This window comes from Miniopterus schreibersii (assembly GCF_964146895.1).
Source record: "Miniopterus schreibersii genome assembly, chromosome: 10".
Lineage (NCBI taxonomy): Eukaryota > Metazoa > Chordata > Mammalia > Chiroptera > Miniopteridae > Miniopterus > Miniopterus schreibersii.
Window position 1 is genome coordinate 19740638 of NC_138110.1, and position 72089 is coordinate 19812726.

At 38.5% G+C, this 72089-nt stretch overlaps 3 protein-coding genes across 4 annotated transcripts; 2 read left to right on the forward strand and 1 right to left on the reverse strand.

The window, feature by feature from the left end:
• Positions 1–5727: 5727 nt before the first annotated feature.
• Positions 5728–53343, reverse strand: SMAD4 (SMAD family member 4). Of its 2 annotated transcripts, none has more exons than XR_013999612.1 (12): positions 34941–35272; positions 33726–33900; positions 33275–33304; positions 28463–28675; positions 25373–25492; positions 25162–25278; positions 23657–23707; positions 13798–13981; positions 12078–12246; positions 8719–8857; positions 8083–8195; positions 5728–7252 (listed from the first exon to the last, which is right to left on the reverse strand). XR_013999612.1 is itself a non-coding variant. In XM_081148517.1 (12 exons), exons 2-12 carry the CDS (start codon positions 35187–35189, stop codon positions 7041–7043), a joined length of 1659 nt encoding a protein of 552 aa, XP_081004643.1. In that variant the 5' UTR covers positions 35190–35319; positions 52931–53343; the 3' UTR covers positions 5728–7040. The 2 variants fall into 2 exon arrangements, 1 of the variants encoding a protein (XP_081004643.1); XM_081148517.1 differs by lacking the exon at positions 8083–8195 and adding an exon at positions 52931–53343 and having other exon boundaries at positions 34941–35319.
• On the forward strand, positions 52944–54239 carry LOC308562432 (uncharacterized protein; the record flags this gene model as incomplete). Its single annotated transcript, XM_081148518.1, has 3 exons — positions 52944–53364; positions 53496–53673; positions 54128–54239. The coding sequence occupies 3 exons, from the start codon at positions 52944–52946 to the stop codon at positions 54141–54143; spliced, it is 615 nt and encodes a 204-aa protein (XP_081004644.1). The 3' UTR covers positions 54144–54239.
• Positions 54151–55275, forward strand: LOC308562433 (ubiquitin-fold modifier 1). The gene has a single exon (XM_081148519.1). The coding sequence runs from the start codon at positions 54274–54276 to the stop codon at positions 54529–54531; it is 258 nt and encodes an 85-aa protein (XP_081004645.1). The 5' UTR covers positions 54151–54273; the 3' UTR covers positions 54532–55275.
• The last annotated feature ends 16814 nt before the right edge of the window (positions 55276–72089 follow it).

The following is a 72089-nucleotide window of genomic DNA, read 5'->3' on the forward strand; positions in this document are numbered from 1 at the left end:
AGTGGATGCCACCCCCAAAGTAGGGTCAGAACTAAAAGAATTACCCTTTTACAACACAAAGGGCGCTGCAATTTTTCATGGTGAGAAGATGGGGATGGAAACAGCATGAAGGGGAGCTAGGAATGTCCTGACTTTTGAGGTTGCCATCTGTGGGGGTTGAAATAAGGCTGGAGACAGAATAAAGCACAAAGGCTCAAGGGTCGAAAGCAGAGGGCAGACAGAGCACACACACAAGAATACGCACAGCTGCCCTTTCTCTTGCAGTGCTCCACAAACCAACGCTTTTTCCCTCCCAACAGGATGCCAATCTACTATACTCTTCAAGTTCTAGTCTAAAAATACTGTGAACACTAGGTGAGAACGAGTTTCTCAGCCTCATAAACATCTCCAGAACTCATGCCAGCAAGGTCAGAAAGAAGGTATTAATTTGGCAATGGTTTTTATAAGCCATTGACATAGAATTACCTTACCTGACACACACCTCTCCAAGCTGACCCCTATTTCATACAGGAGGGAGCTGGGGTGAAATAATTTTCTTTAATCCTTAGATGAGCAATGGACAGGGTCTCTAATTTCCAATTTCTGTCTCTCCTTTAAACATCTTGGTTCTCATAATCCCGTAGCACCTACATCTCCTCCAACCACCATGACTCCTCTCCTTTTAGAAGTGATAAAAGAATGGGGACTGTTCTTCCATGGTCATATTTAGAAATGCCATGTTTCCCATTTCAATGGTTACAGAGCAATGAAGGAAATGTCCTCAAATCTGAGAATTCTCTACGTGATTAGGAACTCTTTCCAGATCCAAAACATCCACAAGCTTAAGAAAAAGAATGAGCACATAATGATTTAATTGGCTTTCTCTTTTAATCAAAAACATACTTTGTTACAGAGTTCTCAAGAAAGGTTTAACTATTTTTTAGCCATAGACTTCAACCAGGGAAAAAGTATACAAAAAGCCACAAAGGAACTACTGGACCTATAGCTGACCAGTTTTCCCAAAAGCAGAAGCTCAGCGTGGCTCTTCTCTGTTTTAGCATAGCTGCATTCCTCTGAGTTCAGGGGAGGAGACAGAGTTGGGAAATACCACCGCCAAATCTGTTCCAACCCCCAGTCGCTTCCTCCAAATGGTTCTGCAGCCCACCAAATTTTCATCAACAAGCATTCACGTTTCCTTTAAATCACATGTCCAAGGCATTGGCCTGAACGCAGTACCTGGTGGAAGTTTGCTGACTCCATGTTTAGCCTTTTAACCAATTCAAACCCATGAATCCTTCTATCAATGACAAGCAGCCACAGCAACAGCAGCTGGTTATATCCCTTCCTCTCCAGCTACCACAGAGCTGGCCTCTACCAGGACTCCCCAGCCCCCACCCTCGACCCAACCCCAATGAAGACTCTCAAGGTTCCTTGTAAAAGCCAAGTTCATTAATTACACTCATCAAAGGATAGACTGGAACTCTGAAAGAAATGCTCCAGCCAAAAGTCTTCTAATCAAAATGGATTAAAAAGAGCCAAGAATAAAGTGAGTAATCATCCACTGTATGTTTCCTGGAGTTGTAAAAACCATTTTACTTGATGCAGTTCAAAGGAATTTCCCTGTTCTAAGCATAGAAGAGTTTAAAAAAAACCCCAAAGACCCAAAGTAATGACCACTAATATCATTAGGCATTTACAGTAAGTTTTCAATCCATTTTAATTGAACAAAAAAAATTACCAGCACCCAGCACTTAAGGGGATGGTGTCACACATATACCAACCCAAAAGTTAGAATGTCATGACTTAAAAAAAGGCCTTAATAAAACTTCAAGAGAGATGATGGGAAAATAAAATGAAGGCTTTTCCCCCCTCTCATATTTTTAAGTGTTTATTGCAGCCCCCAAGGTAGTGCCAGGCCTTTGGTTGAATTTAAGTCTTAAGGACATATTATGTAACTTCTTGTCCATAGAAGAATAGTAATAAAATCTCAAGCCTAGTCTCATTCGAATAATGTGGAAATAAGTAAAAAAGCCCCCTCAAACAGCAGAGCAAAGGTAAGGAAGAAATAAAAAACTGCTGCAAGGTAGGCAAGGTCACTTACATTTCAGAGCTGGAAGAACTCATATGTCCAACTCCCTCATTTTACAGATGAGGCAACTGAGGCCCAGAGAAGGTAAATGACTTGCCCAAGGTCATACATCAAATTAGTGGCAGAGCGCAAACTAGAGAGTACAACCGTCTGGTCCCAGCCCAGAGCTATTAGTTTCAGGTTGAACAAGAGCACTGGCTCTGAGGCCTACTGAGAAAGCATCTTACATAAACTGAAAACTACCCACATCAATAGAGAGAGATGATTGTCTTCACTAGAGTTTTCTCCTCAGTCCTTCCTACAGTTTTGTGTTTTTTTTAAAAAAAGGTTCATTCATGCACTCAAAGTCTGAATCCCTGAAAACATCAGCAATTACTTTAGCTACTCCTTGGGGCAGGATATCAAACCCTCAATTCTCATAAAGGCACCTGTAGGTCAAAAGTATCTGTAGAGGAGGAACGCCACAACGTAGGGCTCAAAAGGGGACACTGAAACGAAACAAAAATGATTCTCATTTTGCAAGGTTTGTTTTTGTTTTGTTTTGCTCGTGTCCTCTAGGCAAGGTATTGCCTCTGGCTATTGATACTTAAGTAATCCTTGTAACCCCAATTTTTATGTGAGCAGCGTTCAAGCGGAAGCAATGAAACCTTTCAAAACCTTGCAAAGGGGGAAAATATGAGTATGACTCACTTCTCTCTACCTCAACTACCTGAAACTGAGCAAGAATCAGGAAGCACTAAGCAGTCAAATGCCAAAGCACTGACATCCCTTTCAATACTGCACAAGGAAAGTTTCTTGGGTCCTGTCCCAGTTTGCCCTTGTATTCAAAGGAAGTGTAAGTTTGGTTATCTGGTTTCCTTGCCCAAGCAGCTGGAAAAAATGAATCAGAAAGGGAAGAAGAAACTGACTAAGGGAACGTACACTAACAACGCACAGGTAGTAGTCATTGTCAGAAAGGGAGAAGATGGGGAGTAGGCGGGGTAAAAAAAACTAAACATTCAAAACCATAGCATTCTGCGACCATTTAGTAAAGGCAAACAGTCCTACCTGTCTCAGCTGCCACTGAAGTTGAGGAAGAGAGCTAGGCACAAAAAGAACCATATCTAGGTTGTTCTCTGACAAACATTTAAGTAACTCCATCAAAGAAATGGCTAAAATAAAAAAGTTTTACTGCTTAAATAAGGCAAGTCTGGATTATGCGAAAAATTCCATTCCACAGTGATACAAGATAAACCACCTAGGAACACTGGGACAAGTGCTGGGGACAAGGCTGGGCCTGAGGATGCTGCTATGAATAAGGCCACTAACTTTTTACATCCTTCCTGAAATATCTTGAAAGAAATTATCTAGCTCTCAGAAAGAAATGGAAAGGCTTGCAGGAAAGATTCTTATTGCCAATTTCTATAATCCTGTAAAGGAGGGTTTAGGTGATTATTTACAGGTAGCCATCTGCAAGAAGATGGGTTCTGCCTCTAGAAGGGAAAAGAATGCCTTTCATTCTATTATCAGCTAGTCTTTGCCAAGCCCCATCCACAAAAGAGCTGCTAACTGACTTTACAGGCGATTGCTTTCGTATGCTCATTCACCTCAGTGACCCAAATTTACCTTTTGCCCAATTTTCTGTTGTTAAGTAAAATGCCAGGAAATGACTGAATGATAAAAGTAGCAAACTCTAAAAACTATGAACAAAAAGGATTCTTTCCTACTCAGGATAAAATTGCTTCTTCCAAAAGGATCTGAACTAATCAGATTTTGCATAATAGCTAATGAGTAACAACTATTAACCAGTTACCACTAAACCAGGAACAGAAATATTTCACCTCATGTTCTTTAACCTCCAAAGATAGTGAAGGAACACCTTGGGAAAATGTAAAACTTCCCCCTTCTCCAGATGGGCATAATAAAAAAGATAACTGCAATCAACTTTTAAAATAAGATATTTATCATCTGGAAGACAGGACATTATATTTTGCCTTCAAAATTTCTATTACACATACCTCCCTTGACACCATACCCTTCCCCACAAAAAAGGATTTTTAACATAGCTAATATGTGTTCAGTTTACTTGGATGTTTCAAGTATGGTTATCCTTAAGCCAGACCACCCAACCTGTAAACCTACAATGTTTACAGGAGGAATGGGATAGGTGACCTACTTAGTGGTTAGGTCAATACAAATGAGCCACGCTTCTGGAAAAACAAGGTTATATGGCAGTGATTTGTCATTATCTTTGTATGCCAGGTGTAGTATACTTTAAAAAATGAGATAGACTATATCCCACAAAACAATCTACTCCCTGGAAAATAAAGGCAACACCATTAAGGATTCCCTTTGAGTATGAAAGGCACTGGACAAACGTGGAATGGGCCTCATACTGGATTATAAAGGTACATACTTGGTTCATCCCTCACTCAGCTTTCACTGAAATTCAACATTCTGAAAGTCTTTGAAATAAGAACTAGCTGAGAAAACTCACCCAGAACCATATCTTCACAATAATCAGATTCTGAGAACTGCAGAAACCACTGTACCCCTAAAGTAACTGTAAAATTTTAAACCTAGTGACTCTTTAGTCTTACTCATTAAAGATGACTACATTTAAGAAATGGAAATATCATTTAACAACTAAGCTCTCAGGAATAATTGATCATAACATATTAGATGTTTTCTCAAAAGCATGTGACTGCATCTAGGTACAAATATAAAGCAATTAACAACTAGAAGTACTTCTATGTACTTTTATGGCTCTTAGCAGAAAGCAACCAAGACAGGTGGCTAGGCCTTGAAGACAGACTTCTTAGCAAATATTTTCCCCAGATGATTACCCAGATCTCATGTTCCATTAAACATGAAAACCTTCCTTAAAGTAGAAAAGGAGGCAATACATTATATCATAGCATGCTTATGGCTCTAATCAAATAATCTGGATTTAAAAAATCTGTCATTCCAAAACTCCTCTCACTCCTACTCTTCATTCACAGTAAAATGGACCTAACATCAATAATTTCTATAAAATAATATCTTTTTAAAAATTTGCCAATAACACTTAAATCACCAAACTTTTACAGATTGAAATGAGGTCGTTAACAAAAGTATTTGTAAGTACTCAAGAGTACATATGAGTTGGTAAAGAAGTATTTTAAAAACAAAAGCCACGTAGCTTAGATCAGATCTATATTTAAATCATAGCAATAAGCTAACTCAGTGGTTTCCAGGGTGGTCGTAGTAAGACCTTCTGAGCAAGGAAGTTGAAGACTTGTTCATCTAAATCGATATAAGGACGACTACCATGCATAAGTGCTTCTCACAGTTGTAACATACCTCAGAACCTTATTATGCTTAGAAAGGCCCTCCAAGAAAAAGTAAAAGCATTCTGAAAGATAATCCTTGATTTTATTTCATACTATTCATTCTGTAGACAACCTATTTATCTTGTAGACAATCAGGCCTATTTTTCCCACAGTAAAATAAAAGTTCAAAATATAACCAACTCTACACTTGATACAAAATGTCCATGGGGAAGTCCCGGTAGAGTTTAAAGGAAAAACCAAAGCTGCAGTACTGGCTGCTGCCTGTCATTTATTAGAAGGTGTCTCGCCACTGAGATTGGACTCAAAAGTGCAAAAGAAAAAACTTAAAAATCAAACCTAGAATTCAACTTTGCATGTTGAGATTTGGTTTTATTTATGCTACTAGCTAAGTAAAAAGCATACATATTGTGTCTGTGGTACAGTCAATACATTTGCAACTTTTCTACTTAAATTCTCTATACAAAGTCACTGCCAATTGATATGATCATTGATGGCAAAGGGCTTAGAATAACCAAAAGGTATAAAAAGTTTGCAGTCTTGCCCCAAGGTACAAAAACTGAATTTTAAACATCATAACATACATGATTTAAACAGTATATGAAAAAAAAGTCACATCAAATCAAGTACAAAAATATTCAAACTACCTATTATGAACTGTAATGTTTCCATTATTCTGCACAGTATTTAACATAGAATTTAGCAGTTTCCAAAATACTCATCAGTTAGTTTAAGCACTGCCACCTTTGCAGAATGGTGAGATATTAGGTGGAGTGACACTACCTTTAGTGTTTTAAAAAATACAAAACCTTTCCCTATGAATTAATGAAGGAAAGAAATTGCTTTTCCAGGCTTTTCAGTAACCAACCCTGTGCCTAGAAATACAGAATAATACATCTACTATTTAACAGGGCAAAAGTTATACTACTCAATAGTTATCCAACAGGGATAACAAGTGTAATTGTAAATGATATTTTTGTCTGATAATTTTAAGGAATTCTCAGTATGCACAGAGATTAGTGTTTTGCCTTGTGAAATAAAATTAAAGTCTCAAGACAATCTGAATTGAAATCATCTTCACTAGTTTAACTTGCAAAAAAATATTCTGGATAGAAGATTATAATACATTACTATCTTATATTTTTAAACACAGAGTAAAGTTGCTCTTGGTAAAATTAACTCACCCACATGGCACAATATTTTGGAATAAAATACGTTCACCAGTAACAACTCGCACACAAAGTAACATAGGTGAATTAACTTAGAGAACTTCTCTGCCTTTAAAATCAGCAATATTGAATTTATTCTGTAGAACAACACACATACCAATGTTCTGCATATAAAAGGGTCTAAGACGTTTTAAAGGACTAGATTTTCCAGTATTGGAATGATTCCTTCATACTAAGTGGTGAAGTAAATTTAATAAAAATGTTTTTCCTGATCTTCAAGCTCTGAGCCATGCCTGAAAAGTTCTAACTAGGAAAAAAAATTGTTTTAATACAGTTTCTGTTTGCTAGGAGCAAGGCAGCAAACATATTTTTCAACCCTTTATGAAAAGATAAAGCAGAACAAAAGTGAAATATATATTCAGATTATAAACAGGATTGTATTTTGTAGTCCACCATCCTAACAATGAATGTTAAGGGCCCCAACAGTAAAAGACCTCAGTCTAAAGGTTGTGGGTCGGCAATAGGCATGGTGTGAAGTACTTCATCTAGGAGCTGGAGGGCCCGGTGTAAGTGAATCTCAATCCAGCAAGGCGTTTCTTTGATGCTCTGTCTTGGGTAATCTGGTCCCCAGCCTTTCACAAAACTCATCCTGAGTATGCATAAGCGACGAAGGTCATCAACCCCAATTCCAGCAGCAGCTGACAAACCTAACAGAAAAGATTTGAAAGACATCAGGGGAACAGGCTGATCTCTTCCCATTCTCCCTACATCTTACATTAATAAAGTGACCAACTTTCTTTAATTCACTCTCTCAGTATATAATTCTCTGTCAAAGTGCCAAGAAGTAAATATAGATCTAAACTTTATCAACAGGGACGGAAAACTTTTTAAGACAATTTGCATTTCACATGGGTGGTCTACCTACCACCAATTATAAAGTAAATTATTACAATCTACCAACACCCCACCAATTTTTCTCTTTAGAAATGGAGGTGAAGGGATAAGAAACAACTTGTTTTTAAGGGGTAGTGCATGTCCACAGAATGGGTCTAAGAACCTTCCTGTCTGTCTAAACAGCCTAATTCAGAGTAAGACATGACTAATAGTGAAATAGTTAAGAGCCCTGGTTCCATTAAAACTCTTTGGAAAACCCCGATGATGTCTTTCAATTTCACAGACAATATGCAATTACTCTATTAGGGCAGTAGATGAGAATGAGAAATTTAATAATATTTCTGGGTTCTTTAGTAAAAGCACATTTATAACATCAAAACTAGCAAATTAATGGTTTAGATGCCCAAATTTTTAAAAAAATCAAATTCTCTAAACGAATATGCCTTATCTATCTCTCAATTATGAACTCCTGAACATCAGTCACAATGGAGACTCTGCATCTAATTTTCCAGTCAGAACATACAGTCATCTAGGCAATCTGCATTCATCAATATTACAATGAAACTAATGGGAGGAATTTGCATGTACTGTAGAGAAACCTGCAGGGCCACTGCAGTTTTCTTAGCCAGTGTGATTTGCTTACCACACTGAAGAGGTTAAGAACAGGGGTTGAATGAATCACTAGTTATGCCTTCAGACGTGGAAGATGGGTGCCACGTGTTTCCATCATAAAAGTCTATAGTCAGGAGTTTAACTCTGCAGTAAAAAATTCCCCATCAGTGTGAAACCTGGCACACAGTTCAATTTTACCCTAAAATTAAAAAAAAGTCTACAAGTTATCAAAATACCACCCTCACTTAGTTTTTCTCTCCATGCTTAGCATACTTTAAAAAAAACTGGAGGTGCCTAATTCTGAAACTAAAATATGCTTTCCTTCTAGAATAAAGCCAAGCATGTCAGTGATAACAACCCACCCTGGCTGGTGAGGCAGGAATTAAAATCATCAACAAAAAAGGGGGAGATGACCAATAATATAACAATAAACCCTTTTCTTCTTTATCCCATACTCCCTTTTTGACACAAAAAGAATAAAAACAGGTTCCTAGACAAAGGGCAAATATTATAAGAACAGTTTTTTATAAATTCAAAAATGTTATTATCCCAGTAAAGAGAACTTTAATTTCTATTATTGCTTAAAGTAACTAATCAAATAAGTGAATCAAGACAAAACGCCAGCTATTACACTTAAAAAAACAACAAAAAACAAAAGCATACTTACTGATAGCTGGAGCTATTCCACCTACTGATCCAGGGCCAGGGATGTTTCCTGCCACGGCTGCTGCCTGGGCAGCTGCTGCAGCTTGTGCAGTGGCCGCCTGCTGCTGCATCTGACGATGACACTGACGCAAATCAAAGACCTTTAAAAAAAAAGTGTGAGTTTAATGTTATAAGTCCATCAGAAAACATTCCATACATCAAGAATTAAGGCACAATTTATTTAAAACTTACAGCTTCATTTAGCTCTCAGAAGGGAAAAATTTTAAATTTTAAGTTTTTATGTATTCTGTAATTGGTAGTTAGGAAAGGTGGCCAAGAGGCACATTTCACCATCAGGACAGCTGTGGTTGCCACATGCCTCTGTATCCTTGATCTAATTCAGTGTGGGCCAGTGTTATTGTCCTTGTGAAAAATGATCCCTTTGTGTAAAATGTACAGTTAAGAAATCACCCCTTGAGATTTGTCAGTCTGTTGCATGCTTCCATGTCTCTGATCTATTTTGTTTGTCAGTTTATTTTGTTCATTAGGTTCCACATATAAGTGAGATCATGTGATATTTTTCAGAGATTAACCAAAGAACTTATGCATATATGCATAACCCATGGACACAGACAATAGTGTGGTGAAGGCCTGGGGAGGGGGCGGGAGAGGAGAGGGTCAATGGAGGGGAAAAGGGAGGAAGATCTGTAATACTTCCAACAAAAATAAATAAATAAAGGGGCAGGGGGAGAAATCACCCCCACCTTTTCAAAACAAATTGCTGTAAGTTTTCTTTAGGCTGAAATGATGACCTTGGTCATATAGACAACTACTTTTCTTTATCATTCTAGCTATTTGGAGGAGTGTAATAAATAGCATTGTCACTGTATTTTTTAAAAATCTGCATTTTTAAGAGATGCGTACTTTACTACATAAGAGCAAAATAATTACTGTCTGGCACATAGTATATATATTCAACACTGTAATCCTCTGTCCATTTACTTCAAATTATAAATAATCCAAAAACTTCCAGTCAAGATGGATGAGTAGGTATGCATTACCACCTCCTCTCTCTGCTCCAAATACATGCAAAAGACAGAATAACTATTAAAAATGGGCATCCTCCAAGCCGATCATATAATTCATATGGAAATAAAAGGGGGTGGCAACAGCCAAAACAATCCTGAAAAAGAACAAAGCTGGAGAATTCACACTTCCCAATTTCACAACTTACTACAAAAGCTACAGTGATCAAGGTAGAGTAGTACTGTCATAAGGCTAGATATACAGATCAATGAAATAGAGTTGGTAACCCAGAAATAAGCCTTTACATTTAAGATCAACTTAATTTCAACAAGGGTGTCAAAATAATTTGATAAGGGAAAAAACGGTCTTTTTAACAAATGGTTACTGGAACTGAGTATTTTCATGCAAAAGAATGAGGCTGGATCAACCTCCTTAAACTATACACAAAAATGAACTAAAAATGTATAATAGGCCTAAATGTAGAGCCAGAACTCTAAAACCCTTAGGAAAAAAACACAGGAATAAATTTTCATGACCTTGGATTAGGCAACGGTTTCTTAGATATGACACCAAAAGCACAAGCATTAAAAGAACAGATAAAGACATCAAAATGAACAAGTTTGTGCTGCAAATCATACCAAGAAAGTGAAAGGCAAGCCAAACAACAGAATATTTGCAAATTATGTATCTGGCAAGGGACTGATATCCAGAATATATAAAGAACTCTTAACTCAATAACAAAAAGACAACCCAATTAAAAAATGGACAAACGATCTAAATACACATTTCTCCAAAGAAGACAGACAAATGGCCAGTAAGCACATGAATGATATTCAACATTATTGGCTATTAGGGAAATGCAAATGAAAATCACAATGAGATACCATTTCACATCCACTAGGAAAGCAAAAAGATAACAAGTGTTGATGAAAATAGAGAGAAATTGAAACCCTCATATATTCCCTGCTGGTGGAAATGTAAAATGGAATTGCCACTTTTGAAAACAGTCTGGTAGTCCCTCAAAAAGTTAAGCCTAGAGTTACCTATGATCCAGCAATTCCACTCCTAGTTATATATCCAAGAAAACATCTACCTAAAAACTTATACCTTCAACATGTTCAAAGCAGCATTATTCATTAATAGCCAAAAAGTGGAAACAATCCATATGTTCATCAAATGATGATGGGTAACAAAATCCACAGTGGAGAGCAGGGCTAAAAACAGGAGGTACAGAGGAGAGAAATTCAACTTCTTAGAGTAATATGGAGAGAGACAATAGCCAGGCTCTCTGAGGGCTACAATTTGGCATCTGCCCATGAATCAAGTAATGATAAAATACCTTCACAGCTAATTCAGAAAATTCTCGCCCATGGCAGAGGTAAGCATCAGAAAAACCTACGCAACAGGAAATAGGCCCAGAGCATACCTGGGGATTGGAACTCCCCACGAGGGAAGAAATTCCTCTACCTTCTAAATATAAAAATTGGTTCTGAGATGTGGATCCCTGGGTGCCAAACTAAGCAAAATTACTCCCTAGGGAGAAACAATGACAGGGAATATAAAATAAAAAATAAGCACAGGCCAGTGTGGCTCAGTTGGTTGAGTGTCATCCTGTGCCCTGGAAGGTTGTGGGTTCGATTCCCCATCAGGGCACATACCCAGGTTTCGGGTTCAGTCCCCAGTTGGGGTGAGTATGGAACGCAGCTAATCAATGTTTTTATCTCTCACTCTCCCCCTTCCTTTATCTCTAAAATCAATGAAAACATACTTAAATATATATGTGTATGTATTTAGGCTCTCTAATTACAACATTTCTCTTTCAAACAGTGTTATCAAACTTAAATTAAGTTTAATATGTAATAATTAATAAAAAATACCTTAGACTTAATGTGAAAAATGACAGTGTAAATAATCTGTTTAATGTCCAAAATAACTAACCTTAAAAAACCTGGTGTTGAATTTTTCATTTCTCAGATTCTTAATTCAAAAACCTATTAATTTTACAATTCCCTTTCATAAAACCCTAAGAATTGGCTAAGATAAAATTCCAAAACTTTACATATTTTATAACAAAAGAATATGTTTAGTGGTTTCACTCAATATTTTCAAGAGCCTGTGTATTACTCTAAAACATTTAACAAATTTGCTAACAAAATAATAGGGTATGAATGCAATCACAAAACTAGATAACGAGTCACATCAATAAATGCCCCAAGGAAATGTGTTTTATAAACAAACAATTTCTGAAATTTAATACATAAAGAGACATTTTTCTCCTCTTCCCACATCCATCTCAATTCTTTAAACAAATAGAGCTTTCCAAATCTAAAATATTTAAATAAAACTTCCACTAACCTTTATATATGCACTTGGGTAGATCTTATGAACAGCATCTCCAGGTGCACGCCCAGCTTCTCTGTCTAAGTAGTAACTTTGTACAAAGACTGCGTGGTCACTGAGGCACCTGACCCAAACATCACCTTCACCTTTACATTCCAACTGTACACCTTTGCCTATGTGCAATCTTAGAAGAAAAAGGGAATTACATTTTATTTTGATAAGTATTTAAAAAATATATTAGTTCAGATTATACAGCATACTCAATATTGAAAAATGAATAAAAATAAAGGACTCTTTATAACACCATAACCAAAAGATAGCCATTGTTAATATTTTTGTATATTTCCTTCTTTATTTAATATCTTATTCATATGTAATAATGATGGGCATATATATAAATGCTTGCTTACATATGTCAGGAAAACAACATAAATTCTCACTGAACCCTCACAATTCAATGAACTAAATATTATTATTCCTATTTTATAAGTGATGGAACCAAGACTTACAGTTACACTGTCCAAATTGATAGCCATTAGCTACAAGTAGCTAAATTAATGAAAAATAATTTAAAAATTCAGTTAATCACATGACCATATTTTAAGTTCTAAACAGTTACATGTGGCTAGTGGCTACTGTACTGGACAACACAGATATAAACCATTTCCTTCATCACACAAAATTCTATTAGATAGCACTGGTTTAGGAAGCAGGTAATTTGCCAAACACACACAGTTGGTGATAGAGCCAAGATTATGTATTTACACACACATACAAACACACACATTTTCTTAAGAGTTGAGACTACACAGTACCTAACACTGTGTATGTTTTCCTATAATATCTAATCTTAAGTATTTACATTTAATTATATAAACATTTTATCAACATTTTAATGACCACATAAAAAATAGAAGTTTATAAAAATTTACTCAACCACTTCCCTTTTATTGTTTCCCAACATTATAAATAACACTTGCAGAAACATGTCTTCATTTTATATTATTTCCTTTCAATAAATGTGTAGAAATAATATATGCTTGGAGGAAATAAAAATTAGTTTTCAAACTGGATTCCAAAAATTTTTTACTATTCAAACAGAAACCTCACTTACCAAAAAACAACTACTTAAAGATGTGGTATATATACACAAATGGAAAATTATGCAGCAACAAAAAAGAATACAATCTTGCCATTTGCAACAACATGGGCATTATGCAAAGTGAAATAAGTCAAGAAGAGCAAGACAAATACCCTATCGTTTCACTTATATGTGGAATCAAAAAACAAAACAAAACAAAAACAGACTCACAGAAACAGAGACCAATGGGATGTTTACCAGAAAGAAGGGGGTGGAGGGATGGGGGAAAAGGCAAAGGGGAATTTAGTTAATAATACTGTGATAAGTTTACATAGTGAGGTGATTCATTAGTAGAATTAGTGGGGTGATCACATTGTAAGGTATAAAATGTCAAGTTACTATATTGCACACCTGAAACTAACATAAGCAATATAAGATTGTATAGCAACTATACGTAAATTAAAAAAATTTTTAAAAGATTGTCTTTTATTTTTTAAATTAAAAAAATCTACAAGTGGAATGCTTACTGATTCTGAATTTAAGATGACCTTTATTCTTTTTTCCTATTCAAACATATATAATCCACACTGAGAAATATAACTTTGAATAAAAGACAATGTACTGTGTTCAACTTTTAAAATAACTAAACAATACCTTGCTCTCTCAATGGCTTCTGTCCTGTGGACATTGGAGAGTTGACCCAAGCAAAAGCGATCTCCTCCAGAAGGGTCCACATATCCATCAACAGTAACAATAGGGCAGCTTGAAGGAACCTTAAATGTCTCTCCTACTTGAACATCCATTTCAAAGTAAGCGATGGAACACCAATACTCAGGAGCTATAGGAGATAAATGGGAGTGAACATCACTCCATAAGACAAAGCTTTTCCTAAAATAAAAGTTGAAGGGACAGGAGAGGCATCTGAAAAGCACCCAAAAGAATTTGATTAAAATGGCAATGCATTTAAAAAGTGGGCATTTTCCTGTCTTCTATTTTTCAGCTCAGTCCCCAGCATTCTTGAAACTCTAGAGTACTTTCAAAATCTGGAATTTGGTTCTCAACAGACCCAGTCAACTGAGAATTCAAAGAACAAAAGTAATCAGAACCTAAAATAAATTATTTTATCATGGTATTTAATTTGACTGCACATATATATTGTTTAAATTTTTTAAAACTGATTTGAGAGACAGACATTGATTTGCTATTCCACTTCTTTATGCATTCATTGGTTGATTCTTGTCTGTTCCCTGACCAAGGATTGAACCTGCAACCTTGGTGTATCTGGACGACACTCTAACCAACTGGTCTAACCTGAACTTTTATTTTTTTAAAACACACTGACTTTAACACATATTCCAGGGAAGTATTCTTGAAAGCATCAATCCATAGCACATTTTTCTAGTTCCCTAATTAAGAATAAAGGCATAAGCTAGACAGCCATTCATTCAGAACAGAGTCAAGGTTAATTACACTCCAACTACACAGTTGCTGAGAGCAGCAATTCTCAAGTGTCTCTTGGGTGAAAGGTCATTTGTTCCATCTTAGTGAAGTAACTTCATGTTTACTACAGTTTTAACTTTGAAGATGTATTTAGTGTATTCATTTGAACAACAATAAATGATTTTAAATAATTTCAAATGATTGGGGGGAAAGGAGGCACTACTTGGTTTGATTTGTAAAGTTTTCTGCTGATTAACCAATTATTTATCTGAATTTCAATGTGCCATTTATGAACTCTGACTGCACTAGAATTTGAAGCAATAGAACTTTCAACAATCTGAATGGACAGTGAGAGTTACCAAAAAATATATCTTTTCAAACCCTCCAAAAATCTTGAAGCATAATTGATGCTTAAAGTAAATTTTAAAAAAACCTTGTAAAGTCTATGTATCTAGTTGATTTTCAAAATGCTGTCAAGGAAAAAGCACTTTCCAATGAAAAATAAAACAAACCATGAAGACTGGGTGATGCAAAAACTTAAAATTTCAAATGTTTTGTCACACAGATCAAATCAACGAATCATGAATTCAAACATTCCTTTAAATATTTTTTATCATTAGAACATGAAAACTAGTAATATACTAAAGTGCCTATTTAAAAAGCCCATTTTGAAATATTTATGAAGTTATTCCTTACAGTAAAATTCTTTATTAAAGACATCACATTATGCTATAAACAAGAAGCTTCAGCAAACAACTGGCAGGTATGCTGGTTGAAGCTAAAACTAAAGTTATCTAAGATAAGATAGAAATGGTTTGGCAGCAAAAACCAGTAACAGCACTTAAAAGAGGTTTTACACAGTTAGTCCAAAATGTAAATTTTATTACAAACAGTGCCCTGAAGTCATGAATGTTTACAATGCTGAGTAAAAAAATTAGGTGTGTGTACATGCATTACTTAGTTCACACTATCCAGAAGAACGCTATCCAGAAGTAAAGTTCCATGGTGAGCAACCTTTTTCCCATGAGTCAATTCAGGGTGGGGAAAAGGAGTTGCAAAATCTTCTTGTTTAATTAAAAAAATATACTTTTATCATCATGAACTGTAACATCTACACCTGCACTTAAACCATATTTTATTATTTTCCAGTCACCAAGCTTTTTGTTTGTATCCCTAACAGTTCAGACACCATACAACAATGATGGTTACATGAAGCTACATCTCTGAGGTCTTGGGGTCAATTCCCAGTCAGGGCACATACCTAGGTTTCAGGTTCAGTCCCTGGTTGGAGAGCGTACAAGGGAACCAATCGATGTTTCTCTCTCACATGGATGTTTCTCTCCCTCTCTCTACAATCAGTAAATATACCCTCAGGTGAGGATTTTTTAAAAGGGGGATATATGTGCTCTTAAATGGAGGATAGCTCCAATGTACTAGAACACAACCTGAATTTGGAAATTTGTGGATTCTGAATCCATTTTTGAATTACTGTAACAATCTCAAAGACACTGAGGAAACTCTTCACTTTAATTTGCAATCAACATTTAATTTGAGGAATATATCACAGCTTTAAGAAGCAAAAATAGAATCCCTAAAAAAGAAATGAAATGTTGACCTTTAACAAACATACTTTTTCGCCCGGCCGGTGTGGCTCAGTGGTTAAGCCTTGACCCATGTACCAAGAGGTCACTGGTTCGATTCCCAGTCAGGGCACATGCCCAGGTTGCAGGCTCAATCCCCAGTAGGGGATGTGCAGAAGGCATCAGATCGATGTTTCTCATCTATGTTTCTATATCTCTCCCCCCCTTCCTCTCTCTCTAAAAATCAATAAAAACATATTAAAAAAAAATTTTTCAACTTAGTTATCAAAGCACAGAAATCAAGTATATGGCCTGTCTGAAATCTTTAACACCAAGGTAATGACCAATACCAATTATTTTCATTTGTACAATTTATATTACCTAAATTTCCTAAAACATTTCTGCATCTTCAAAAATAATTTCTCAAAATAGATTCACTATATATTATTAATTTTTAATTATTTTAAATATTTTGCATATTTGGAGGTTTATACATATTTCCTGTCTAAATAGTTCTACATCTGAGGTAGAATATTTTAGCATTTCTTAATTAGACCTTAAGAGGCTGCATTAGCCACATACCTATATACTTTGGTTTCTTTTCTATTTATTCAAATAGCAGATATGTAAAATAATTTTAATTTAATGGGATTAGAAAGTACTAGATAGCAGGGGGCAAAAGGGATTAGGGAAGGGTCCCCAACGGTGGTGAACTCCAACTGGATCTTAAAAGAAGTCTGCCACATTTAGTACAATAGGGATGCACGGTAAAGGCATCAAGATCCCCCAGTGATTCTCACTTCCTGATATTCACATCCTTCTGTAGTCCCTTCCCTACAAAATAGAATCTTATGGAAATGATGTGACTTTTGAGGTTAAGTCTTAAAAAACAACGAGGCTCTGTCTTGCTTTCTCTTGATCACTCACTCTGGGGAGAGAAGCTAGCTGTCCTGTGAAGACATTTGAAGCTTTACAGAGGGGTCTATACAGGGAGAAACTGCAGTTTCCTGTCAACAATAACACTAACTCACCAGGTATGTTGGTAAAACACCCTGAGAGTGAATCCTCCAGCCCCAGAAAAGCCTTCATATGATGGCAGCCCAAGCCAACAACTTAACTGCATGAGACTCTTGACTGTGTCAGAGGAAACCAGCTAAGCCACTCCCAGGTCCCTGACCCACAGAAATGAAATAAGATAAATTGTTATTGCTGTTTCAATCTGTTAGCTATTGTAAACTGTGCTGCTATGAACATAGAGGTGCATATATTCTTTCGGATTAGTGTTTCAGGATTCTTAGGATACATTCCTAGGAGTGGAATCACTGGGTCAAAAGGCAGCTCCATTTTTAATCTTTCGAGGAACCTCCATACTGTTTTCCATAGTGGTTGTACCAATCTGTAGTCCCACCAGCAGTGTACCAGGGTTCCCCTTTAGAAAGAAGTATCTTGATTGTGGAGGTTTCCCAGAGGAGCGAGGGGTCCTAGTCCCACATCAGGACCCCCAGCCCAGGGTTCCATTACCTGGAAGAGAAGTCCCCACAACTTCTGGCTGTAAAAACCAGCAGGGATTGTGGTTGAATGACACAGAGTCTATTGGAGACCCAGGTACTCCTCTTAAAGGACCACCACACGGACTTACTCAGATTCATTCACTCCCCTTGAGCTTCAGCACTGGGGTGGCAAAGCTTGAAAGGAACATTCATGTCTCTGGGACATTCAGAGAGCTGGAGCGACAGCTTTCTTCAAGACAGAAGAGCTGGCAGAGGCCATTGTTCCCTTGACAATCCCTCTCCCCAACAGAGCCAGCAGGCAGGCGTCACATCTGAATCTCCATCAACCTGGGTCACACTTTTCCCCCTGCCCTGGTAATTCCCTGAGACCCCACCTCTCTCTACTTGCAGGCTCATCCAAGCCATTTCCAGTGGCTTTTCCATACAACTGGCCTCTCTTGCTTCAAGCTTCGGACTTTCCTAAAAACTCTCAAACAAGCAGCAGCTGGACTCAGTGTGCCCTATAACTCTCGATAAACGGCTCCAGGCCTGGCACTAGCAGCAGCCCGCCTTGGTTCATAGTTTGGCCTCTCCTGGGCACCTCTGAGCCCAACACAAGTAGCAGCCATCAACGATTGCTGTGTAGCTGATGCTTGGTGGCCCTGGGCAGGGCACAGGCAGAGGCTGACTTTGGACCTCCTGGGAGGCCTCAGAGGCAGTGAATCTATCTGATGGTCAGCTTTGACCACACCAGATACAACCCTACCACATCCACAAGTGACACACTCCAAGGTGGACTCAGTGAACACCAAAGCCCTACTGAAGTAAATCCTGCTCCATAGGGGTGTCTCCAGCACAGCAGCTCTTCAGCTGTATCTGCAGCTGGTCCTCACAGCCTACTGGCCTGGGGGTCAATTCCTCCTAATGACGCAAACAGCAATCAAAGCTCAAGTACAACAGGACAGTGCACACAGCCCACACAGGGGAGCACCTAGAGTGCCCAGCTCAGGTGACTGGGGAGGCTGAGCCACTGGACCCTACAGGAAACCTACTACACAAAGCCACTCTACCAATTCCAGGAGACAGAGCAGCTCTACCTAATACATAGAGACAGACACAGGGAAGCAGCCAAAATGCAGAGACAAAGAAACATATCACAAATGAAAGAACAGAAGAAATCTCCAGAAAACGAACTAAATGAAATAGAAGCAAGCAAACTACTTAGATACAGAGTTCAAAACAATGATTATAAGGATGCTCAAGGAACTTAATGAGAATTTGAAGAATCTTAGTGAGAACATCAAAGACATAAAAAAGGACTAGTCAGAAATGAAAGATACACTAACTGAAATGAAGAGTGATTTACAGGGAAGCAACAGTAGAGTGGAGAATGTCAAGAATCAAATCAGCGATTTAGAATATGAGGAAGCAAAAAACACCCAATCAATACAGGATGGCTGAACACTCAATGAGCACATCGACAACTCAAGACAGCTAGGGAGAGATTCCAAGATGGCGGTGCATTCAGTGGAAGCTACACTGAAACTCTCCCAGGACCAAACTGGAATTACAACTAACTTTAGAAAAACCATCCTGAATAATCAATCGAAGTCTAGCTGGGGAGCACCCTCATAACCAAGGACCTAAAATGGAGGCCGCATAGACTGGTAGGAAGTGCGGAGGCAAGAGAGAGCCGGCGGGGCTCCCATCGGCAGCAGCTAAAGGTCCGGAGGGAGATCTCCGCTGTGCAGAGTTCCTACTGGGAACTCTGGGGTCTAAACCCCAAACTGGGCTCCCCAATCCAGAGCACAGAACTGAGAAAGGTGCCCACATAACATCTGGCTGGGAAAAGAAGTGGGGTTTCTGTCTGCCAGGGAGAGACAGCTGGAAATGCAGGCACCTTCTTAAAGGGCCAATGTACAAAGTTTCAGGAGCAGCCACTCACCTTGGGCTCCAGCAGAGGGAGGGCAGAGTGGACTAGAATGGTGTGAGGAGAGCCCAGGTTGCTGGCTAGGGGGACATAGCTCAGAGGGCAACCATCTGGATTCCTGTGCTGAGTCAGTCCCCCATACAGCAGAGGACATCTTTCTAGGGCAGACCTTTAACATCTAAGCAGCTTTTGCCTGGGGGGAGGGGAAGCAATTGCCCTACCTATTAAAAACCTCTTGCCACACCCTGCAGAGTTTCTACAGCCTGAGGCTCCTTCACAGACTGAATTACAATCAGCCTCTGGGTACTTTGAGTCTTTGCCTGATCTGCTTCTGGACCCAGGGCTTGGAAAGGTAGACGTTGGTGAGCATCTTTGTCGTTTCCAAAGGCACCCAAGCCCCAATTGAGGGAACCACAAGCTGTGGAGTGTGGAAAGCTTCAAACAGGGTACTCAAGGCCAGTCACAAATAGCATCTGACACTGGCCTGCACCAGAGAACATCCAAAATACTGGAAGTCTTAGCAGATCTACCTAACAAAGAAACAAATCCAAACAGGCAGCCAAAATGGGGAGTCAAAAAAACAAGCCCCAAATGAAAGAATAAAAGAATTCTCAAGAAGAACTAAATGAATGGAGATATGCATTCTATCAGATATACAGTTCAGAATACTGATCGTAAGGATGCTCAACAGCATGAGAAAAGAAATGGAAACTATAAAGGAAATTAAGAATGACAGAAAAAACACACCCCACAAAACATTAAGGAATAAACAGCAGATTAGGGGAAGCTGAGGATAGGATCAGCATGTTAGAAGACAGGGTAGAAAAATCACTCAATAAGAGAACCAAAAAGAAAAAAACAATTAAAAAACAGGACAGTTTAAGGGAGCTGTGGGACAACATGAAACAAAACAATATTCGCATCATTGGACTACCAAGAAGAGGTACAAAGTAAGTAAGGCTTAGAGAATCTATTGGAAGAAATAATCTATTTGGCAGAAAACTTCCGAAACCTGGTTAAGGAAAAAGTCACACAAGTTCAGGAGGCACAGAGAGTCCCAAGCAAGAAGAACCCAAAGAGGTCCATGCCCAGACACATCATAAATAAAATGCCAAAAATTCAAGACAAAGAGAGAATCTCAAAGGCAGCAAGAGAAAAGCAGGCTGTTACCCACAAAGGTGCTCCCATAAGGCTGTCAGCTGATTTCTCATCAGAAACGCTGTAAACCAGAAGGGAATGACATGAAGTATTCAAGGTAATGAAAAGCCAGGATCTGAAACCAAGACTACTCTATCCGGCAAGGCTATCATTCAAAACAGAGGGTGAAATAAAGAGCTTCTCAGACCAAAAAAGGCTAAAGGAATTTATTACCTCAAACCAGCAATGCAAGAAATGTTAAAGGGACTACTGAAATAAGGTGAAATAGAACACGAAACATAGGCATAAAGAAGTAAAATGGCAATAGGTAAGTACCTATCAATAATAACCTTAAATATAAATGCAATAAATGCTCCAATCAAAAGGCATAAGTAGATGAATGGATAAGAAAACATAACCCAAATATGTGCTGTCTACAACAGACCCACCTCAGAATAAAAGATTCACACAGGCTGGGGAAAAAAACTTCTAGAGGACTTTAAAGGAGCGATTGACAGTAATACAGTCATAGCAGGAGACTTTAACACCCCACTGACTTTGCTGAATAGATCTTCCAGACAAAAAATCAACAAGGAAACAGTGACTCTAAATGACACACTAGATCAGATGGATTTAACTGACATTTACAGAACATTTCACCCCAAAGTAGCAGAGTGTACATTCTCCTCAAGTGCACATGGGACATTCTCAAAGATCACATGTTAGGACACAGAACAAGTCTCTAGGAGTTCAAGAAGACTGAAATCATATCAAGCAGCTTCTCAGACATTCACACCACAGAATACTATGCAGCTGTAAAAAAGAAGGATCCCTTACCCTTTGAGACAGCATGGTGGGACATGGAGCATATTATGCTTATCGAAATAAGCAGTAAGAGAAAGACAAGTATCACATGATCTTACTCATATGTGGAATCTAATGAACAAAATAGATCCAGACACACAGAAGCATGGAACAGAATGACGAAACTCTGAGGGAAGGCAGGGATGGGGAGAGATTAACCTAAGAACTTATATGCATATATGCATAACCCATGGACACAGACAATAATGCCGTGAAGGCTTGGGGAGGGGGTGGAAGCAGGGTGGAGGGGATCAATGGGGGAAAAAGGAGGGACATCTGTAATACTTTCAACAATAAAGAAAAATTTTTTTAAAAAAAGGTTCTGATACAATGATTTCAATTATATAATTTCAAATACAAGTAAAAGCAAACTACTAAACTAGATTGTTTAGGGATGCAGTCATCACTTTCAAAGAGCAAAAAAATAGTATCTATAAAAAGCAGGATAATGCTTATCTCTGGGAGAGGAAAGGCAAAGTTTCTGAGACAAAATGCATGAGGTAGGAAGGTTTCTGGGGGTGCTGCAATGTTTTAGTTTTAAATATGGGTGGTAGTTATATGGGTGTTGACTTTTTTTTTTAAATCCTCACCCGAGGATACGAGGATATTTTTTGCCCTTGGCCGAAATCAAACCTGGGACCCTTCAGTATGCAGGCCAATGCTCTAACCACTGACCCAAATCGGCTAGAGCTGGGTGTTGGCTTTAATGTTATTCATTAGATTGTATGTATACATGTTTTATGTACTTTTCTGTATATTACATTTCTCAATAAAAATGTTTATATAAAGGCAAGACCCCTTGATCCCCCAAAAATGTTTGAAACAAATATGCAAATAACATAAAAAATCCACTACAGAGAATAATTTAACTAGTTAATATGTTTAAAAAATGTGTCTACCCCATCAGAATTTTTCTCCTAATCAAAACAAATATTATTTGCTTCCTAAATCACATTTACTATCACATTTACTGCTGGTGAGCATGGTAAAAGTGATTTTCATACTCTAATGCATAAATCAATTTGGCCTTCTGATCCAGAAATTCTTTAAATCTCTTAAACTGAAGTGTAAGAGTTGTAAGCATCAAGATTTTACCCTCAACGTTTTGTTTAACAGCCAGAAGAAAAAACGTAACATAAATAAAAAACAGAACACTATTTATGAAAATTATGTAGATCTATCTGAGAAACTATAAGTTATCCTTTAAATTAATCAAATTTTGGTTACTATAGTTGTATTTTTTAAAAAATCTTTATTGGAAATATATACTATTTACATATAAAATTACTATATAGGATTTCCTTCAAAATAATAAATGAGGGTATGAATGAGAAGTAGGTAAGGGTACGAATGAATCAAAATTGGCCGTTAGTTGTTAACAGCTAAAACTGAGGGATGAGTACAATGGGGGAGGGATCTCCCATACTATTCTTTTGTATCTCTTTATGATAAGAAAAACAGATATGAAGGGATGGAGGAAAGAAAAACAAATCGAAATCCTATGTTTATGTTAAGAAGCCTTCAGTATTTTATTTCTAAACTTTATTACTTCTACAGATTAAAAAGTTATAGTCAAATTATGAACTGAGAAAATCTACTTAGCTATTTACTGTTTTGAGCATAATTTAATCTGTTTCTAAATTCCAATTAGCCAGACATTCCTGAATTTATCTTCTAAGATAGATACAGTGAGTTATTTTTCTTTTCAGCATCCACTTCAGATCCTTCCCTAGCTTTTTAAGTTACAATTTTACATCTGTTCTATTTTGAAACCTAGTTTTCTTCTGCTGTGTATTTATGTATTCAATGCTAAAACCAGCATTTTGGTACTTTATATTTTAGCTAAAGATAGTGCTTGTCTTTTCTTTCAGAGACAGTTAAAAAGAATCAAATGTAGACAATTTGTATGTGACTGTATTGGTTACTCATAAATTATTAAATAATGCCATAATGAGAATTGTACCTATCTAAACCTTAAGTTACTCTGTAATTATATTAAAACCTGTGCATGTATGTTTCTATTACCACAAAGAAAATCTAATTATAGGGAATCAGTTTTGAAATACACTTACCAGGATGATTGGAAATGGGAGGCTGGAAGGCAAGCTCGTTGTGAACTGGCCCTAAAGAAAAGACAATAAAAATCCCAACTTTATTTATTAAAGGTTCACCAAAATTAAAAATTTTAATAAACCTTACTTAAATATAACTACCATACCTTAGGAGTTGTTTGGATCAAGCTTCTGCAATGTCTAAGAACTTAAAAGCTTAGTTTAGATTACTTCATAATTATATTAAGCAAATACTCTTGAATTACTTTTGTAGATATTTAATAGCTAACATTTTAGTGCTATATGCCAAGTGCTGTTAAGCAATTTACAATATTTGTACATGCAAAATGTAATGTAAATTATAAATTACTCATGTAACATGTAATACAGTGTAATTTATAATGTAATATATAATAATAATTCAAATTGTTAGGTCCATTCTAAAAGCAAGTGTTTATTAAATTAAGGATATTTCCATAATGGAACAGTAGCTAACATAATTGAGAGATTATTATGTGTTAAGACACTGTGCTAAACATCTCATATGAATTATTACACTTATTTCTTAGAACACTGAGATAGATACTACTACTACTACTACTACTACTACTACTATTACCCTTAAGGCTTAGGGAGATTAAATAACTTGCAATGGTCACAGTCAGTTAAGAGCCCAAATTCAGCACCCTTAACCACTATGCTAGCCCAACAGCCATTAAAAATTATATTCTCTTAAGACATGGAAAAATAGTAACATAACTGGAAAAAAAAAAAGGAAATAACAATATACATAGTATTATCTCATCCTCCACCCAAATTTATATATACTTATTTGTATTACTAGAAGAAAAACATGACAAAGTATTAGAAGTGGGTATCTCTGAGTAGTAGGATTCTGGGTAATTTTAATTTTCTTATTTATACTCTTCTATATTTTCCAAGTTTTGGGGGGGGGACTCTTAATCTTATGTTAGAGGAAAAAAGATTTAATACATATGAAAGATTTATACTCTTGCTTTTACTAAACCAAGTGAACAATGTTCCTATTCTGCCTGAAACTACAAGCTATGGTTAATCAGTAGGGTATCCCTCCCCATCAAGCCTACAGAGTAATGATAGATTCCACATCAGAGTGTCTATGGTATGCTAAATACTTCTGTGAGGGAAACCTTGAGATCTTGACACTCAAAGGGTTTCGATCATCTTGGGGTGGATATACAGAAACACATGAGATCTAAGAACATATACAAAGCAAACAAACAAATGAATGGAAAACAATGTGGTGTTAATGAAACATTAGCAACAGAAAAGTAAATGTACTTAGTAAATATCACTCCTCTAAAACAAAGGTATGACAACATAATTATAAAAAATAAATAATACTGTTTACAAAAAATACTGAAAAATACTAATCATTTAATAAAACTAAATTGTAAAATGAATAAAAGATGTAAAACCATTTTTAAATGGAAAAAAACTAAAGTCCTCAAAAAGAAAAGGCCCTTACAACAAAAACAAGAGCTTACAGTAATGTCCGGGATGGGGCGGCATAGGCGGGTGGTGCTGAAGATGGCCGTTTTGGTGGTGAGGCAAATTAGGTGTGTATGGTGCAGTCCTACTTCCAGTCCAGGTGGTAGTGCTGTCTAAAAATTAAGGCCCACATGGATTAATTTGCTTTTATAAAGTCTGCCTAGTTTTTCTCAACTTCTTAAAATATTTTAAAAAGCATGTACATACTATGATGGTAAGTAGCTGGCTGACCAGTAAATCCATTCTGCTGCTGTCCTGGCTGAGGCCCTGAAGCTATCTGCAACAATCCTTCACTATGGCTGCCTGCCAGTATACTGGCAGGCTGACCTAGAGGAACAAGAAGACATTAAGATGGTACATTTATAGATGCAATCCTATGGTTTTATACAGTAAATGAAGGACCAAATTATATCTGATAGTCACAACTCTAAAAATGGGCAAAAGATGAAACTCATTCATGGCCTATGAAATAAAAAATCCTAGTCCTCTATAAAGGCAAATCTAACTTGACAAAGTTCAAAATTATTCTATCTTAAGCAATGTCTACCTAATTTTAGTGGCCTATTTCTTCACAATGTTCTTCAAATGCCAGGAAAATCCCACTATATGTCTAGCCTATCAGGCTAACTTCTTCGGAAGCACATCATATCACCCTGGGCCACTTCATTCAGCTCTGGACCTTTTTGATTAGGACTCCAAAAGTCCAGGCTTAAGTAAATGTTGAAGACTGGAAAGTTTATTATTATCAGCTCTGGTATAGGTAATGGCAGAATGCTAGGGTTTGATAAAAGAAAAGCAGAGCAGGCAAATATTTTAAATGAAATGTGATGGATAAGGTGAAAAAATTCAAAACAAAATTTTAAGCTCCACTGTCCAATCATATAACATTTGCTAGTTAAAAAAAAAAAAACTATCAGACTACCAGTATACTTTGAAATTTTGTCATATACTTTTAAAAACCAAGAATCACCTATTTCCAAGAACATTATCACGTTCCTGAATTTACAGGAAATTAGTTGCCCTCTCTGTATGTAACATTGAGGACTGAGCTTCCTCTAGCTTCTATTCAATTCAAAACCATTCTAGGATATTGCTTACTGGCCTACATTTTTAAGGCCTTTTTTTTTTTTAGTGGGGGAAAAAAAAATTTGATTTCTTCAAGCAAGCACTAATTAAGTCAATTGTCTCATTTGTAAAGCACTGAAATTTCATAATTGTTATTTGTCACTGGCATCACCTCAATTTTTTCTTATCTAAATATGAGCATAATCAGAAGAGAGCAAATGACCACTGCTCCAAGTATCAAGGAAAAGGAACATTTTTCTCCTCCCTACAAATCACATTTCCTTAAGATTATAAAATTAAAAGCTAAAGAGAATATTTCAATACTCCACAAATTTATTTTTAAAGACAATCTTTTTAGTAATTTCCCTTCCAACTCATCCCACCCTCAAAAGTTTTTGCAAGTTATCTTATGATTTTAATTTATAAATATTTGTAAGGAAACCCTGAAGACATTCAGGTGCCAAAAGACATAAACTGTAAAGTAGCCCACTGCAGTTATCTATACTGAATATTTCCATTACACAATTCCAAGTACACAAGATGAAATTAAATAATACGACTAAATCAGCTCATGTAAAATAGTCTTCCAATTCCTCTATTTTAGACCAATTTCTTTTCTTTTAATTTCATCAATACACTTTTTGAGATCTAATGGAAAATAAATTTTGCAACAAATTCTAAAACCTAAAGTAATTACTACTCAATTATGAAAATATATCCAAAAAATACCAAGACAAAAGTACCTGCATTTCATTCATATCACTTTTTCTAGTCTTCATAGAACTCAGCCCCATGGAACAGGACAGTTAAAATGAAGTCACTTTAGCAGGCATCAACAAAGGCATGCAATTTCAACCTCCAGATACTATCAACAGAGATTAAGCAGCTGTGCTCTAGCACTAATCTATGCTGTAATGTGACTTCGTTAATTCTCCATCACTACCTACTCTCTTTGTCAAGTATATTCCCAAATTGGTAAATAAAGAGTAGACAGATAACAGAAGTACCAAGTGGTTAAGGGTCCAGGTTCTCAAATATGTGCTTAACCAATATGGTCCACTTAGATTATATGAGACTATTCTCACATATTTTCACATAGAGGCTATATCTAAGTCTCTATGGTAAGGCTGTCTCATGTAGCAAATCCAAAAGATATTGCTTTGAAGAGGTGAAGTGAATTAAACAGGGGGAAAGTTGGTATGCTTTACTCAAAAACTCAATTATATAAACCAGTCCTCTATTTCTTCCAAAGGTCAAATATGTATATTGAATCTAATCTGATATTAAACAGAATGCTCCCTTGGTAGCAGCTAAAAAAGTTTCAATCCAAAAAAAATTAAAAAATTAAGTATCAATCCAGATCTATCAACATCTAGTGCTGATGTGGGCTTAGATACAATTTCCTTAGCAACCAGGTGCAAATAACAACATATACATGTCAAGAACCTGCTCTGTGATTAATTTTAAAAAGCTACTCCAAGCAGCAAATTATCAACCTTTGGTGACTGTAAAAATAAATAACAGTAGTAACAGAATCAGGTCATTATTGCCTTGATTAGGCCCCAAGAAAAACTGAACTTAATAGCCCTGTGGCAGAGAAAGTGGTACCTCTATTATGGAAAAAAACCTTTTGGAAACAGACTTCCATTTGAAAAGAACACAGGGTTAGCTATGTTGAATTTAGCTTTATTTCAAAATTGACTAAAATACTTAACGTTTATCTTGAGGGATATTAGTTTGTCAAGATCCCTTCTTCTAAGTTTGCACCATGGGAGACTGAGATGACTATTATAAAGTAATAGTCTGCCAGATAAATCAAAAGAAAAACACTGATTAAAGGAGAACTCCCAATTCCATTAACACAGACTTTTATAAACATGTTGGTTTAAAACTACTTGTTAACTCCTTAACTATTTCTCTAAAAAGTATCTGAAAGCTCAAGAGGCTTCTTACATCTGCATGTAATAGATGAAGTACAAATCAGACCATTAATTTAAATCAATATTATAATCAGTCATTACTTAAATTCCAAGTGACTATACATCAACATAAAAATGTTTAAACTACAAACAATTTTTTCCAGGATGAACCCAAAAACCTATTTAATACTTGTTTACCAATGAAAGATACCACAGTACTTTTAATTATTACTTAGAGTTTTCCTCCAAGTGACTATATAGAAATATTTGACAGAAAAATTCAACTTGCTGACTACATGATTCTGTAACTCACTTGTGGAAGCCACAGGAATGTTGGGAAAGTTGGTGGTGTTGGTAGCATTAGACTCAGATGGAGCTAACAGAGCTGGGGTGCTGTATGTCTCGGTCGATGCACGATTACTTGGTGGATGTTGGATGGTTTGAATTGAATGCCCTTCAGTGGATAACGATGGCTGTCCCTCAAAGTCATGAACATATTCATCCTTCACCAACATACTTGGTGGAGCTATATAGAAAATTAACCATATTTTAAAATCTTATAAGCTTCTATTCCCAGAAAAAAAATCTTATAGCACCAACTAAAATCAACAATAGTGTAAGTAACTAATGCAGAATTTATTTACAATATTTTAACAGCATATTACTTTAGCAAAACCTGTTTATTTAGAGGTAGTGGCATCAGGTATAAGTTATCAATCAATTTGACTGACTCCTTGAAATCTGAAGCTAGACTATATTCCAACAACTTCCAGCAAAGGTCCTGAAGAGGAAGTCCTTAGTTTCTTGATTAACCTAGAAATAATAATCACCTTAAATACATAACATGAGGTGGGCGAAAACCAAATGGCTGGGGAAAATATTTATCCAGATAAGACCAAATTGAGATTGAGTACTGAGCTATATCTTTTTGCTAATTTCACACACTGTAGAAGTATGAGTAGGAACTGATAGCTATCCATTCCAGGATCTAGAATTATTAAGTAACAGTTTTTGAAAGTGAGGTATACGGAATGTCCCTAAAGAGTCAGAACCAGACAGAAAAATCCTAACTGCTAAATCAAACTGCAATTTCCTTATGCTGTTTGATAACTATGAGGTGTGAAAAATTTAATAATCAACATCTTTCACCTATGTGGTTACATGTTAACAAGGAAAGCTAGACTATGATACAATATAATACCTTTCCTTGAACAAATCAGGAAACAGGGTTTGTTGTGAGGAAAAAAGAAAACTGAAAGTGCATTTATAATGTCAATTGTTCTCTACCCAGAATCTCCATGTGTTTTTGGGCTATTGTTTTGGGGTTTTTAATCTTCAGCAAATAACCCTTTCCTGCTTCTGAAAACTTACCCCAGAATTTTACAATCCATTGAACTTTAATACTAGGTTCTCTTTGTAGAGCAGTTAATTCATAGTCCACAAAGATACTCTCTTTTCCATTAAGAATCAGCATATAGCACTCCTTATCTTTCCCTGTGTCAATCTTTGAAAAAAAACCTTACACATAAATACCAATTAGTTGCATGGCTATTTTTTCATTAAACTGAGAATATTTCAATGCAGTAAGAATAATCCATTATTCAAATTTCTATGTACAATCTTTTAAAGGCTTTTCGTGAATCTAAAGTCATAAAGACATTGATACTTTTAAGACACATAAATTTTACACCAAAGAGTTTCTCTTTAGAAAATTCTACAAAAACAGAAAGATAACCAGAAGGATACTTAGTACATCACTATGTATCAGCAAAAAAAACTGAACCCAACCACTCATCACTAATGTTGGCCAAATTACAAAAATACAAAGAAAAAATTCTTTGGGACAAAAAGTGGGTATGGCTGTATTTATTCAATCTATTTTCCAAATTACACTCTTCAACAAAGTTCTGTGATTTTCTTCATCTAGATGCGGACATCTCTATTTAATTCCTAGACATTTTAGGGATTTTCTGCTGTTAAAGTGACTAGGATATTTTTACCAAGATACTGGTATTGTTAATAGATAAGGAGAAAGCTATTGATCTGAGGATATAACTGGTCAAACTGATACTCATTGCTTCTGCTTTTCAGTTGACTCTTTGGCTTAATGTGCAATCGTAACAACTAAATTCTGATTTTAAAGATGCATGCCTCATAAGTTTTTCCTACCTAATATGCTGGCTAAACTTTTCCAAATGTAAGTTTGGGACTTACACCAGTCTACAGGTCTCTAAATCAAGTAACTTAAAACATATGTTTCTTGGGTAAAACTGTTGGCATCAATGATAGAGATCTGCAATATGTTTTTGCCAAGAGAAAAAAGATTACAAAACACTGTTGTAAACTATGATCATATGCATGTTTAAAAAATCATATAGGATAAGTAAAAAAAGCAAGGTCCAGAAAAGTACACAATATGCTTTTTGTGTAATAAAGGAGGGAAGTAGTACATGTATTTTTGCATAAAGAAACCCTAGAAGGAAACACCAGAAACTAATAAAAGTGATTACCTGAGGTAGGGGGGAATGGGGGCAGGGGTGGGAGCACTTCTTTTCACTGTATACCTTTTTATAGTATTTTGATTTATGGACCATGTATTGCCTATTCAAAAAAATAAAATTAAAAAAACATATAGTATATATTTTTAAAGTCTAGAAGAACAGACACCAAACTATTAAATATTTCTCTTTATGGACTAGCATTCAACAAATTCATTCGCTAAAAAAATATTTATTGAGCACCTATGTTCCAGGTACTGTTCTAGCACTTGGGAAGTACCAATAAACAAAAGAAAGATCTCTGCCCTCGTGGAGCTTACAATCTTTTAAAATTTTTCTATTGTTTAAATATCTAATAGTGAGCTCCTCCTAGCTGTCTAATCTTGGGCAGTTCCTTAACCTCTCCTGGCACCAGTCTCTTTATTTTTGATAAAGTGTGGATAATGCCACCTACCATTTAAGGTTATTATGAGAATGATGACATGATACTTATAAATCATTTACCTTAGTACCTGATACAAAATGAGTACTTAGTGTTAGCTATGATAATTTAACCATATTTTCAGAGCGGTCATACATGTACACAGTTATAGTAAAATGTTCAATGAGGGGTAAGGAATGTGTAGGAAACAGAAAAGCTGAAGCCACTGTACTCATCACAGGTCTGTGCTCTTTATCACCACCAGCAGGTAGGTCATGTACTTGTCTGATGGTACTGTCACTATCTTATTTACCTTTTATTTCCTCAATTAGACTATGAGCTCCCTAAGTGGAGAAAACATACCTTATTTATCCTGTTGTCCCCTAAAACCTAACACAGTACCAGGCAATACATGCTCATTAAATATTTGTTAAAATGAATACATAGGTAGATGTGGTCATGGAAAGTTTCATAGAAGAGATGATACAGGCTGGATATGACTACCACCATGAGCCTAACTCAAAAGTGAAGGAATGAACCCATTTTCTTAACTTTTAGTTACCTGGTCTTGTATTATTTCTTTGACCAAATTTAGAAGGAGCTGTGAGAAAAACCTGTTTTTTGAGGAAATAAACCTTTCAAGTCAGCTTTTACATACCCACCAGTAGGGGGATCTACAAGGCTGAAGACAGCCCTAGAGTCACTAAAAACAGGCTAGTAACCCAAACAATCCCATCAATAACAGGTACTCAACAACAGCAGTATTTTAGGATAGGGAAGGAGTGTAATGAGTTTTCAGAACTGGATCTCCTCACAACCACCACCGTAGGGAGATTCTAATATAATTATCACTACAATCTCCCAAGCCCTAACACCACCTGAGCTAAATGCTTTAATTCTCCAAAAACACGGATGGAGAATGGTGAAGATGGGAAGTGACATGGTATCAATATCTGTGGTGACAGGGCTTTAACCAATCTTAAAGCTACCCTTCCCAGACCACAACAGCTTCCACTACCAACCCATTGTTTTAAAAAACCTACTAACCATTAACAAGTACCAAAAGGCACCAGAGTCTTCTACTACTACTAGTGGCATGAAAGAAATGTGGAGAATAAAAACAAGTGGGCTTTCATGGTCTACCTAAATTTTGTTTAAAGTCAGAAAATATTTCTGACCCACCTCTAAGATTCTACAACAGATGAGGTGCTGAGCCACTAATTTCCCTCCAGAACAATGGCATACCTTTTTAAAGTGACAGTGGCTCTTCATCAGAGTTTCTCTGCAAATTAATCAGTTCTTACAATTTTGAGTTTATTAACACGTTCTAAGTAACAGAGCTAAAGTTTTAACAGATCTTTCTCAAATATTATACTAAAAAACAAAACACACACATATTTGTTGCATTTCCCCACCTCAAAAAACTTTTTCCTTTTTAAAACAGGACTAGATCATCTGTGACCAGCATATACTTTAGAGTGTCCTTGCTTAATTTACTCAAAATGTAACAAGACTGAAAAAATATTAATATATGTAGTTTTAAATCATTCTTAATTAAAATTACCTATCATTCATAAAAACAAGTTAGGCTGAAATGAAGAAAAATTAGAATACTATTTTTTTTTAAATGTTATACATGCCCGGCCGGGCGTGGCTCAGCGGTTGAGCGTCGACCTAGGATCCAGGCAATCAGGGTTCAATTCCCAGTCAGGGCACATGCCCGGATTGCGGGCTCAATCAATGACTCTGTCATCATTGATGTTTCTCTCTCTCTCTCTCCCTCTCCTTTCCTCTCTCTGAAATCAATAAAGATATATTAAAAAAAAAAAAAAGTTATACATGATTCCAAATTACCAAACATTACAGGTATTTATACCCATTTAAACTAGCTCTGTGAGAGTGAGATTTTCTTCCAAAATAACCAGTTTTAACTGATTCAAAAAATTTTCTTCCTTTGTATGTTTTGTTCCCCTACCATATTTTTTGACAACTTTAGTTCATAAACAGCAGTTCAAATAAAAGAGCCAACAACTTATTTAAATCCAGCTTTAAATGCTGATGCATGCACCCCTCCAAAATCTACATTTCCAAGGCAGCAAGCTTTTTTCATTTAAATGTTACCAGTATCCACAATTTCTAAGTAAATAAAAAATAGAGGAGACAGAATAAAAAAAAAACAGAAAGTTACAAGAAACAGATTACCTACCATTACTCTGCAGTGTTAATCCTGAGAGATCTTAATTTTTAAAAGGGGAAAAGAAAATGAAACATTAATCATTATCATGGAAATATTTTCCATTATATTTAAAATTACAGAATGTAAATATAAGCCAGAGTCAAAACTTCATGAACCATTTTAATTCAAGAATAAATGCTATCTGACAATACATGAAATATTCAACTCTGTCATGCTTTCCATCTTATTTTTCAAAAACAATATTCTAAATGGGCAAAATACCAATTATTTAGTTTTAGCAATCAAAATACAAGTTTGTCCCAAAATTGAAATATTTATATTTCATTAAAAATGTCTGGTTCTTTAACCTTAGTTAAAGTCCTGGGCCACCTCCAAATTTATAATTTAACTTAAAAAAATTAAAACATTATTGCAATCTTTTCCCTTTGTGCTTCTAAGGATAAAAGCAAAGTCCACTTACCAATTCCAGGTGATACAACTCGTTCATAGTGATATGGATTCACACAGACACTATCACATTTTAAGTCAAATGCATACTGACAATATTTAACATGTTTTAGTTCATTTTTGTGAAGATCAGGCCACCTCCAGAGACGGGCATAGATCACATGAGGAAATCCTTTCCGACCAGCCACCTAGGAAAAAACAACCACTTATTCAGCATCAGTTATGCATCACACATTATACAACACACTTTATATATGTTCTCATTTAATCCTTACAATCCTATAAAGTCAGTATTTTAATTTCTCTTTCATAAATGAGAAAACTAAAGCTCAAAATAACTTACTTGGCCATGGTCACAAAGCAGTGAACTTAGGTATGATTTCACGGCCTGTGCTCGGGTTTTAAAAATGTAAAAAAAGCATGAGTTTGTTGTAGAAATTATGCCTAGAATCTAGAAATAAAAATTTTAAATCTAACAACATGAGATCTTTACATGTTTCTTTAAAAATATTAAGCACAAGAGATGTATTATGTAGTTCTACACAAAAAATGTGACCAGTTAAAATGAAAATTTGTCAAATATAAGCTTTTTAACTCAAGTTTTAAAGCTATGCTTGAATTCTTCTAGATTGCTTTTTATATAAAAGTACCAAAAATACAGTATCAGATTTCTAAATTATTAAGAAAACAAGTATAACTCACATTTTAAAAATGTGCATATAGCCCTAGCCGGTTTGGCTCAGTGGCCAGAGCATCAACCTGCTGACTGAAGGGTCTCAGGTTAGATTCTGCCTGTGGGAGGCAACTCACATGGATGTTTCTCTCTTTCTCTCTCTCCCCCTTCCATGCTCTCTGAAAAGCAATGGAAAAAACATCCTTGGGTGAGTATTAAAAAAAAGAAAAGTGCATATAATAGCAAAAGGAAAAAAAAGCTACAAGGTCAAATACCAAAGTGGTAAGGGTGTGGGCTTTCTTTTATTTTTATGTTCCAAATTTTCTACATTCAACTTTTTAGTCAGAACATTAAACAATTTTAAAAACATGTCTTTATTATATGGAATACTTATTCTTCCATATATTCCCATAATGAGTATTGGTACAGGATGTATAATATCTAAAGAGATGAAGCAAAAATTAAATTATCCCAAAGAAACTTAAGAGGAAACAAGAATTTCTTTTTTAATCTGCCACTACAAAAGACATACAAAAACTCTAGTACAAGACCAACCTGAAGCCTTCCATCCAATGTTCTCTGTATGGTAACACATTTGCTAGGATGAGCTCCATTTGTAGTAATGGCGGTTATTAAAGAATCCAATTCATCTTTTTTCTCCTTCAGCTTCTTTACCAAACTTTCAATTGCTCTTTTTGCAAATGTTTCACTCTCTCCACCTTGTCTATGGCACATCAAACTATGTACAATGCTCAGACAGGCATCATTACTTGTTGGTGTATTCGTTATAGACATATTGTCCATCTGTTAAAGTTATTTCTTTTAAATCAAGTGGGTCTCCAATTTCTAGAGCAATTTTGATCTTTTGGAGGCAGTGAAAAACACTGGCTAACGTCACAAGGAAAACTGTTAAACATGTGGTATTCAGGATAACCTTAAAAAAAAAAAAAAAAGACAGATATTAGAACACATTTTACAAGGTAGATTCAATTACTTGGGAAAAGATGGAATTGCTCCAGTTAACTCAAAGATTCAATGCACATAATTAAAATTTAGTGCTTAGATTTTTAAATGACTTAATTAAAATGTTGCTGTTTTTGACATTCCAAAAATATTAAAGTTAGGCCTTCTCATTATTATAGAGGGCATGCTCAATCAAGCCTTGTTGACTGTATTAGTCACCCTAAAGTAAAATCTTCAGACTTTTAAAAAGGAATACTTATGAAGACCAGCACTTTAAAATATTCTTAATAAATAACTAGTTAAACCTAACAGTCTATCACTAATACAAATGAAAAATTCACTGTCACCTAGTAAAAATTCCGTTTATCAGTTAATAACACTCATCTTTGTTAAAAGAGACTACTGGCAACAATAAAAAGATAAATAACTTTTAAACGGGCAAAGGATTCTAAAACTCATTTCTACAAACCATGGCCATAAAGCACATGAAAAATGCTCAACATCATTAGTCATTAGGGAAATGCAAATCAAAACCACAAGGAGATGCCACTTCACACCCACTAGGTTGGATAAATCAAAAGGATATACAGAAAGATAAACACCATACGATTTCACTTATACGGAGAATCTAATGAACAAAACAAACAAAATAGAAACAGACTAATAGATACAGAAAACAGGCTGATACGCTGTCAGAGGGGAGTGGGGCTGGGTGAAAAAGGTGAAGGGATTAAGCAAAAAAAACCCCACAAAAAAAACTCATGGACACAGACAACAGCATGGTGATTACCAGAGGGAAAGTGGAATAAGGGGAAGTAAAAGAGGGTAAAGGGGGATAAATGGTGATGAAAGGAAACATGCCTTTAGGTGGTGAACACATAATACAATATACAGATGCTGTATTATAGAACCATACACTTGAAACCTATATAATTTTATTAACCAATATCACCCCAATAAATTCAATATTTTTTTAAAAAAGGATATACAGTTAAGTATTGGCAAGGGAGTGGAGAAAATCAAACCCTTACATTGCTAGTGGGATTGCAAAATGGTGCAGCCACTTTTGGAAAGTTGTCTGACAACTCCTCAAAATGTTAAACACAGAATTACCCTATGACCCAGCAATTCCACCCAAGATTACTGAAAATCTATGTCCACACAAAAACTTGTGCATAAATGTTCATAGCAGCATCATTCATAATAGCCGAAAAGTAAATACAACCCAAATGTCCATCAACTGATAAATGAACGAGTATATCCATACAATGTAGTATTATTCAGTCATAAAAAAGAATTAAGTACTGATACATGTTACAACATGGATGAACCTGGAAAACATGTTAAGTGAAAAAAGCCAGTCACAAATGGTCACATATATAATCCCATTTATATGAAATATTTAGAATAGGCAAATCCATAAAAACAAAAAAGATTAGTGGTTGCCAGAGGCTAGGGGGAAGACGAGGAATGAGGAGTGACTAATGGGTATGTATGGAGTATCTTTTGGGGGTAATGAAAATGTTCTAGCCCTGGCTGGTTTGGCTCAGTGGTTTACAGCATCAGCCCATGGACTGAAGGGTCCTGGGTTCGATTCTGACCAAGAGCACATACCTCAGGGTTGCAGACTCAATCCCTGGCCCGTCGGGGGGTGTGTGGGAGACAACCAATCGATGTATATCTCTCTCTCTCTCCTTTCCACTCTCTTTGAAAAGCAATGGAAAAAATATCCTCTGGTGAAGATTAAAAAAAAAAAAAAGAAAATGTTCTACAGTTGATAGCTGTGATAAACACCTCTGTCACTATAGTGAAAACCATTGATATGTACACTTTAAAGGGTGAATTTTACAGTATATGAATTATATCTCAATAAGATTGTTTTTTTTTAAAAGACCACTAAGCCCTGGCCAGGTGGCTCAGTTGGATAGAGTGCCGGCTGGTACATCAAAAGATTGCGGGTTTGATTCCTGGTCAGGGCACATACCTAGGTTGCAGGTTCAATCCTGGTTGGGACATGTAAGGGAAGCAACCCATCAATGTTTCTTTCTTTCTCTCTCTCTACCTCCTCCCCCTCTCTCTAAAAATCAATAAAAACATATCCTCGGTCTGGCTGGTGTGGCTCAGTTGGTTGAGTGTCGTCCCACACACCAGGAGGTCACCAGTTCAATTCCCAGTCAGGGCACATGCCCAGATTGTGAGCTCAATCCCCAGTAGGGGGTATGCAGGAGGCAGCTGATCTATGTTTCTCTCTTGTCAATGTTTCTATCTCTCTTTTTTTTAATTTCAGAGAGAGGAAAGGAGAGGGAGAGAGACAGAAACATCACTGATGAGAGAGAATTATCGATCGGCTGCCTCCTGTACGCCCCCTCCTGGGGGACTGAGCCCACTACCCAGGCATGTGCCCTGACCGGGAATCGAATCATGACCTCTTGGTTCATGGGTTTTAAAAAAAAGTTAAGAAACCATATCCTTGGGTGAGGATTAAAAAACCCCCAAAAACACACCACTGAATTCCTCAAAAGATCTTACCTGTAAAAGCAATTGTAAAAGGGTCAATTGTTTTTCTACTTTTTTTAAATTGATTTTTAGAGAGCAAGAGGAAGGGAAAGAGAGAAACATACATGAGAGAGAACCATGATCTGGTTGACTACCTCCTGCATGCCCCCTACTGGGGATGGAGCCCTAACCTGGGTATGTGCCCTGACCTGGAATGGAACCAACAACCTCTGAGTGCATGGGATAACGCTCAACCAACTGAGCCACACCGGCCAGAGTGATTATTTTCAAAACAAATTAAAATATAGAAAATAAGTATTAATTCAATATGTACAAAACTGAAGTAACTTATCTGACCTCAAGTTCCCACGTGGAATAAGAAAAGGCCATCAGTCTAAGAATAAATGACAAAGCAGGAGTGGAGGCTATACTTTGTATGCTGGGTTGTTTTTCTTTGTTGATATTGTTGCATTCTACGCTTATTTTGCTTTTACCTTCCTTTGCTGTTTACTTAAATATTTACAAATCTGCCCCCCACCAAATAAATAAAACTAACTCATTAGTCTATCCAAAACCTGTTCCTCTTCTGATGACCTTTATTTCTAAAGCATTAATTCCATTCAGTTATCCAACATTTGAAAGCTTGGTAAATCATCTTTGACCTACCTCTCTCTCACTATCTCCACACTCTCTCACAAAGTTACATGAGTCTTTTCCTTAGGCATTTCTATCAGTCTCCTCCTTTCTATTCTCCCTGGCACTGTTGCAGTTTGCGGCATCCTTAGAATTTATATCAATCACTTGGTATTTAACATGTGTTCCCCATTATTATCTGTTTTAAATAAATTCCTGTCTCCTCAACTAATTATAAGCCCCATGCACAGAAGTTTTTTTTATATCTTTGAATACTTAGCATGTGCATACATTCAATAAACATATGTTGGAAGGCATACTTTCCAGACAACCAAAGATTACCTACATGGGGGGTTTTGGAATCAGAGATCTGGACTAGAATCCTAGCGCACACACTAAGTAGTTGGAAAAATTAATTTAATTTCTGAATCTGGAATAAAAGGAGAATATATAGAGCTCAAATGAGTAAATCTATAGCATAAAGTACCTAGCACATAAGGTTCAGTAAAATGCAGTTATTATCTGAATACTAAAATGTTTATTTTCATTGTTTAAAAAAGATATTTTCCTAAAACACATTATACATTTTTCTGCACTTTCTCCTATTAAAAACTTGTCAAAGAAAATTTAGGAGGGCAGGGGCTGAAGTAAACTACTTATCCAAGGCCTCACAACTCAAAGACATATAGAAACCAAGCAAATTTTATAAATGAATAAAATGCACCAGGTGGAAAGAAAAGTATGGATAGAAGTACAAGTGCATGCTCACCTAAATGGGTAGCTACTACGCACTTCAGGTGGAAGTGACATTTCAGAATGTTAGCTCATGCTGCCAGATCTTCAATGTCCATTTGTATGTGAAATCTCATTTTTAAATATTGGCAATTTATTTGTGGGGAAAGGGAGAAAAAAAGAGGGAGAGAAACCACTGTGTATGCCAAATAAAATACACCTTCAAACTCAAATCTGGCCCAAGAATACCACCAGTTTGAAATCTCTGAATGCCAACTCATAACAATTTTAATTTCTAGACTGAAAGCTCTAGGGGCAGCAACTGTATTTGTCTTATTCATCATTATATACCCAATTCCTAGGACATGTACGGGCTCCTCATTATCAATGAATGCATTTCTGTATGTGCTTTCAGATTCTTTCTCATGCTATTTCTTTTGTGTAAAAGATTCAGTCCCATTTTATCCACTTGTTAAGTCCTAGACATCCTTCAAGTGCCGTTTAAAGATCTTAGTTTTTCCAAGACCATACCCTCACACACTATCTCCTCTCCCACTAATCCTAGAAAAGAATTACTTCCCTGGTGTGTTTAATGTATGATCCCTGTATGGTACTTGATCCTTCCCTCAAATTAAAATTACACCCCAATTAAAACAACACATTGTATTACAGCCAGTTGATTATGTATTTGTCTCATACTCTGTTGTCACAAATCTAGAAGTTCAAGAATACAGCAAAACTTCATCTTAAAAACTGCCAGCACCGCCCAGCCGGCGTGGCTCAGCGATTGAGCATCAACCTATGATCCAGGAAATCGTGGTCTGATTCCTAGTCAGGGCACATGCCTGGGTTGAGGGCTCGATCCCCAGTGGGGGGCGTGCAGGAGGCAGCAGATCAATGACTCTCTCATCACTGATGTTTCTATCTCTCTTTCTCCCTCTTCCTACCTCTCTCTGAAATCAATAAAGATATATTTAAAAATAAATAAATTACCAGCACCATGCAGTTCCTGACATATACCAGGTAAAAGTCTGTGGATTGACTATAGCTTTTTATTCTGTGGCATTTCCTTGCAACAAATTTTGAAGACTGCAAATACTTTGTTGTTGAACTCATTTTCTGACATTATATTCCAAAAGATTTGTACCAATTTATAATGTAATTAAAGTGTTTGAGTATAACTATTTCACCATATTTCACCAGATTTTATCATTTCTAAAATGTAAGCTATCTTTGGGCCTAATGATATCTCAGAAACTGTTTTAATTGCACGTCTTTAAAAACTAATGAAAATATCTTTGCTTTCTTAAACAGAGCTTTTCCACATGTGCTTCTTTGTTGTATTCCCATGACCACAAGTGCCTAAAACATTATTAAAAAGTTCCTTGTATAAAAAAATAATATCAGCAGGGTTGTACAGATGTTTTCCTACACTCAATAGCTCTACACTGTAAATTTTTTAAGAGTGGTATGTAATGATAGTAGACAAGGGCACTAAACTTGTATAAATAAAATTACATGTTCCAATTAAAGCTCTAGCAGCATGACTGAAGCAAGTTAACATCTCTTTCAATTCTCTCATCTATAAAATGGGAACAATACATGCCTTGCCAATTTTACAGACCTGCTATGGTAATCAAATGCAACAGTGTACATAAAAGCAATCTGGAACCACAAATTGACCAATCCAACAAACACTATATCTACCTACTATGTGCAAATCACTACAGACACAAAACAAGCAGCACACAGTTAGAAAGTGGTTCTCAACTCTATCAGACCAACATCTCATTTTGTAACAAATAATTTATATCACCGTTAGGTATCTTGAAACAATTCTAACCTACTTACAGATATTTAAATTTTTTTTAAACAATGTCCTAATTGTTATATAAAGGAGAAAAAGGTTAATATATAATAAAGTATGAATTTTAATAAAAATGCTCCAAAATATCAACAAATTTAGAAAATATAATAAAAATGATAGATGCTTGCACTTATATGTAAAATTGTCATAAATATGACAACTACAACTTCAAACCTTCCAATACAGGTATGTTGTTTTGGCAACTCAAAAAGCACAATGGCACTGCAGCTGGTGACATGGATTTTCCAAAATGGTGAACTCCTGATAAAGTTCCACACAAAACTTCAATTAAGAAACTGAATTAAGAGAAACTTCATTTCTGAAAAATCTGAGCACATATTAAGATGGAGTTGGTTTCTAGGCCAATTATGTGTTTCCTCCTACATGAATTTCTGGGGCACTGGGAAGTGTTGTGGGGTGAAAGATAATTCTTCAAAGTCCCTCGCATTGCAGGATGGCATCCCTGACCCCTATCCACCAAAGCTCATCCCAATAATTTCCACAATATCCCTTAAGGAGCAGTACTTATTCCATTGAGAACCACTGATACAAAAGATCCAAATATATTATACTAAGTAATAGATGCTAAAAGAGGTAGATGTTAAAGTGATTTGGGACTATAAATGAGAAAGCATTTCTCCACAGGTAAACTAAATCTTAGCATGATATATCAGTCAGGCTAGGCTACGCTATGTTGCAGTGACAACCAACCCCAAAAATATCAGCAGCTTAAATTACAGGTGTATTTTCTGCATAAACTGGGAGCACTACTCATTGTTATCTCTCTGGGATTAGGCTAACAAAGACTCCATCTCTACATATGTCCTTAAATAGCAGGGGAAGAGATAGGATAACTCATGTACTGTCTTTTAAAGGCAGACCATCCCTTCTGCTCACATTTGATTGGCCAAAGTCATATGGCCATGTTAGTGGTTCTCAACCAGAGCAACTTTATCCCTCTGAGTACATTTGGCAACGTCTAAAGACATTTTTTATTTTCACAGCTGGAATGGGGAAGTGGGAGGCAGAACACTACTGGCATCTAGTGGGTAAAGGCCAGGGCTGCTGCCAAACATCCTACAATACACAGGAGAGCCCCTCACAACAAAAATTTATCCAGCCCAAAATGTCAATAGTGCCAAGGCTGAAAAACCCCGGACCATGCCTAATTTCAAGTTTGGAGAGGAAGTAAGAGAAGTGCAATATTACTCTGTGCCAGAAGAGAACCAGCAGATTAGTGGTGGAATAGTACCAATGACTACCACATGTGAGTAAGAATTTGCCAGGCTGAAGGGAAATCATAGGGAAAAGCAGAGAGATAAGAGTACAGATGTTTTGTCTAGATAGGTTCATGATAGGAAAGGGGGGGAAAAATAATAGCATTAGATATCCATTAGAAAGAAAATGATATTGAGAGGGAGAATAGCTTTGGAAAGCAAAACAGAAAACTAGTTAGGAGACAGTAATCAGAAGATAGGGCCTAGATTAGAGGTATGGGCAATGAAAACAAAGGGGGAGCCGATGAAATATTTCTAGGTAGAACAGACTAGATATTTTCATCAACTAAGTATAAGGGATGAAAAGAAGGGACAGTCAAAAGATGACCCATTTCCTAGATAAATTGAATGACAGGATAAGATTTAAAAGGTTAAGTATGCTAATTAAAGAACTCAGTAGAGAAGCCTATCTGTAAGTCTCTAACACACAGGTATTAGATAAAGTCACTGTAATAGAACAAACCAGTCCCATGGTGGCAGCAGTAATGGGAGGTAGAAAGTCAGTAAAAAGGACAAAGGTTTCTTCTTTTTCATCTACCTACTGGGTTTTGTCTCTAGCCTTGTTTCAATCATAAGCTGTCACCTGATGTTGACCATAGGTCTAACAGCAACTCCATGGATAATCAAGATAATTAAGTTACTCCAAAAATAAAAAGGCTGGCCCTGGCCGGTTTGGCTCAGTGGTTAGAGTATCAGCCCATGGACTAAAGAGTCCCAGGTTCAATTCTGACCAAGGGTGTGGGTACCTCGGTTGCAGGATCCACCCCCAGCCCCAATCAAGCGCCAGCAGGAGGCAACCAATCAATGTGTCTCACATTGATGTTTCTCTCCCTTCCACTCTCTCTGAAAAGCAATGAAAAAAATATCCTCAAGTAAGGATTTTAAAAAAATAATAAATAGGCTGACTGCTGGCCTGAAGGGCTCTCATAGAGTTCATAAACTTGTTAATGAGTGTTGCTGTGTTTTTATTTCTCAGATGTCTATTTACTTTTAATTATTGGCTATAATATATAGTGAATACGCATTCAAGTATATTTTCTAGAAGTTACAGGTATTTTGATTAATGATCAATAAACTATTAATACAGAAATATTTGAGCAAAGTGCTTAAGTTAATAAAATAAAGTCTGACCTGGTGAAATATCACTAGGACGAAATTCTGATCATAGGCTTATAAGCAAGAAAAAAAAAGATGTGAAGGTTTAGTTCAACAGCCTGCAGCACAAGTTGCAGCCTAGATTCCAAACAGAGAAAAACATCCAAGAGTTGAGATTCATCAAAAGAAAAACTTCCAAAAGCACAAAGGATTACAGACACAGGTATTAATGATTATAAAAACCTGAGATGTGAACAATATAATCAGAATGCTTTTGTGATCACTTTTAAGATGAACTACAAGAAACAAATTTAGAGGTGTGCTTGTTTATCCATAGGTCTTAGATTTAAATGTCATACTGCAACAGCATGGTGACTGCCCGAGGGACAGGGGTTAGAGGTAGGTAGAAGAGGGTAAAGGGGCAATAAAAGGTGACTGAAGAAGACTTGACTTTGGGTGGTGAACACACAATACAATATATAGATGATGCATTATAGAATTATAGAACAGTACACCTGAAACCTATATAATTTTATTAACCAATGTCACTCCAATAAATTCAATACAAATTAAAATAAATGTCATATTGGTATATCAGCTTCACCTTAAAGAATCTTATTTAAAAATTAACATTTTTCTGGATAACTCAGAGGTTGTTAAAAAAAGAATTGGCAGAGCGTTGGCGCATGCACCGAAGCATCTCAGGTTCAATTCCCGGTCAAAGGCATGTACCTAAGTTGCAAGTAAGTGCAGCAAGTGTGGGAGGATGTGTTTCTCTCACATTGATGTTCGTCTCTCTCTTCCCCTCTCTTCCACTCTCTCTAAAAAAAAACAAAAACAAAAAAAAAACCCTAAAAAAACCAAAAAACAACAATGGAAAAAACATCCTCGGGTGAGGATTAACAAAAAAGAAGAAAGGAAGAAGAAAAAGAATCAACAAAGTCCTTTAGTTAATACCTGCCAGCATATATTTCCCCTTCTGTAACAGTAATCTGATTTTCAAAGGAGAATCTCCCCATCTGGGCAGGTGGGACAATCCCCAGCCTGACTAGCCAAAGCCACTGCCTAGCCATACTAGTTGTTTCAAAGATAAGAGAGGACCCAAGTCAGGCCAATGATACAGCTCCAGGACTTCTGATGGAACTGCAGAGGGAAAAAAAGCTCTTTCTCTGCTGGACTTGGCGCTGGGAATAGTTAGCCGTGAGCCTACCTGAGAAAGTAAAAGAAAGGAAAGCAAAGCCAAGAGATAGAGTCCTGATGATACTGGCTGGTTGTGACCTTGATCCAGCACTCAGACGCCAGCTCTATTTCCAGACCAAGCCAATGAAATTTCCTTTTTACTTAAATTTGACTTCCACATGTTTCTCAGTATGTAGTAACTGAACAAAAATTAACAACACTGTTAGAAATAGCAGTGATATAATACAAACCACATAAACAATGGAATGAAGCAATCTGTCAATAATACAAATAACTAGTTACTTTAAAATAGCAGCTGTCAAACTTTGTTCCCAGGTGCCCTTATTTATATTCTTAATTATTGAGAATTCCAAACAGCCTTTGTTTATGTGAGTTACATCTATTGACATCTACCATATTACAAATTAAAAAATGTTTAAATATTTAAATTAATTTAAAATAAACCAATTATGTTAATATAAATCTTACGAAAAATAATTTTTCCAATATACAACGAAGTCGTTTTCCATTTTTGCAAATTTCTTTAATGTCTAGCTTAAGAGAAGACAGCTGGACTCTCATCTGCTTCTGCATTCAGTCTGTTACAATATGTTGTTTTGGCTAAAGTATATGAAGAAAATGTGCCTCACACAGTAACAATTGGAAAAGAGAGGAGTATTTTTACGCCCTTTTAAGATAATGGATATTCAACTTTTATTCAACACCAAATACAACAAATGGCAATTCTTAAAGGTTAGTTGCGCCTGGCCAGCTTGGCTCAGTGGTTGAGCACCGACCTATGATCCGGGAGATTGCGGCTGGATTCCCACTCAGGGCACATGCCTGGGTTGTGGGTTCGATCCCCAGCAGGGGGCGTGCAGGAGGTAGCCCATCAATGACTCTCTCTCATAATTAATGTTTCTCTCTCTCCCCCCCTCTCTGAAATCAATAAAGAAATATTTAAAAAAAACAAAAAAGGTTAGTTGCAACATGAAATCTGAATCCATATCATTGAATTTTCTGGCTCTGTTATGTAAAAATCCATTGGTCTATATTGTATTTTGAATGGATCTCCTACCTGTGCATGATTTTGTAACATCATGCATTGGTCATTTGGGGAAATATTAGCTTAATGAGTTATACAGATCTTCCAAATGTTGAAACATTTTATTTTATTTTATTTACACACACACACACACACACACACACACACACACACAGGCATGCATTTTTTCTAAATCACATACCTTAACATCATCACCAATCTCTTCATTCATTTTCAAGAATTACCTGCTAAATATCCAAATCTGCTAAGTATGGTTTATATATCAGTCATTTTTTTACATAAAAATAAAAGTACTGTTCCATTAAAAAGCAGCTAGTTTAGTCCTGGCTGGTGAAGCTGTTGATTGGGCGTCCTCCCATGCACCAAAAGGTTGCCAGTTAGATTCCCAGTCAGGGCACATGCCGAGGCTGCAGGCTCAATCCCTGGTGAGGCGTGTGCAGGAGGCAACCAATCAATGTTTTACTCTCACATTGATGTTTCTCTTTCTCTCTCTAAAAAAATCAGTAAAAAAAAATATGTTTTTACAAAACATAAAAAGCAGCTAGTTTAGCTTGCACCTCAATCACACAAGTGCTTTTCCTAAAGATAAACCTTGTACTTTGATGTGCAGAAGTACTTTATGCATGCTTTTATTTAATCACACTGTGTATTATAAAGATATGCACTGCAGGGTAGTTTTTAAATATTAAAACTTTTTACTGCTTCACCAAGGATACTCTTAAGTGAAACTGTCTTTTTTTATAATGCTTAACGTGTGTTTGGCTGTGAGGAACACGATACAGATTCATACAGTTTGGTGCCACTCCTTGATTCACGCTGAGGTGCCCACAGTTTACCCACCACCGCTTCTTCACCATCAGTGCAAATGTCCACATGGTAAAAAGGCAAATTAACATCTCAGCTTTATTAAAAGAAAAGGGTCATGGGGACCCCCCCCAACCCAGAATCTGTGGGCCACACTCTGGGAAACACCGTTTTAAAAAATTGGAAACTAATGAATTTTAATAATAACGGAAAAATACATCTCATAAAACCTTTTAAATGATGGAGACCATCAAGTCATCTAGCTTATTCTTTCAAAAGGGACTGTATCAGAATATCCTGCAGGTTAGCCTAGCCCTACTAAGTATATATTAAGAGTGGAGCCCTACCTTTAAAAAGTACTCTAGGAGTCTGAGGTGCTGCCAGTTTTACAAGGCACTAGTCTACAGCATTCTACACGTTTCACTTTACAAATTACCAAAAAAGATAGTGAAACAATTTATAGTATCATGAATATATGCAACTGATTAAAAGACTAATTACATAGAAGTTATGTCACTTTACTATTAGCCAGCTGCACATTCATACACCTAAGATTCTTCCTTCAACTAATTTTAGTAGGAAATATCTATGACATAAGAGTACCTAGTGTGCTTACGTACAATGATTCCTGGTTTATCTTACCCCACTGAGTACTACTTCCGGTCATCCTTCCACCAGATGATTCAATTACAATGACTGGCCATCTATTGATATCAAATGCTTTAGAACTCACTAATGAATACCACTGATAAATAACCTTAACTCAGTTTTACATTTCAAAATATATTTTAACTTGAAAAAGGCCTGAAGTGCACGTACAATGATTCCTGGTTTATCTTACCCCATTGAGTACTACTTCCGGTCATCCTTCCACCAGATGATTCAATTACAATGACTGGCCATCTATTGATATCAAATGCTTTAGAACTCACTAATGAATACCACTGATAAATAACCTTAACTCAGTTTTACATTTCAAAATATACTTTAACTTGAAAAAGGCCTGAAGTGCATATACATTCATCCACATTAAGATACAGAAGTCATACCTTACTACAAAGACAAATATTCAGTAGCAGTCCTTTTATTCAAATCATAAATAAGATTTGCATTTGAAACATGCAAACTGGGGGTTGATGAATTTTAAGTAAATTACCCCAGTGCGCCAATGACTGTAAAATAAAGGCTGTACTGTATTTAAACAAATGAAGCAATAGGATAAGTATACTAAAATATCCAAAGCCTTTAAAGTCAAGAGGTACTTTTTTTATAATACAGACTCCCATGCCCCCTCTACTTCATTCCCAATTCTGAATCTGTATTGAAATGGGGTGTGGGGAGAGAAAAAAGAATCGTTTTTTAAAAATAGCTCTTCCAGAGACAGAGATGCAACTTCTTAGACTGGTGCTTCAGGCGATATAGATGGAGAACTGAAGCTACCCGCACAAATGATCGCTAAAGAACTACTAACTAGTTGGGCTTGTTTAGCAACTTTCTCAGTGTTCAAGTTAAACCCTGACAGCAAAAGCTAAATCAATGCAACCTGCATCTCAGGAACCAGTGAAGTGACCAGTTAATTGGTGCCTGGAAAATTTTATGGTTTCCAAACAGATTACCCCTATAAAGACAAAGTTCCTTTGGGAGTTTAGATGCTAATTTTGGCACCTAAACAAAGTCTCTAAAAGGAGCCCAAGTAAGCATTTTAGAATACTTTAAAAGATCAACTTCCTAGTTAGAATAGTGATGATATACCAACCTCTCATCGTAGGAAATACAGCCTACTAAAAGCTGCTACCAGATAGTTCAAACGAAAGGAGAAAATAGGAGACAAAAGAGATAAAGGGATAGACTTGGAAGCAAACAAATGTGACAATATCTTCAAGGGGCCCATTAAGTTACGATGTGAGATGACTGTGCATATGTATATCAATATGCAATGTGTGTAAAGTTGATAAAAGTGAAAGTAAAAAACAAAACAAAACAAAAAAAGTTAGAGGACCCTGCCCTGGCCAGATAGCTCAGCTGATTAGAGCGTCATCCCCATACACCAAGGTTTTGGGTTTGATCCTGGGTCAGGGCACAGACAAGAAGCAACCAATGAATGCATAAATCAGTGGAACAACAAATTGATCTTCCTTTCCTTCCTTCCTTTCTTCTCTCTCTCTGTCTCTCTCCCCCCTTCCCTGTCCCTCTCTCTCTTTTATCAATCAATAAATAAAAAATTTTTAAAAGTTAGAGCACCCTTATAGCTCAACCACTTCAGACTCCCATCTGGCTACATCCCAAGCCAATTGAATCACAATTTCTGGGGGTGGGATCCAGCCATCAGGGTCTTATAAAGCTTCCCAAAGGATTTCAAAGTGCAGTCAAGGTTGAGAACCACTGCCCTAAAACTTGTGAGTTAAAAAAAACATTAAAAAGATGAATCTCACACAGTTATAAATTTTTCAGACTGCAAACAATTCTCATTTAAAATGTAAAAATAAAGTATAGTTCTTGAGCTTAAAGGCATTTACAATTATCACCCAATGGAAATTAAGATACTCGTTACAGTCAGTCTCTGGTAGCTTTCTATCTTACCTATGATGTGATTTGCAGCAGCAAAAAATCAAGACTTAAAAGATTCTGAACACCTATTATCCTAGTTTTACATAGGTAAGCACTACCTTCATTTTTATTCATTCTCATGGTTAATAAATTTTCCTGGATGACAATCACACCATGTAATAGTGTCAAAGTGACATAACACAAAATACTCTGTTCCTGAGAAACAGAAATTCAACCACATTTCCCATCACCAAAATTACACATTTTATAATGAGGGGGGGAAAATCCAAAAATTCTAAATCTGACACATTATTAAGCATATGTTTTGGCATATCATGATGCAAACAGTATCATAATGAAAGTCACTCAAATGACTATCTAGGCATATTTGTCAACTGTTTGAATTTCTCTTTTTAAAATAATCCCATCTTCATCAACTGTTGAGCAAAAAGCCCCAAATCTGGTAATTTAACAAAACTGAATTAAATTCTGTTCTGTTAACCTCCTTTCATTTAGTGTAGAAAATAACAAAACCACTGAAACTGATTAGTATTAAGTGATTAATATTATCTGATTATCACCATTAATCATCACTTAAGCAAAACAAATAAAAACCCTCTGCCTAACTACACAATCTTTTAGGGAAAAGAAAGGAAATCCAACATGTACAATGAGCACTGAAATGGCTAATATAAGATGTTTAGCCCTAGCTGGTTAAAAACAGCTCCTAAGCCAGAAAGCTGGAGTGTGACTGGGTAGCATAAATTAGTTTTATAGTTGCTCTTTTATACTTGCTCAGTGGTTAGAGCATCTACCCCACGGACTGAAGGGTCCGGGGTTCAATTCTGGCCAAGGGCATGTACCTTGGTTGCAGGCTCAATCCCCAGCCCCAGTTGGGGCACGTGTGGGAGGCAACCAATTGCTGTCTCTCTCACATCGATGTCTCTCTTTCTCTCCCCCCATTCTCTGCCCCCCCCCTTCTCCCTTCCACTCTCTCTGAAAAGCAATGGAAAAAATATCCTTGGATGAGGATTAAAAAAAAAGAAAGTTTAAAAAAACATTCACTCTAAAATCACTGAATGAAAAATGAAAAGTTAGTAATGAACTGGAGAGAATGAAATAGAACTGAAATTTGTTTAAACATAAGAAAAATAATGTATGTTCTTACCAAAAGAGGTAAAATTTTAGGCAAGACTAAACATACATTTTAGCTCTGGTGGGGTAGCTCAGTTGGCTGGGGTATCATCCCAATATGCCAAGGCTGCAGGTTAGATCCCTGGTTGAGGCACATATAAGAGGCAACCAATGAATGCATGGATAGGTAGAACAACAAATTGATGTTTCTCTCATTCTCTCTCTCTCCCTCCCTCCTTCTCCCTCTCTCCAAAATCAATAATTAAAAATGTAAAATAAATAAATACACATTTTAAATATAGTGAATGAAGCAGATCCTGTAGGGTTAACTGCCCTAGTAGAAGCCTCAGCAATTCACAGCTCAATTAGAATACTGTCTAATGATGTTACTATAACACCAGCTCACTCAGGAAAAAAACAGCTCCTAAGCCAGAAAGCTGGAGTGTGACTGGGCAGCATAAATTAGTTTTATACTTGCTCTTTAATTTTGGGGAGTAGGGTGGGAGAGGAATCTGAAAGGAAATGCATAATAAAGAATTCGCACACAAATGTATATATATCTCAACTAAAATGTAGTTTAAGAAACTGAAGTATAGGTTTTTACAAAGATTTGCTGCTTCCTAGTATAAAGAGAATTCCTTCAAGCAGCATAGCCATTTGGTCAATGAGCCATATCAAACTTACTCTGAAAAATTTCAAAATGACTTTCTCAGCACAAATTTTCATTTAACCGGAAATTGATTTAAAGTTTTTTTCCTAAGCTCAAGATTTAAAATGAAGGCACTTAGCTGAACAGAGAAGTTTCTACTTGGGCATTCCCACTTCAAACATAAAACAAGATGCAATACCTCTTTAAAGCAACTTTCCCAAAAACCTGGAAAGCAAAGGAAAAGTCACTTCTATAAACAGATTTACAAAATGGCATATCAATTTTGTCTAGAAAGTCTTTAGTTTTAACTCCAACAAGTTAAACCTATATAATTCATCACCACTTTTAGACCGAAAGATATTCCAAATCGTAAATGCTATGCTTGGCGAGCCTGCATTACATTTGTTCTGTAATAAACCCAATTAAGAAAACAAAAAATCATGACATTACCAAAGAAACATTAATAAGAAATCATATTTTAAAATGTTAATTATATCAATCATTTACAACCTGAAATGTCATGTACTAACTTTCCAAAAGAGAAAATAATCCTTAGCAGAGAAGAAAAGTTACACATTAGAACTTCGTATGCTGTATTTCAACTGAAATATATTTAGTCTTAGTACAACATGGCAAAGGCAATTTATAAATCCACAATAAAAATCATTCAAATGTAATGTTCCAAATAATACTACTTTACAAAAGTATGTATTTCTGAAAGTATGTATTTTCTATTACGGCTAAATGGTTTCTTCAAGCAAAAAGTACTCAACCTACTTTTTTCCCCCAAAGCACTCTTGTTGTTAATCCTCACCGAGGATTTTTCCCACTGATTTTTAGAGAGAGTGGAGGCGGTGAGGGGCAGATACATCTATCTCACATCGATTGGCTGCCTCCCGCACATGCCCCAACCAGGGCCAGGGATGGAACCTGCAACCCAGGTTCCTCGAGTGGGAATCGAACCCGAGACCCTTTGCTGCGCGGGCAGACGCTCTAACCACTGAGTACACTGCCCAGGGCTCAACCTACTTTTTAAACACCCGAATAATCAAACTGCTATGGAGACTAAAAGGATGCTCATTCTGTCAAAAGTCAAAGGCTGTTAAACAAAAATTAGCCAACACTACATGCCTTTAGAAAGTCAATTCAAAGTAATTAAAATGATCCCACATTATCTTATATTTATTAATGCTAAATAACCAGCAGTTTCACCTTAAACTACGGTGCAAAAACTAAAGGCATTAAGAAACTAAATTCAAAATAAATTAATAAGAAACAAATACGTTCACTTTAAAAATTCACTAGGATTCTCCGGGTGAAAATGGCCATCAATCTTCAAGAAGGTTTTTTAAAACATCTCCATACACTCAAAGAAACCTTTCAAGTTAACTAAACACACCCATTTCTTTGAAAATCTAGTTTGGGGTAAGGGATAGAGCCACCGCCCTACATCCATTTCACACCCAGTACATGCAGTCCTAGCAATAAGATAAACTATGCCTTTTTTTTAAATTGGGGGCTGGGCGGGGGGGTGCGATAGGGGGTCAGTTAGGTGCCAAGATTGTTTCCTACATGCCGCCATCACCCACAATACTCAGAAAGTAAACAAATCAAAGCCAGAATATAAACTAGAATGACACAACCAAGAAGAGAAAAAAGGGACAAAGAGAAAACAAAATTTGCTTAAGAAAAGAAATTGAGACAAACCATTTCTAACTCTGTTAGACACCTAAGACAATACACTTCAGAGGACTCGACCGCTCGGCCCGAGCAGACAGCGAAACTCCTCAAGAACAACAAAGAGGAGCGGCGGCCGCAGCAGGAGTCCCTCTCCGAGTTTAACTTGATTCTGCGACAAACTGTGAAGGGAGCTCGGGACCGGAGGACGGACCCCGGAGCTCGAGGCACCGCGGCCCTGCCCGGCCCGACCCGCCTAAGGGCCGCTGACCCGGCCCGTCAAGCGACCGCGTTCGCTCTCCGCGCGGACCGCCGGCCTCCGGCGCGCTCCCCGCCGCCGCCGGGAGCCCGCCCCGGGCGGGGAAACGGCGGGAGGGGTGCACGGGCCCGGCCGGGGGAAGAAGGGGAGGGGACATGGTGCGTTACCTGGGCTCGGGCGATGGCGAGGGAGATTCGCTCTCCCGCCGGAGCTAGTCGGCGAGGGCACCGGCCCGCCGCTCCCCGGGCGGCCCGGAACGCTCCTCGGCCCCCACCCCGAAGCGTCCGGGCCAAGCCGCCCCTCCTGGGCGCCTCGCAGCTGCCCGCGCGGGCTGGGCCGCCTCGAACTCAGGGGCCGCCCCGCCGCGGGGGGCCCTCTCGCGGGGCGCCCGGCTCCCCTCACCCGCTCGGGTCCCCTGGGCGGCCACGGAGCCGAGGGGAGGGCGGGAAGGGCCTCCTAAGGAGAGCGGGAGGGCGCGAACGCAAGCTCCGCCGCCCGTGCCGCTCCGTTACCGCAGCGGCGACGACGACCAGGGCCGAGGTGTTGCTGCCAACTTGTCGAGAGGACACTGAGCATGCGCGCGCGCGGAGACCACTTCCGGGTAATTTCAGGGTTTGGCCCTTCCCCGCTCCCCCCCTCCTCCCCTCTTCCCCTCCTCCCCCGCCGCGGGCAGCTTTCCTTTCTCCCGTGTGTCCCCGCCTCCCGCCGTGACGGGAGGGTCGCTCTGCGCAGGCGCCCGCCGAGAAGCTCCGGCGCTCACGCGGCCCAGAGCCCCCGCCTGGGATCCGGCCCCGGACGGCGGCGCTGCCCCGCGGTGGTGGGCGAGAGGCTGCCTGCAGGGAATGATCACGGGAGAAATTGCCATCTCTGCGAAAAAGTACTCAAGGAGCGCGGGAGAGCTCGGCGTCCGGTGAGTGAGTATGAGTCGAGATCATCCGGGCCTTGTTTTTGAGGGCCTCCGTGTAACAGCTGGCGGTTTACTCTGGGAGGAAACTGGTGACGACGGCACCTTCCTTCCCTTTCCACCAGATCTGGATCACTAGGTTCAAAGGCGTTTAAATTCGCGGGACTCCCCCTTGTCAAGGAATCAAGCATTTGCGAGCCAGGCCAGGTGTTTCTAAAAGTTAGTGGTGGTTGTGGGAAGAGATGCCGGCGGAATGTGGGAGTTGGGAGGCACCTGTTGGGTAGGGAAAGGCCTAAACGCGGCCTTTGACTTTATGCTTCTTTTACTTGAAATCTTTACGAGAAGCATGCATTTCGTTTGCATTTAAAAAGTTTCAGAAAATACATACTAATTATATGTATATGTATATGTGTGTGTGTGTGTATATATATATATACATTTTTCCCCCCCCACCAACCAGGAAATACTTCCGTTGAGGGGGTGCCACCAACGCTCATCCCACAGCTCTGCAGTCACCCCTTGCCGAGTGGGGAGGACACCTCCGGCCGCCGCGGCGGAAGTGGGAGTCCCGGGGGACGCCGGCCCGCCGCCCAGGCCGCCTCCACCATGTCCAAGGTTTCCTTTAAGATCACGCTGACGTCTGACCCGCGGCTGCCGTACAAAGTCCTCAGCGTTCCCGAAAGTACACCTTTCACAGCAGTCTTAAAGTTTGCAGCAGAAGAATTTAAAGTTCCTGCAGCCACAAGTGCTATTATTACCAATGATGGAATAGGAATAAATCCTGCACAGACTGCTGGAAATGTTTTTCTAAAGCATGGTTCAGAACTACGAATTATTCCTAGAGATCGTGTTGGAAGCTGTTAATATCCTCTACTTAAAGATAAAGTTGTGAATACCCTCTGCTTTCAAAATAAATATTGGTATTGCTGTTGTAAAACTGAAATCGGGCATTTAAAATATTATGATATACCAACAGTTGATGAAATAGTGAAAGGTGACTCCGTGTCCCTCCTTGTTATGCTTATGCATTGAGGGTACCAGTGTTACAGAAGATCTTAGTCTTTCATTGCTACCCCACAGCACACACAGCTAGTTAGTTCATCTGGGGTAAATGGTTTATCCAACTGTGTTTTATTACTGAAGGATGCTTCTGATCATTCTTTCTGAGAACATTTGGAAGATTAAATTTACTGAATCTATCTATTTGTCTCTAAGTTAAAATTTTGAAAGGATTATGGATCATACTTGGCAGGTTACCGGACAGGATTTGACTTGCCAACTTAAAAAGAGTTGAATTCTTAATTATATACTGTTTATGATAAAGGATATAAACATGTCAATGAAAACTGTCTTAACTTTGTACGTTTAGGTATTTTTAAAGTTCAAGCTTCATGTGTTCATATAAACTTTAATATTAGAAAGCCAAAAATTGGATTTATGTAGCCCCTATGTGTAAAATTGATATCCCTCATCAAAGAGTTTTAGCTATGTTCTTGCAGAATCCAGTACTTGTAATGGTAAGAATTGAAAATAAAGTAGAATCATCCTTTGCTGAATGAACGAATGAATGAATGAATAAATAAATAAATAAAGTCATCTATTAAGTCATTTGGCCCAAAAACTCTCTACTCCCCCTCCTACCTTTCACACAGTGCCCCACCCCTCAGCCCCATACCCTACTTGCCCTCATAGCCTGGGCTCCTCCCTCTTCTACCAGAAAGCCTGTAAAGCTGTCATCTTCGCTGGTGTTCCCTTACCCCCCAGGGTTCATGAAGCCTTTCCAAGACTAGTTTTAAGGGAATTCATTTCCAGATCTTCCTCAGCTATCTGTACTATTTTCTGAAATTTCTCAGCTTCAAAAAGTGCCTGAAGACATAGCATCCCCTTTCAAAACTATCTTTCTCCCACCTTAGAAAAAAGTCAAAAGCCTCACCTATTACTAAGGTGCACTAACCCAACATGTAAAGATCTCCAGGGTAGTTCAAAGGCACAATTGAGGAATTGGTGTCTGTGCTGAGAAAGTAAACTACCTCAATTAAAGGGTCATAAATTCTTTTGTAAGTCAGGCGGTTTCCACTTCTTTGTTATCAACAAAATTGAAGGAAGATCTAACTAAGTGATTTGATAATAGATCAACAAGTGATTCTTAGACAATACACCTCAGTTGGGGTTAAAAGAATTGAATAACATTGCTATAATTAAACTTCTTCCATTCCCATCTGTATTAGTTAATCTTGCTGTACAGCAATATTACCACAGCAGCTTAAAACAACAACAATTTATTGGCTCACAGTTTCTATGAGCCAGGAGTCCACACATGGCTTAGCTGGGTCCTCTGCAAGATCACAAAGTGACGCTTTACTGGGAAAGGATCTGCTTCCCAGCTCACCTGGTTGTTGGCAGCATTCAGTTCCCTGCAGGCTGCAGAACTTAAATGCCTTAGTCTCTAGCTGGCTGCTGGCTCCCTCAGTTCTGTGACTTGAGACCCTCTCTGTAGGGAAGTTTACAATATGGCAGCTGGCATCTTCAAAGCCAACAAGGGGGAAAGTATCAATGTAAGACATTAGTTACAACCTTAGGTAACATAATCACATACAGGAAATCACATATATCCTGACATGTTTGCCATACTCTATTGGCCAGAAGCAAGACCCAAGTCCCATTCCCACTCAAGGAAGACTACACAAGGGCATGAACACCAGGAGGTGGGGATCATACGGGGCCACATTAGACTCCACCGCACATGTTTATTTATGCGAATGACAATCCCTATCAGCTTAACCTCAGAATTTTTCTTCAGGTTCCCTTCACCTTCTTGCTAAAGGAAACCTGACTTAGCCCTGGGATACTGCTTCCTCTTCTCCCTCTCAAGTAGTGGCAACTGTATTTTCAACCATAAGCACCTAAGCCTATGCCTGGAGGTGAGGTAGGTGTCCTCCTTGCTCCTCAACATTGCTTCCAGACCATCGCCTCTCTCCCCTCTATTAACCTGCAGCTTTAAATCTTGTTATCCAGTACTGCCCATCTTATTCTCACTCCCCTTCATTTTTTCGCCACTTGCTGTCAGTCACTCCAGCGCCACTTCTGCCTTAATCCTAGGTGGTTAAAATATATACTTAGATGGTTTTCTCATTACCCTGATCTCTCAGTTCCTTGACTTCTCCTCCAAGGATCTTGTCCTACCCTAACTCAACCACTTGCTCCCATGGGCATAATCACAGGAACCTTATCAAACTCTACAACTTCATAATCACAGTTTCAAACATGTCACACTCTGAACACCACCTCATATTTCCATATTTTCCTGTAGCACTCTAACTCGAACAATTCTTTAACCCACAGCGCCACTTTCTCCCATCCTTCCCATGGCCAGTTATTACAATCACTCCTTTGCACATACTTGCAACCCCCTTACTCTCCTCCCTCTTTGTCCTGCTTGCTAGACCAAGTCCTGATTCAAGCCAGCTCTCCACCTACGCCACCCCAGCACCCATGCACCTGAATGTGACTACAGAAAAACTCAATCACACTGACTAGTTTCACTTTCATTTCATCACTTGGAACCTCCAGTGGGCCCTTAGTGCTGCCCATGAGTCCTACTTCCCTCCATTCTTCTGAATTTCATACCTCTTCTGTCCTCTAATCTATACCTCTTTCCCCCCATTCCTCATTCTCAGTCAGTAACCTTGCTTCCTATTTCATTGAGAAAATTGAAGCAATGGGATGAAAACTTCCACAGTATCCCACCACCTCATCTACCCATAGCCACAGACCACCACCTATAACCTTTTCTTCACCTTTCCCACCAGTACAGGGCAAATTTTCCATACTCCCAGCTAAAGCCAATCCCTCTGCTAAGGCAACAGATCCCAGTCTTGCCTGGCCTAATCAAAATCATCACCTTCACTCCAGCAATCATACCCTCTCTTCTATTATCAATGTTTCCCTCTCTACTGGGTCACTCCCATGAGCTTACAAGTAGCTGCTATTTCTCCAGACTTACAACATCTTCTCTTTGACCCACTTCCACTGTCAGCTACTGCCCCATTTCTCTGCTTCCTTTGCAACAAAACTTCTAAAAGAGTTTTCTATACTGTCTCTACTTCCCCCATTCTGTAGCAGCAGAATACATACCATATGATACATTTATATAAAGTTTATAAACATGCCAAATATAGTAAGACTACAAACACATATAATCAAATCGTAACAACACACAAGATTTACATGTGGCATATTTTAGGTTTTCAGCTGAGAGGTTCTCCTACCCTGTCTTAAACCCATTCCATTTATGCTTTCATCCTTAGCACTCCATCAAAACGACTCTTGTCAAGGTCAACAATAAACTTCACATTGCCTAAATTCAATGATTTAATCTCAATTTTTCTCTTAATTGACCTGTCTATGACAGCTGACATAGCTAATCACTTGAGTCACCTTTCTTAATTTTAACTGACCCCTCTTAGTCTTTTTCCTTTGTCACTGGTCCCTCCCTTCCTGTCTCCTTTCTTGTTAATTCCATCTCTTCTTCCACCTCTTAACATTATAATGTCCCAGGGCTCATTCCTTGGATTTCTTCTCTTTTCTATCTATACTAATTTCATTGGTGATCTCAGAGTCTCCTGAGTTTCAATCATATATACGATGACAACTCCCTAATTTATATCTTCAGCTCACACCTTTCCTCTGAACTCCAGATTTGATACCCAGCAGTCTTCTGCACATCTCAAACATAACATGCCACAAACTGAACAATATCCTTCCTCAAACCTGTTCAACCCACCAACTTTCCTATCTCAGTTGATTGGAAGTCCATTCTTCAAGTTGCTCAACCCCAAACCCTGGAGTCATGCTGGACTTCCCTTTCTTTTACATCTCCTGTCTAGTCCAGAGTTAGAGTATCCCTCACCACCTCTACTGCCACCCCAGCTCTGAGCCACCATCTTCTCATGCTTGGATGAGTCTTCTAAAAGCTCTCCTGGCTCTCAATCTTGCTCCTTAGAGTCTATTTTCAACATAACAGCCAGAGTGACCTTCATAAAACATGTCAGATTGAGCCCTAACCGGTTTGGCTCAGTGGTTAGAGAGTCGGCCAGCAGGCTGAAGGTCTCAGGTTTGATTCTGGCCAAGGGCATGTACCTTGGTCGCAGGCTTGATCCCCAGCCCCAGGTTCAGGTGCATTGGAGAGGCAACCAATCAATGTGTCTCTAACATCTATGGTTCTCTCTCTCTTCCCTCCACTCTCTCTGAAAAGCAATGGAAAAAATATCCTCGGGAGAGGATTTAAAGTAAAATGAAATATAAAAAACATGCCAGATTGAAACAGGTTAGTAAACCTGGACATGTGGAATAGGGAAACTGAGACAGATAGTTAAAAGGCCAAGCAGTTTATAGTCATCTAGTAAATAGCAAAATCTTACCTTTTCTAACCAAGGACACTTAAGAGTAAATGTTTTATACTTTTCCTCCCCAGCCAGAGGATAAATAGCTTAAATCACCCTACTCAGGGAGAATATTCTATTGAGATCCTCCCTTAAGAACCTCCCCTAAAATTCCCACCTTAGAAAACAGATAAGAACCTTCAAGACAAAGACCCAGAGCAGGCTCTCTCTGGAGCACACCAGGCCCTTCTTCCCTCTCAGGTGTGCATCTTTACTTTTCTCTCCTAACCTCTAAGGGTCCCCACAAGACTTGAACCAGGGGAGCAGTGGACAGTGGCAGCTCGTCTCGGGATAACTCCCTGAACCTGTCTCCAAGGCTCCCTTTCCTCTGACTTCTCAGTGAGCTAACAGCAGCCCTGCCTTGTCTCCCTTCTGTCACTGTGACTTTAACTTCTCAGTGAATTCATGCAACCCAGCATGGTTCACTTTTGTCCTATAACATTTCTAGAGAGCTAAAGCAGAGCACTGCCCAGGCTCTCTCCTGTTGCTTCCTCTACCTTAAGCCCTTCCTTTGTTTCACTGTCCCCAGCTTTAATAAACATGCTTTCAAAATCAACTGAACTCTTACAGTGACATCTTTCCTGCATGAAGTCAAGAACCCATTCACTACCAGCTGGCCCTAGGCAGATCCACTCCAGGCTTGGTCCCTTTCTGATGACCAGATCTTGTCACTCCTCCGCTTAAGTTCCTGCCATGGCTCCTCATTTCACTTAGCACAGGGGTGGGGAATGTCTGGCCCATGAAATCTTTTGGTCCGGCCTTGCCAAGGCAACTGCAGGTGGAACTTGAAATTCAATAAATCTAGGAGCTTTTTTCATAGCTAATTTTTAAGTTGACAATTTTGTATGGCCCTCGAATGATGTTATAAATATCCAAATGGCCCTTGGCAGGAAAAAGTTTCCCCACCTCTGACTTGGAGTAAAAGTCTATGCCTTAACAATAGTCTATGGGGTCCTTCAAGGTCTGCAGCCCACCCCCATCATTAGTTCTCTAATCTTCATCTCCTGTTACTCTCCTCCTGGATGATTCTGCTGCAGACTTACTGACCTTTGTTATTCTTAGAAGATATCAGCCACGATCTCAAGTTAGGGCCTTTGCATTGGCTCTTCCTCCTGCCTGGTACATATTTCTTTCAGGTACCTGCATTACTTTAATCAAATGTCACCTTCTCAATGAGGTGCATCCAGATCTTGTTAAATCACAACCCATTCTGAACTTTCTTTCTATGCCCAAGGTCCCTTTTACCCTGCTCTATCTTTTCCCATAGCTCTTCTTTTCTAATATACTCTATTATTTACTTATGTGTTATGTTTATAACGTATTGTCTACTGCCTTCTCTAGAATGTAAGCTCTAGAGATTTATCTGTAGTGTTTACTAATATATCTCAAGTGCCTAGAGTAGCTATTGACACAAATATTTGTTGAATGAATGAACAAGATATTTCATGCTTCTATCCATAAAAATGAAAACTAGGCATAGAATTGACTCTGAATCCTATTTCATTACAACAAAAATATCTAGGCTTTAACAGTTTATCAAAACTTATAATATTTTATGTTGTTTAAATCAATCAGGTATTCGAAATTGCATTGATAATAAAATCAGGATGAGTTTTAAAAACTTTCAAAAAAAATTTTTGTAGGGAAATACGATAGGCTGATCAATAAAACTTTCCAGCCTAAAATCTCATATTAAAATGTTCTGTGGCAAGATAAGGGGGGAAATAGTGATGTAAAATTTCTTTTAAAGAAAGGCTTGTTCATGTATTTTTAAAACAGATGATAGATGCATTATGATATTTAGATTCCCTTGGATACACTTAGAAAATGATGTAACAATCTTTTTTTAAAATGCCAATACTTGTAATGTGCCAGAAATAACGAGCTTTCCCATTATTTAAGACTATGATGGAATGTTTAAGACCTGACTTTTGAAAGTAAAAGAAGAAATATAGCTTCTCTAATTTCTTTGAGGAGGCAAGGAAGGAAGGAATTTGGAAGGCCAGTCCCAAAGCACTCCAAGGGAGCTAAGCTACCACTTTTCGTGAGACTTCTCCAGGAGAAACATCTCAATTCCTATATCTACCTCTGACCTGGGCAGGTACATACTTGAAAACTTTCTTTCTCTTTTGCTTTCTTTGAATGGCTCCATCTCCTGTGAAATGAAGTTTCCCAAGAGTGAGGAGAATACAGAGCTTTCACCTTTTCATCTCAGAGATGGAGGCAGAGCTCTCACCTCCAGCATGGCCCACCTAGGAAGGAACAAAATAATATATCAACGTGGAAGTAACCTAGTAATGCACAGCTCCAGGCACGTGTAAGCATCATGACAGTTTAGAGTTAACCTAATGTTTTTTTGTTTGTGTTTTTTAAATATGTTTTTATTGATATTAGAGAGAGGGGAAGGGAGAGAGATAGAGAGATAGAAACAGTGATGAGAGAGAAATATCGATCGGCTGCCTCCTGCACGCCCCCTACTGGGGATCGAGCCCGCAACCCGGGCATGTGTCCTGACCGGGTATCGAACCCTGATCGCCTGGATCCTAGGTCGGTGTTCAACCGCTGAGCCACGCCCGGCCGGGCAACCCAATCTTTTTTAAAATAATTCAAGTTGCCCTTGAAAATCACTTAGCATTGATTCACCTGAATATAGAAGCGTTTCCCACATTCCTAAAGTACTATAGTAAACTGTCATCTCCTTTGGCCTACAGCGTAGAAAGTTATGTTTGAGGGTGACTGATGTGCATTTGACTATCAAGTGATTTGTTCTTTCAGTTTCAGAGGAGGCCAAAGACTTGATGAGGAAGAAAGGAGATGGGTGGAGGCAACGCTCCATTTCATTTAGTTATTTATTTTCTAAAAAGCTGTAATAGCTGCTAGCCATGCCAGATCCAGCACAAGCCACAAGGGCAGCTGTGGACAGAATCCCAAGGGGGGGAAGGGGTGGAGGCTGGCAGGAAGGAATTAGGTGGGTGGGGAAGGGAAATCACAGCCCACCTTTGTCTGGCATCAGGCCTCTATTAGCAGAGGCCAGGAGGCAGCTGAAAGTGAGGGACAGGGGCAATCAACACCCCTTTGTCAGCCCTAACCGTGCAATGAAAATTTTACTTAATACTTACCAGGTGCCAAGAACTAAGGGTTTCAGAGATAAATCTATGATAGAGCATGCTCTCAAGTAGCTCCCTGTCTGATGAGGGAAGAGTGAAGTGTTCATCAAAAAGTCTGGTGGTGTGGGGATGGAGTACTGGGAGAGAAGAGAGAAGAAGCAGCCTAATCTTGCCTGAGGGAGTTCGGGAGGCTTTGCAAGAAAGCAGCAGTTGAGCTGGATTTTGGGGTAAAGTAGGAGTGAGCCAGTAAAAAAGGATTCAGTGGGGACTTTGAAGGCAGAGAAAACAGCCTAGAGATATGAGAGTGGTTGGTGTATTTGTGGAATGGTAAAAAGAAAAAAAAATCCAATATGTAGCCATAGGTATATTTGCCATAGACAAAACAAAATATAAAATACCACTTATGCAAGGTTCCACATTACAGCATTATCATAACAGGCTGTGGGAAATATCTCAAATGTTTACCTAACGGAGACTGGATAAGTAAATTACCGCACATCCATACAGGAGAGCACCAGGTAACTGTAAAATAGAGTGAGATTTTTTGCTGTAACTATATGGACCAATCTCAAAGGTTTACTGCCAAATGACAAAGCAAGATCCAGAACAATGTGTATGTTGTGCTATATTTTCTCTTAAAAAGGAGGAAATATAATAATATATATTTATAGCAACTATGGTTATATGGAGTGGGAACTGGGCAGATGGGGGATGGGTGGAAGGAAATTTTTCAATGTATAATTTCTTTTATTTTTGAATCATGTGAATGTATTACCTATTCAAAAATTAAATTGAAACTTGATTCAAACTTGAAATTCAAAGTGACTAGAATGTATATTCATATTCCTCTCCTTAAGATTCAGTGATCCTCTAAGATCTCTGATTTTGGGGTTGGGTGTCCTTCCTGCTCCCAGGCTAGGCATTGAGTTCCCTGAGGACAGAGATTCTCTCTCCTCACTTCCTCTGGGTGCCTAACACGGGGCCTTGCACACAGCAAGTGTCAGAGAATGTTTGTTGAATGAACACATGAAAGAGAGAGGAGGGAGATGAGACTGGGAAGACAGATTTGGAGCCCAACTATGAAGGAAGACATGCTGATGTCTTGAACTCCATTGAGGTATGTTTGGGTTTTTTACAGTTTTATTGAGGTATAATTTACATTTATAAACCTTTTAAAGCAGGGAGTTAGATGAGTTTGGGTAAATGTACACATCAGGCAACCAGCACCGCAATCAAGTTTTTGGAACATTTCCATCACTCCAAAAAAGTTCCCTTGTGCACCTTTGCAGTCAATCCCCACCCCCACACTCCTGGCCCCAGGCAACAACTGGCATACTTCCTTTTGCTAAGGTTTTGGTTTTGGTTTTTCTAGAATTTTATGAAAAACCACAGTGCAATCTTACAGTATGGAGTTTGTTTGGTTGTTTTATTTTTTTGTATCTGTGTTCTTTCACTCAGCATGATATTTTTGAGATCCAAAATGTTACTGTGTGTGTTAGTAGTTGGTTCCTTTTTATTACTTTCAGTAGTCATTCACTGTGTGTATATGCAAATCCATAGAAAAAGAAAGTAGGTTAGTGGTTGTCAGGGGATTGGAGAAAGAGTAATTGGGAGATACCAGGTTTCTTTCTGGGGTGATGGAAATATTCTGGAATTAGATGGTGCTGATGGTTGTACAATAGGTGAGTATACTAAAATACATTGAACTGTATACTTTAAAATGGTTAAAACTCATAGAAATGAAGTGATGGTTGCCAGAGGCTGGGAGTGGGGGAAATGGGGAGATGTTGGTCAAAGGGCACAAATTTCCAGTTATAAGATGAGTAAGTTCTGGGGATCTAATATATAGCATGGTGACTATAGTTAACAATTCTGTGTTACATACTTGAAAGTTGCTAAGAGAATACACGTTAACTACTCTCACCATAAAAGAAATTGCAATCACGTGAGTGGTCAATGTGTTAACTAACCTTACGATGGTAACCATTTTGCACTATATATGTGTATCAAATCTTCATATTGTACACCTTAAACTTACACAATGTTATGTGTCAATTATATCTCAATAAAGCTAGGGGGAAATAAAATTATTTAAATGGTAAATTTTACGCTATATAAGTTTTATCTTAAAAATTTACATTCCCGGTAAGCATCACTAGCATGGTTACTAAGCAAATAGTCCTTGGAGGCTGACTTGGTTCAGCTCTCCATTGGACCAGGTACTTTCAAGTCTCCATTTCTTCACCTGTGAAATGGGGGTAAAATAGAACCTATGAAACAGAGCTGTAGGGAGGACTCAATGAGATAATGCGTGTAAAGCACTTAGCATGGTACTGACAAGTACCTAATCAGTGTTAGCTACTTTTTTTTAATGTATATTTTTTATTGATTTCAGAGAGAGAGGAAAGGAGAGGGAGAGAGATATAGAAACATCAATGATGAGAGAGTCATTGATCGGCTGCCTCCTGCACACCGCCCTACTGGGGATCAAGCCTGCGACCTGGGCATGTGCCCTGACCAGGAATTGAACCACCATCTCCTGGATCATAGGTCTATGCTCAACCTCTGAGCCACGCCCGCCAGGCAATGTTAGCTACTTTTTAATCCCCCCATGCCTGCCATGTGTCAAATCTATTACATGTTTTAGCTTATTTGATTCAACATGAAGCAGAAATTAGTCTCAATCTATAGGTAGTGAAACTGAACCATCAAGAGATTAAGAGTAACTTGTCCCCATATTGAGGAACTTTCTATAAAATAACTGGTCTATACTTTTCAACAATGTCAATGTTGTGAAAGACAAAGAATGACTGAAGAACTGTTCCAGATTGAAGGAGATTCAGTAGATATAACAATTAAATGCTACGCATGATCTTAAATTGGGAATGGAAAAACTTGCTCTAAAGGATATTATTGGGACAATTGACAAAACTGAAATGTGGACAATAGATTATAGTACTGAATCAATGTTCGATTTTCTGATTTTGATAACTAGTGTGCAGAGCCAGGACTAGGGTGTGGCAAGCAAGGCTCCTAGGGTGCAAAAGTTAAGGAAGCCCTCATGGGGCCATTCACTTTCAGGCTTTGCTTGCCTCCTCCGGATCTGGCCCTGGAGTGGTGTTGATATGAGAATGGCCTTGTTCTTAGGATGTACGCACTGAAGTGTTAAGGGAAAGGCAAACCAATGTTTGCAACTATCCCTCCAATAATTCTGAAATAGTGATAATATATAGGGAGAGAGAATGTTAAAGCATATGTGGCAAAATGTTAATAATTAGTGAATCTGGGTAAAGGGTATATAGAAGTTCTCTGTACTATTCTTGCAAGTTTTCTGTAAAATTGAATGTAAAAAAATTTTAAGTCACTTGTCCATGTGATGAGGTTCCTTCAGCAGCAGAGCTGGAATCTGAACCCTCTGCCATCTCTAGCTGTCCACAGAGTATTTGGTGTGGAGCTGCCCTGCTTCCCAAAGAGCTATAAGTTGAAGCCAAGGTCAAGGAGGGCCTCCTGCCCAGGTACCTAGGAAGGTGGTGGCCCAGGTGCATTAGAGCAGTGTTTCTCCATTTAACAGCACACAGACCACTTGGGGATCTTGTTAAAATACAGATTCTGATTCTGTGGATCTGAGGTGGGGCAGAGAGTCTACATGTCTCACAAGCTCCAGGTGAGTCAGATACTGCTAGCTCCTGGACAGAAGTTCCAGAAACAAGGCCCTGGCCTCTTTGGCCCAGACCTCCAGGGCCTAAAATTCAAAACTTGGGGAGAGAGGTATAATGGGAAGGATACTAAGTGATGTAGGAGACAGCCTGCAGCTGTGATCCTACGTACCTCAAATGCTTTTCAATGAGATGTTCAGCTTTCTTTTTTCAAACATCCTTTCATTTAATAAACATGCAGAGTGAGTGCCATAAAATACTGGGTGCTATACTTTAGAGTGAGGAATTAAATGGTGACGAACATTAACTGAAACAGTTATAATTTACCCAGTCTTTCCCTTCCCCCAGGGGACTCCAAATCTAGACAGCTTTTAGTCCAACAAATGAACTTGGCATCTAACAGTCTCACTCAGTGTCACAGGCACAAGAGAGAACATTGCAGGCAGGGAGTGCTGGAAATGACAATTTCATCAAAAGCAAACAACACAAAACATTTAAAAAAAGATAGAGTTGGCATTTGTGCTGTGACATCGTTTTAGTGATAAAGAGTTTTATAATGAATATTTGCATGAAGGGTTTTTAGCTTTCAACTCTGAGGGGGAAAATATCTTACCTTAACATCAAAATCTTCTTTTTTTTAATTCTCACCTGAGGATATGTTCTTATTGATTTTTAGAGAGAGTGGAAGGGGGAGAAAGAGAGAAAGAGAAACATTGATGTGAAAGAGAAACATCGATTGGTTGCCTCCCCCCACGTGCCTCGACCAGTGATCGAACCCACAACCTAGGTATGTGCCCTGACCGGCAATCGAACCCGCAAACTTTCTGCACACAGGACGGTGCTCCAGCCAACTGAGCCTCACTGGCCAGGGCCCCAAATCTTTTCTTATTTTTAAAGTATTTTTCTTGGGAGACCTTGAGGAAATTAACTCACTTTACCTTGAACCAAAATTACAGTCACTCGTTCTTTTTAAAGACTCAAGGAGAATCAAGTGCCACCTTGTAGAGGTGGGAAGGAGGTATTTGAAGGAGGAGAATGCTCGTAACTCACACCTCAGGAACCAGCTGTGCCACGGAAAAGACGAGCTGATTGCAAGACTCAGCTTCGTCAGGCCCCCTGCTCCAAGAAAATGCGGCCAGCAGAGCCCTCCCTTCTCTGAAACTCCCAGGACACTTGCAGCTCTGAGCTCGTTCTTTCCCTTTCTCCCAGTGGCTGCTGCCACCTCTTGCCTCTCCACTTCTGCCTCTTCCCCTTTCCTTTGCCTGGCTGACTTTCACTTCCCTGGCATTTCTGACAAACTGCATGCAGCTGCTGACTTTCAACTCTCCCAACACTTCCTGCCCTCCGTGCTTCCTCCCGCTGTAACAACAGGTTACCTTGCAGGGCCAGCCCTGCGCAGACCTGCAGGATCTGCTCCTAAAATGTGCCGGGGCCACACCCCTTTCTGGGGCCCAGCGAGCCTCCTCTAACACTTGGGTACCTGGGCACCAATGCATGCACACTTAAGCAGCAAGGAAAAGAGCACTCAGCGCTCTCTAGGCCAAAGGCCCCTGAGGCCACTGGTGGTGGTGGCTGTTTCCCTCCCTTCTCCATTTCAGGGAGGCTGGTTTGGGGGTTGGCTCCTACCCGGTTTAACAATAACACTGATTCTCTCCAAGAAAGATACTGTGGCTCAGAAGCCCCTCTCCAGCCTGGACACCTGTCTGCCCTCCCCAGCACAGATACCTGGGAGTTCCTCTGAACTTGCCTGAGGCTGCACAGGTTAGTTAGAATTCTGGTCCTGACTCAGGTCCTAACCAAAGTCCACAAAGGCTCCTTGGAAAGGGTTCCTAATTGGAGGGCTTGACCCAGAGGCCTGGGAATGTGGGCTTACCCTGCCCTCCATCATCACTGCTCCCCAAGGGGCAAATTGGAACTGATTCTTTAGCAAGGAAAGGCCACTGTGGACAATCAGGCCCAGGCCCGAGGTTTGCCTTCCCTCCCTCCACCACCTTTCCAAATCTCTCTCATTCCATCCATGAGGCCCAACCCTCCTCCTACCAATGACTCCATCCCAGCTGATCTCATCCTTGATTCCATCTGTTTTGTGTGTTTACATTCTACTTCATTAGAAGACAGTAGCATAGAGGTGGAGATGGGTTTCGGCATCAAAAGGACAAATGCTCAAACCCTGGCTCTCACTATGTTCTTCTGGGCAGGTTACTGGACCGTTCTCAGCTTTAGTTACTTCGTCTGTAAAAGTAGGCATCAGCACATTTGTTTAATTGCTTTTCCCTGAGAGTTAAATGAAAACTCTATTATCCAACAAAACCTTGAGTATCTACTGTTTGTCAGGCACTGCTCTAGATAGGGGTATAGTGTATGAGTCACATTCCTTGTCCTTGAAGAATTTACATTCTAATGGCTGATATGGACAATAAACATGGAACCAAACAAATAACAAAACATTAAACAGTAATAAGTGCTATTTAAACAAAAGGACCATAAAGAGTGATTAGATTTGAAGAGGGGGTGGAATACTTAGGGTAATAGGGAAGGCTATCTGAGGAGGAGACATTTGAACAGGGTCCTTTATTCAAACCTGGGACTGTGGCATTGTGACTATTCCACTTATCAGGATTGAAAAAGTGAATTGCTTGTCATAAATCAGTGTATTTAGTATCCACATATTATAAAGAGTTAGGAATTATGCAGCCTCATATTCAGAGCAGCATCAACTTTGAGACATCAGTTAAGATACTGCAGATGCAAATGGTCAAAGATTCAAAGTATGGATGCACATAACAATGTAAATGGATGCTACAAATTTCTGCAGATCGTGCCTAAAAATGGTCTTCAGCAGATGCTTCTAAACTCTCTGGATTACAGCTTTCGAACAAAACAAAATCCCCATGTATTTGGACCGGAGATCTCTAAAACCTCCTCTACCCCCACAGCTGTCTTTATTTAGTACTAAATTTAGAGCAGATGGAGAAACCAGTGAGCAAGACAATGCCTGCATCTGCTAATAAGTTAATACTGCTGAGCCAAGCAAGTATAAAAACCTAGAATGGTCCCTACATGTTAGCTGAGCTTCAAAGAAGGCAAGGCCTCCTGCTTTTGAAGAGCTTATAATCTATACAGTTTAGACATATATTGTTTGCTAACATTTATTGAGGACTTACTATGTGCCAAGCACTATTCTAAGTGTTTTACTCATATCAGCTCATTTAATCTTCCCGGCAACCCTGTGAAATAAATGCTGTTATATTATCCAGCTTACAGAGGAGGACACTGAGTCTCATAGAGATTAAGTGACTGCCCAAGGTCACATGGCTAGTGACAGAGCTGGGGTTCTAAAGCCCACCATGATAAAGTGCTCTCCTAGAAAGACATAGATAGGAGTAGACTGTCTTATGACTTCATTTTATATTTACCATGTATTCTTTACTAATTTTTAGAAGTACAGTTACCCCTCTTAGACTGTCCTACAGGTCTGTATCACAGCACTTATGCTGAGCCTTGCATACAGTAGGTGCTCAATTGGTATTTATTGATTTGATCATGGGCAATATTATTTTGGATACCTAGGCTGAACATAAAATGGTCCTAAGAACTTAAGGAAACTGACTGATGCCATGAGAGATGGGTCAGAGCCTTGGTTCTGCCAAGTCCTGCGCCCTTTCTGTATGTTCATACTGCATCGCAGGTCATCTCTTTCCCTCCTTGTCTTTCTCTGGAGGCTGTAAGCAACTTCAGGTTAAGCAGAGTGTCCAAGTCATCACTGCATCCTCAGTGACCAGCCCAGGGCCTGTGAGGACGTTTAATTGTGAGTGACAGGAACCCAGCTGGCATTAGTGAAAGCAGAAAGAGACGTGTTAGAGGAATGCGAAGGGAGCTCGTGGGTTGAAGGAAGAGAAAGAAGCAGAGGGGGCCTGGAGACTGAACCCAGGGCTCCATGCTTCTGGGCTGCATTTCTTTCAATCCATTTCTGCCTCTGATTGGAGAGAACACATTCCTCAGATCCCTTAATTCACAGACTTCGAGCTGAATGACCTGACACAACAGTCAGGGGTTACTTCCTCTCTCCCAGCTCCAGTGGGAATAATCAGGTGGGCTGAGTTTAGGCCATGAGCTCACCTCTGACCAGTTACTCTGGAACACTCCCTTTGTCCGAGCCTAGAATGTGACCTTATCCCTAGGGGCTGGGAAATGGGCTGCCAAGCAGAGGCTGAGTGTGGGACTGAGGAGAGGATGATGTAGTGGCATGCCAGGGAGTCAAAAACAACAGCCACCACACACCTAGTAGGTCAGAAATAGTGAGGACTGAGGATATAAGCTGGGGGTGGTGGTAGTGAATTATTTCCTCAAAGAACTGATTCTATGTTAAAAAAATGGTAGGGCTTGCCCGGCCAGCGTGGCTCAGTGGTTAAGCATCGACCTATGATCCAGGAGTAGTGGCATGGATCATAGGTCATTCCAACTGGGAATCCAGTTTGATTCCCAGTCAGGGCACATGCCGGGGTTGCAGGCTTGATCCCCAGCAGGGGGAGTGCAGAAGGCAGCCTATCAGTGACTCTCTCATCATGGATGTTTCTCTCTCTCCCCCTCTCCCTTCCTTTCTCTGAAATTAATAAAGATATATATTTTTTAAATAGAAGGTCTTCCCTGTCATTCAGTTTATACTACTTATTCACTCACTCAACAAATATTTTTTGAGTGTCTATCAAGTGCCAGGCACTGCCCTATATGCTGGGTATACCTGTCAGAAACAAAACAGATTTTCCTAAATGTTCCATCCTAAAGGAGGGAGACAGGTAATCAATAAATGAGCATGTAAATACATACTATATCAGCTTGTGATAAGTGTTATGGAGATGATTAAAACAGGGTAAAGAGAATAGGAAGCGCAGGAGAGGGTGTTGCAGGTTTTATAAGATGGGCAGGTCAGACTACTCTGATGAGAGGATATTTGAACAGAGACCTGAATGAAATGAGAGGGTGAGCTCTGTGAATAGCTAAGGATGGGATGTTTCAAGCTCAGGAAGTGGTGAGTGGAAAAGCCCTATGGTGCACGCATGCTTGGTGTGAGGAACAGCAAGGAAGTGGAAAGAGGGAGGAGATGAGGTCAGAATGGCAGGGGATTTACTCAGAAGCCAATGACATTTGCCTGGACCACTGTTCTTAAGGGGAATTGCGGGTGTTGTAGAGTTCTGTGTAGGGTGGTGGAACCACGCTGCAATCTGGAAGCATTTCCATGTAAGCATGTCTGGTAAATTACCTAAAGAGATATCAGAAGAGTTTTCTGCTTAGGGTCTCACAAGTCCAAACTTTTTAAGCTTTAGAAGGGCTGGGCTCTTATCTAGAGGTTCTGGAGAATATGATTCATTCATGTTATTGGCAGAATTAAGTTCCTGGCATTTGCAGGACTGAAGTACCTACTTCCTAGCGAGCTGTTGGTTGGGCACCACTCTCAGCAGCTAGAGGCCACTCTCAAGTCCTTGAAAGTGACCCCTGCTGTCTTCAAAGCCAGCAATGGACTGGGAATTTTTTCATGCTTCACACCTCTTTAATTTACCCTTTTACTACTGGCCAGAAAAATTTCTCTGCTTTCAAACCACACCCCTGATTGGGTCAGGTCTACCCAGATAATTTCCGTATCTTAAAGTTAACTGACTTGGGACATTAATTGTATTTGGGAAATCCATTCACAGCAATGTTTAGATTGGTGCTTGACTGACTAACCAGGAAATAAGAATCTTTAGAATTCTGTCTATTATTTTTCATCAAAAATATTCTTTCCCCCCGTTTTATTGAGATATAACTGACATATAACTAAAAAGTTTTGTGACATCAACTTCTCATTGATATATAACCTATATACAGAAAACTACCCAAATCACAACTGAATGATTATTTTCACACTGTGAAAATACTCATATAACCCCCATCTAGATTAGGACTTTTGAGGGTTTTTTAAAATGTATTCCTATGGTAGGCAGCCTCTAAGATGCCCCTACAATCACCCCTGCCTCCTGGTATTTATTACCTTGTATAATCCCTTTCCCTTGAGTGTGAGCTGGACTTACTGATTCACTGCTAATGAATAAAATATGGAAGAAGCAATGGGATTTCACTTTGAAGGTTAAGTTATAAAAAGACTCTAGCTTCTGTGTTGAGTGCACGCTTTCCCTTGCTTATCCTATGGGAAACCAACTGCCATGTCATGAGGCAGCCCC

Excerpts from the sequence above, each read along its gene's own strand:
- SMAD4 (XM_081148517.1), bottom strand. The coding sequence starts at position 35,189 with ATGGACAATATGTCTATAACGAATACACCAACAAGTAATGATGCCTGT. Across the intron at positions 25,493-28,462 it reads CATTCCTGTGGCTTCCACAA|GTCAGCCTGCCAGTATACTG; the intron begins GTGAGTTACAGA and ends TTGTTCCTCTAG. Across the intron at positions 25,279-25,372 it reads GCCAGCTACTTACCATCATA|ACAGCACTACCACCTGGACT; the intron begins GTATGTACATGC and ends CTTAATTTTTAG.
- LOC308562433 (XM_081148519.1), top strand. The coding sequence starts at position 54,274 with ATGTCCAAGGTTTCCTTTAAGATCACGCTGACGTCTGACCCGCGGCTG.